The sequence below is a fragment of the Triticum aestivum genome, chromosome 4A, assembly GCF_018294505.1.
Source record: "Triticum aestivum cultivar Chinese Spring chromosome 4A, IWGSC CS RefSeq v2.1, whole genome shotgun sequence".
Classification (NCBI taxonomy): domain Eukaryota; kingdom Viridiplantae; phylum Streptophyta; class Magnoliopsida; order Poales; family Poaceae; genus Triticum; species Triticum aestivum.
This window is the reverse complement of record NC_057803.1, coordinates 551,129,491-551,195,057: the sequence shown is the minus strand read 5'-3', so window position 1 is coordinate 551,195,057 and position 65,567 is coordinate 551,129,491. Positions and strand designations below refer to the sequence as shown.

The following is a 65,567-nucleotide window of genomic DNA, read 5'->3' as shown; positions in this document are numbered from 1 at the left end:
GCTACACATTCACCGAGAAGGAGTCCAAGAAGAAGAGAACATCTACACCATCCAAGAAGGAAGCCTGGAAGCGGAGAAGGAAGCGCCAAGAAGAAGGAGCAACTCCCAGGCGACCCCGTGCGCACGTGCATGTACCGTGCTAATACGTCTCCAACGTATCTATAATTTTTGATTGCTCCATGCTATATTATCTACTGTTTTGGGCAATATTGGGCTTTATTATCCACTTTTATATTATTTTTGGGACTAACCTATTAATCGGAGGCCCAGCCCAGATTTGCTGTTTTATGCCTATTTCAGTGTTTTGAAGAAAAGGAATATCAGACGGAGTCGAAACGGAACGAAATCAACTGGAGAAGTTATTTTTGGAAGGAAACACACCTGATGGACTTGGACCCCACGTCAAGGAAGAAACGAGGTGCTCACGAGGGTGGGGGCGCCCCCCCTAGGGCGCGCCCCCTGTCTCGTGGGACCCTCGTGGCTCCCCTGACGTACCTCCTGCACCCATATATACCTACGTGACCTAAAACTTCCAGAACACACAATAGATCGGGAGTTCCGCCGCCAGAAGCCTCCGTAGCCACCGAAAACCAATCTAGACCCATTCCGGCACCCTACCGGAGGGGGCAATCCCTCTCCGGTGGCCATCTTCATCATCCCGGTGCTCTCCATGACGAGGAGGGAGTAGTTCTCCCTCGGGGCTGAGGGTATGTACCCGTAGCTATGTGGTTGATCTCTCTCTCTCTCTCTCTCTCGTGTTCTTGAGATGATGCGATCTTGATGTATCGCGAGCTTTGCTATTATATTTGGATCTTATGTTTCTCCTCCCCCTCTTCTCTCTTGTAATGAATTGAGTTTCCCCTTTGAAGTAATCTTATCGGATTGAGTCTTTAAAGACTTGAGAACACTTGATGTATGTCTTGTCGTGGATATCTGTGGTGACAATGGGATACCACGTGCCACTTGATGTATGTTTTGGTGATCAACTTGCGGGTTTCGCCCATGAACCTATGCATAGGGGTTGGCACACGTTTTCGTCATGATTCTCTGGTAGAAACTTTGGGGCACTCTTTGAGGTTCTATGTGTTGGTTGAATAGATGAATCTGAGATTATGTGACGCATATCGTATAATCATACCCACGGATACTTGAGGTGACATTGGGGTATCTAGGTGACATTAGGGTTTTGGTTGATTTGTGTCTTAAGGTGTTATTCTAGTACAAACTCTAGGGCTGTTTGTGACACTTATAGGAATAGCCCAATGGATTGATTGGAAAGAATAACTTTGAGGTGGTTTCGTACCCTACCATAATCTCTTCGTTCGTTCTCTGCTATTAGTGACTTTGGAGTGACTCTTGTTGCATATTTATGGATAGTTATGTGATCCAATTATGTTAGTATTGTTGAGGGAATTTACACTAGCGAAAGTATGAACCCTAGGCCTTATTTCCACGCATTGCAATGCCATTTATGCTCACTTTTACCATTCGTTACCTTGCTGTTTTTATATTTTCAGATTACAAAAACTATTATCTACTATCCATATACCACTTGTTTCACCATCTCTTCGCCGAACTAGTGCACCTATACAATTTACCATTGTATTGGGTGTGTTGGGGACACAAGAGACTCTTTGTTATTTGGTTGCAGGGTTGCTTGAGAGAGACCATCTTCATCCTACACCTCCTATGGATTGATAAACCTTAGGTCATCCACTTGAGGGAAAATTGCTACTGTCCTACAAACCTCTGCACTTGGAGGCCCAACAACGTCTACAATAAGAAGGTTGTGTAGTAGACATCAAGCTCTTTTCTGGCGCCGTTGCCGGGGAGGCAAGGAAAGCGGCACTAACACACCCCGTCAACTAAGCTCTTTTCTGGCGCCGTTGCCGGCGAGGTTAGCACTTGAAGGTATATATTTAGATCTTGCAATCGAGTCTTTTAGTTTCTTGTTATATCACTAGTTTAGTCTATAAAAGAAAATTACAAAAAATGGAATTGAGTTTGTCTCATACGCTTCACCTTTTTAATATCTTTCGTGAGTATGATGGAAAGGATAATTGTGCTCAAGTGCTAGAAGAAGAAATCTATAAAATGTTTGGCACTGAATATTTGAATGATGAGCATGATTGCAATGTTGTTAGTATGAATTCCTTGAATATCCATGATGCTAATGATATGCAAAGCCACAAGCTTGAGGAAGCTATGTTTGATGAAGATGATATTTTTTGTCCCCCAAGCTTTGATGAGCAAATTTACTATGAGGAAAGCATGCCTCCTATCTATGATGATTATTGTGATGACACGTATTCTTTAAAGAATAATAATAACAATGAACCTTGTCATCTTGATCTTAATTTTCAATCACATGATAGTTATTTTGTTGAGTTTGCTCCCACTACTATTCATGAGAAGAATTTTGCTTATGTGGAGAGTAGTAAATTTTCTATGCTTGTAGATCATGAAAAGAATGCTTTAGGTGCTGGTTATATTGTTGAATTCATTCATGATGCTACTGAAAATTATTATGAGGTAGGAATATATGCTTGTAGGAATTGCAATAATATCAAGTTTCCTCTCTATGTGCTTAAAATTTTGAAGTTATGCTTGTTTTACCTTCCTATGCAAGTTGATTATTGTTCCCATAAGTTGTTTGCTCACAAAATCCCTATGCATAGGAAGTGGGTTAGACTTAAATGTGCTAGTCATATTCTTCATGATGCTCTCTTTATGTTTCAATTCTTATCTTTTATGTGAGCATCATTGAAATCATCATGCCTAGCTAGGGGCGTTAAACGATAGTGCTTGTTGGGAGGCAACCCAATTTTATTTTAGTTCCTTTCTTTTTGCTCCTGTTTAGTAGTAAATAATTCATCTAGCCTCTGTTTATATGTGGTTTTATGCTTTTAATTAGTGTTTGTGCCAAGTAGAACCTTTGGGAAGACTTGGGGAAAGTCTTGTTGATCATGCTGTCAAAAACAGAAACTTTAGTGCTCACGAGAATTGATGCCATTTTTATTTGGAGAGTGATATTTAGTTAATTATTTTTGCATATGATTAATAGATAAATTCCTAAGGTACATAAATTTATTTGATAATTTTATGAGTTCCAAAAGTATGCGTTTGATCCAGATTACTACAGACCGTTCTGTTTTTGACAGATTCTGTTTTTCATGTGTTGTTTACTTATTTTGATGAATCTATGGCTAGTAAAATAGTTTATAAACCATAGAGAATTTGGAATACATTAGGTTTAACACCAATATAAATAAAGAATGAGTTCATTACAGTACCTTGAAGTGGTGATTTATTTTCTTATACTAACGGAGCTCATGAGTTTTCTACTTTAAGTTTTGTGTTGTGAAGTTTTCAAGTTTTGGGTAAGGATTCGATGGACTATGGAATAAGGATTGGAAAGAGCCTAAACTTGGGGATGCCCAAGGCATACCAAGGTAATATTCAAGGATAGCCAAGAGCCTAAGCTTGGGGATGCCCCGGAAGGCATCCCCTCTTTCGTCTTTGTTCATCAGTAACTTTACTTGGAGCTATATTTTTATTCGCCACATGATATGTGTTTTGCTTGGAGCGTCATTTTATTTTGTTAGTATTTGCTTGATGTTATTTAGAATAATGTTTTGCATCTTTTATTTCAATAAAAGTGGCATTGATAGCCTTTACTATGCCTATGTTACAAGTATACATGTTGCTGTTTGAAAACATAAAGTTTACCGCTGTTGCAATAATTCCCTAGAAATTTCAGAATGTGATAAAATGTTGAAACCTTTTGCATATTAAGATATGATAAATTTAATACAGTGGGAATTTTTTTTCATAATTTTTGGAGTTAGGGAAGTATGGATATTGCAGCATTCTTTGCAGACTATCCTGTTTAGGCAGATTGCTGTTATGTTTGCATATGTTTGCTTCTTTAATGATTCTATTCGAGGATAGGACTATTAAATATGCAGAGGCATTTAGTATGCAATGTTGAATAATAATTTTAGTGATTTTCTACAGTAGAGTATGATAAGGTTTTGGCAATGGTTTATACTAACTTATCTCACGAGTCCTTGTTGAGTTTTGTGTGGATGAAGCTTTTGAGATTTAGGGAGACCATGATATGAGAGGAATTAAGGAGACACAAAAGCTCAAGCTTGGGGATGCCTAAGGCACCCCAAGATAATATTTCAAGAAGTCTCAAGCATCTAAGCTTGGGGATGCCCCGGTTGGCATCGCACCTTTCTTCTTCAACAACTATCGGTTAGTATCGGTTGATCCTAAGTTTTTGCTTCTTCACATGATGTTTGCTATTCTTAGATGTCATTTTATTTTGCTTGCCTTGCTGTTTGAATAAATTACCAAGATATGAAATTATTAAATGTTAGAGAGTCTTCACATAGTTGCATAATTATTCAACTACTCATCGATCTTCACTTATATCTTTTGGAGTAGTTTGTCATTTGCTCTAGTGCTTCACTTATATCCTTTTAGAGCATGGTGGTAGTTTTATTTTGAAGAAATAGATGAACTCTCATGCTTCACTTATATTATTTTGAGAGTCTTAAATAGCATGGTAATTTGCTTAAAATCCTAATATGCTAGGTATTCAAGAATAATAAAATTCTCTTATGAGTGTGTTGAATACTATGAGAAGTTTGATACTTGATAATTGTTTTGAGATATGGAGATGGTGATATTAGAGTCATGCTACTTGAGTAGTTGTGAATTTGAGACATACTTGTGTTGAAGTTTGTGATTCCCGTAGCATGCACGTATGGTGAACCGTTATGTGACGAAGTCGGAGCATGATTTATTTATTGATTGTCTTCCTTATGAGTGGCGGTCGGGGACGAGCGATGGTCTTTTCCTACCAATCTATCCCCCTAGGAGCATGCGCGTAGTACTTTGCTTTGATAACTTGTAGATTTTTGCAATAAGTATGTGAGTTCTTTATGACTAATGTTGAGTCCATGGATTATATGCACTCTCACCCTTCCACCATTGCTAGCCTCTCTAGTACCGCGCAACTTTCGCCGGTACCATAAACCCACCATATACCTTCCTCAAAACAGCCACCATACCTACTTATTATGGCATTTCCATAGCCATTCCGAGATATATTACCTGCAACTTTCCGCCATTCCGTTCATCATGACACATTCATCATTGTCATATTGCTTAGCATGATCATGTAGTCGACATAGTACCCGTGGCAAAGCCACCGTTCATAATTCTTTCATACTTGTCACTCATGCATCATTGCACATCCCAGTACACCGCCGGAGGCATCCATATAGAGTCATATCTTGTTCTAAGTATCGAGTTGTAATTCTTGAGTTGTAAATAAAGAAAAGTGTGATGATCATCATTCAATAGAGCATCGTCCCAAAAAAAAGGAAAAAAAAGAGAAAGGCCAAATAAAAAAAGAGAAAGGCCAAATAAAAAAATATAAAAGGGGCAAAGCTACTATCCTTTTTTCCACACTTGTGCTTCAAAGTAGCACCATGATATAGCGAGTCTCATATATTGTGCTTCAAAGTAGCACCATGTTCTTCATACAGAGAGTCTTATATGTTGTCACTTTCATATACTAGTGGGAATCTTTCATTATAGAACTTGGCTTGTATATTCCAATGATGGGCTTCCTCAAAATGCCCTAGGTCTTCGTGAGCAAGCAAGTTGGATGCACACCCACTAGTTTCTTTTGTTGAGCTTTCATACACTTATAGCTCTAGTGCATCCGTTGCATGGCAATCCCTACTCACTCACATTGATATCTATTGATGGGCATCTCCATAGCCTGTTGATACGCCTAGTCGATGTGAGACTATCTTCTCCCTTTTTGTCTTCTCCACAACCACCATTCTATTCCACCTATAGTGCTATATCCATGGCTCACGCTCATGTATTGCGTGAAGATTGAAAAAGTTTGAGAACATCAAAAGTATGAAACAATTGCTTGGCTTGTCATCAGGGTTGTGCATGATTTAAATATTTTGTGTGGTGAAGATGGAGCATAGCCAGACGATTTTGTAGGGATAGCTCTCTTTGGCCATGTTATTTTGAGAAGACATGATTGCTTAGTTAGTATGCTTGAAGTATTATTATTTCTATGTCAATATGAACTTTTGTCTTGAATCTTATGGATCTGAATATTCTTGCCACAAGTAAGAAGAATTACATTGAAATTATGCCAACTAGCATTCCACATCAAAAATTATCTTTTTATCATTTACCTACTCGAGGACGAGCAGGAATTAAGCTTGGGGATGCTTGATACGTCTCCAACGTATCTATAATTTTTTATTGCTCCATGCTATATTATCTACTGTTTTGGGCAATATTGGGCTTTATTATCCACTTTTATATTATTTTTGGGACTAACCTATTAACCGGAGGCCCAGCCCATATTTGTTGTTTTATTCCTATTTCAGTGTTTTGAAGAAAAGGAATATCAGACAGAGTCGAAACGGAACGAAATCAACTAGAGAAGTTATTTTTGGAAGGAAACACACCTGATGGACTTGGACCCCACATCAAGGAAGAAACGAGGTGCTCACGTGGGTGGGGGCGCCCCCTAGGGCGCGCCCCATGTCTCGTGGGACCCTCGTGGCTCCCCTGACATACCTCTTGCACCCATATATACCTACGTGACCTAAACCTTCCAGAACGCACAATAGATCGGGAGTTCCGCCGCCAGAAGCCTCCGTAGCCACCGAAAACCAATCTAGACCCGTTCCGGCACCCTGCCGGAGGGGGCAATCCCTCTCCGGTGGCCATCTTCATCATCCCGGTGCTCTCCATGACGAGGAGGGAGTAGTTCTCCCTTGGGGCTGAGGGTATGTACCAGTAGCTATGTGTTTGATCTCTCTCTCTCTCTCGTGTTCTTGAGATGATGCGATCTTGATGTATCGCGAGCTTTGCTATTATATTTGGATCTTATGTTTCTCCTCCACCTCTTCTCTCTTGTAATGAATTGAGTTTCCCCTTTGAAGTAATCTTATCGGATTGAGTCTTTAAAGACTTGAGAACACTTGATGTATGTCTTGCCGTGGATATCTGTGGTGACAATGGGATACCACGTGCCACTTGATGTATGTTTTGGTGATCAACTTGCGGGTTCCGCCCATGAACCTATGCATAGGGGTTGGCACACATTTTCATCGTGATTCTTTGGTAGAAACTTTGGGGCACTCTTGAGGTTCTATGTGTTGGTTGAATAGATGAATCTGAGATTGTGTGACGCATATCGTATAATCATACCCACGGATACTTGAGGTGACATTGGAGTATCTTGGTGACATTAGGGTTTTGGTTGATTTGTGTCTTAAGGTGTTATTATAGTACGAACTCTAGGGCTGTTTGTGACACTTATAGGAATAGCCCAATGGATTGATTGGAAAGAATAACTTTGAGGTGGTTTCGTACCCTACCATAATCTCTTCGTTCGTTCTCCGCTATTAGTGACTTTGGAGTGACTCTTTGTTTCATGTTGAGGGATAGTTATGTGATCCAATTATATTAGTATTGTTGAGGGAACTTACACTAGCGAAAGTATGAACCCTAGGCCTTATTTCCACACATTGCAATACCATTTACGCTTACTTTTACCATTCGTTACCTTGATTGTTCATGTACCTTGTGGATCTTGTGTGTTTGTTGGTCTAGTGGATGTGTGATTGGACTTGTTCTTGAGTGTTCCTCTTGTTTTCCCTCCTTGTGTTCATCTTGTTCTTGGGGATTCCCCCTTCAATTCATGAAAGATCTCTCCATAGGGTTCCACCGTACAACAAACCTGTAATAATTCTTTGCAGAATCAATTCATCTTTATCATTAGGAACGACAATAATACCTCCCTTTTTAGGGACACAATGGACATGGCTTACCCACTGACTATCAGCAACGGGATAAATTATACCCGCTTCAAGGAGCTTTAATATTTCCTTTCATACCTCCTTTTCATATTAGGATTTAGCCATCGTTGGTGATCAATAATTGGTTTGGCGTCTTTCTCCAAATTTATTTTGTGTTGATATAGAGTGGGACTAATGCCCTTAAGATCATCAAGAGTACATCCAATAGCAGCACTGTGCTTCTTCAGAGTTTTCAATAATCTCTCTTCTTCATGCTCTAAAAGGTTAGCACTAATAATAACAGGATATATCTTCTTTTCATCAAGATAAGCATATTTAAGAGTATCAGGCAATGGTTTAAGCTCAAACACGAGATCACCCTTGGGTGGAGGAGGATCCCTAGGATTTCAACAGGCAAGTTGTGTTTCAGAATAGGTCCCTGTTTAAAGAATACTTCATCTATTTCCCTTCTTTCATTCATGAACATATCATTTTCATGGTCTAGCAAATATTGTTCTAAAGGATCAGTAGGAGGCACGACAATAGAAGCAAGACCAATAATTTCATCTTTACTAGGCAATTCTTTATCATGGGGTTGTCTACGAAATTTAGCAAAATTAAACTCATGAGACATATCCCCTAAACTAACAGAAACAATATCCTTATTGCAGTCTATTTTAGCATTAACAATATTCAAGAAGGGTCTACCAAATATAATGGGACAAAATTCATCTTGTGGGGAACCGGAAACAAGAAAATCAGCAGGGTATTTAACTTTCCCACACAAGACTTCAACATCTCTAACAATCCCAACTGGTGAAATAGTATCTCTATTAGCAAGCTTAATTGTAACATCAATCTCTTCTATCTCAGCAGATGCAATATCATGCATAATTTCTTGGTATAAGGAATGATGTATTGCACTTGCACTAGCACCCATATCACATAAGCCATGATAAAAATGATCTCCTATTTTAACGGAAATAATAGGCATGCCTACAACAGGTCTATGTTTATTTTTAGCACCAGGTCTAGCAATTCTAGTAGCTTTATCACAGAAGTAAATAACATGCCCATCAATATTATCGGCCAAGAGATCTTTAACCATAGCAATCTTAGATTCAACTTTAATTTGCTCAAGGGGTTTAGGTGTCTTGATACTACTTTTGTTAACCACAGTTGAAGCTTTAGCATGATCCTTTATTCTAACAGGGAAATGTGGTTTCTCAATATAAGCAGTAGGAACAACAGGATCATCATAAGTGAGTCTTTTCTTCAACTTTAATAGGTGCAACTACTTTTACTTCAATGGGAGGATTATATTTAAACAACTTTAATAGGAGTAATCAACACTACTAGCAACCCATAGGTACCAATCTGAGGTTTGGATACAAAGATTGGATACAAGAGATGAACTAGGGTTTGAGATGAGATGGTGCTGGTGAAGATGTTAATGGAGATTGACCCCCTCCCGATGAGATGAACCAGTTATGATTTTTTCCTCAACGAAAGACTCCATATAGCCAAAGATGGGCATCAGAGGGCTGCCAGGGGCCCACGAGGCAGGGGGACGCGCCCAGGGGGTAGGGCGCGCCCCCACCCTCGTGGGCGGTGGGTGCCCCCCCCCTTTGGTACTTCTTTCGCCCAATATTTTTTATATATTCTGAAATGTGCTCCCGTGAAGTTTCAAGGCTTTTGGAGATGTGCAGAATAGGTCTCTAATATTTGCTCCTTTTCCAGCCCAGAATTCCAGCTGCCGGCATTCTCCCTCTTCATGTAAACCTTGTAAAATAAGAGAAAATAGGCATAAGTATTGTGATATAATGTGTAATAACAGCCCATAATGCAATACATATCGATATAACACTACTAGGGAAAGCTTATACACATAAGTTTATCAGTAGCGCGGTTTAAAAATGGGCACTACTGCTAATTAGTAGTAGCGAGGGGTATAAAAACCATGCTACTACTAAATTGATAGTAGTAGCGAGGGGTATAAACCCGCGCTGCTACTAAATGATCTCCAACGATGCCCCCGGAATAGGCCATAGTAGTAGCGTGGGTTTGCTGGGCCGCGCTAGTAATAGAAACGTAGTCGTAGCGCTGGTCACGAAAAGCGCTACAACTAACCCAGCCCACCCAGCCCAGTGAGACAACCAAGCTAGCCTAGCGAACAACCACCATCGCTCTCTCATTTTCTCCTCTTCCTCCCGCGAACACTCGCCGCCGCCACCAACACCGGGCGATTCCGACTACTTCCGGCGGCCGTCGCTGGAACTGCACACCCACGAGCTCTCACGACGGTTCTTCCTTCCCTCCGACCAGATCTGCTCCTCGTGGCGGCAAGCGCTCGCTCGTGACCCCTCCCCGTGGCTAGGGTTTCGGCTGCCTCCAACTCCGGTGCGGTGCGATCTCCTCTCCCCTCGATTCATGCCCTCTCCTCTCCCCTTCTTTCTTCTCTCCTAACCCCCTCACCTATTTCTTCGGTTCGGTGCAGCAACCGCCCTCCTCCATGGACGAGGATGACCACCACGACACGCACGTGGTCGAGTTAGCCGTCGCCTACTCCGGTGCGGTGCTGGACCAAGGACCTCCGCATCAACAGATCCTAGCTTGGGTAAGCACCCCCATCCCCATGGCCGTATCACTTTCTTCCTCTGCCCCTCTTCTCTGTTCTTCCATAAATCCTCTGGTTTCATCAGTTAATTAGCAGCACAACCACAGCCACACAAAGGCGTAGGAGTGTTACTGCTTGTATAAAACTAAATCTCTGTAATGTTTTTTGTTATGTTACCATGGCTGCCAAAGAGTGTTTGTGTCTTCTGTTTCTCAATATGATATGCTCACAAGTTTGTTGATACGTGCAGATTGGTGGTCTCTAACTTTGCAACATATGTTATTGTGCATATCGGTGAAGTTAGATTCTACTTGCACAAGGTCAGTGTGCTAGTATTTTCAGCATTTTTTGCTGAGGTCAACACTAAGCATTTATATTTGCTTCTACAAATAACGGCAAGGTGGTGGAAGTAGATATGTGTTACATCCTGCAGCACGTAGTTCTTCAGACACAGAATGTTCAACTGTCGGGGTCTCTTTGTCATGCCATCAAGAGTAGTAACATCATCAACATTTATGCTTCACGTCTGATTGCTGTTGGGCTGTCTCTTTCCAATCTACTAGACCCTATTTCACACACAAAATATTTTCACTGCCAAGCTGATTATCAACACCACCTTAAAATATTTGTGATGGCCTAATAGACTGCCTTCGGCAACCTAACCAAACAAATCGAAGAATCATCCATTACATTTATGTTACCATTCTTCAGACTAAAAAAACCTTATAGCAACCATATGCCGCTTTGGTGTTACCACCATCCAAATTTTGTTCTTCAGATATGCAAAATTATTCATTTTCCATCGGTTGCTTAGGGGAACATGGTTACCTTGGTGAGTCATCTCTAGTGAATTAGGTGTTGAAAATGTTTTCTTATGTATGTTTCAGTGGGAAGTCCGATCATTTGCTGCTCAAAATCCGACAAATCGGGGGAGGAATGCGCGAGAAGCAAGTCTATCATCAATGGCAAGGTTGGTCGTGTATTCCTATTCTTTGAGTTTTCTCTGTTTCAACCATACAATTCATCTAGCATACGGTATCGTCGTTGCAACCTTTCAATTTGGCAACTTGGAAGTAGTTTACAGTTACTGTATTGTGAGTGTGTGACCTGAAAATAAGGTAGCAAATTACTATAGATACTACTTCAAAACCATGTACTCCTACTCACTATTTCTGTGTGTCATGTGTACTACCAACTTACTGATGTTTCTTTAACTAGACAATTCCCCCGCGCGTTGCCGTGGGAATATTAGTTGCAATAGTTTGGATGGAATTTCATTATGTGAAACATGAAGAAATGACAATGAAAGTACATTATTTATTTTACTTGATTATTTGATAGCTGTATAAGAGTTTGAAAGGACAAATATCATAATATGAGCTTAGATTTCCTCATAGCTAGTGCCTCCTTCCTTTGAGAACAATTTGAACATGTGGGATTACTTTCTTCATCTACTCAAAGATGAATTTGTCACCACTGAATGAATGACACTTTGTGGTGTCATCTTCAAGACCGAGTTGGCTGTTGGCAGTTTCATAGTATTCTTTGTGAAAAACACATCAATGTTTGTTGTCAAAAAATTCAGATTTTTTTGAACTTTTTAAATATTTTTTGATTTTACTGTAGCAAAGGGTGCATGTGAGCTTGAGCTCACAAAAGCACTTTCGCCTCTATTTATCCGGTTTCCCTCATTGCATGTGTTGGTGAAGGGGGCAGAAAATTTAATGGTGCATCAGATTACATCCTGTAGGAAAATAGGTATGCATGCTTTTAATTGTGGTAGAAGCCAAAAATGAGAAGCGGAAAACAACTTTAAATGTATAATAGTCATACATGCTGCCTTCCTGCTGGTTGTCCATGTACTTACCAACAGTCAATATTTAAAGGTAGCAAAGATGAACTTGTAGCGATACAATGGTATGGGTGGTGTGTTATATAGATGTCTTGAGGTAATGGAAAGACATTTTTTAAGACACAACTAATTTAGCATTGAATGTATAGAAAGTCACAAAATTGTATTTATATTGTGATTTAAAATACCAGACAATTAAGCAGTCAACGTAGGTACTATTAGTATGGCACATGCATGTAATATTTGACCTTTTTTAAACATTGGCACAGTGATAGCACTACATACATAGTTGAGCGGGACAAATTAGGACATGTTGCAGGGGAAATTGAAGTCGTGGCATTTGTTTATAATATATCCATGCAGATGCATGTGGTCGCACTCAATATCATACGTAGATGTGTTGTTGCACGAAACATAAGTATTTCATTTGATAGCATTTCTGGATTACAATGGAAGGCGAAGATTATTTTTAGCGGTAGCACAACGGATGTTGTCCTGCATGTGTTGTGAAACGTAACTTTGTTAATCTGCAAGTACCACAAATAAGGTTGGAATTAAAAATTGAAGTACATACTGTCAATACAGATTACCTAATTTTTCTGCATGTTTGGTTTACTCCGGATGTTCAGAGTTGGTTGCAGGATTATTATTGTCTGCATTGCTGCATATGGAGAATATCTGGAATTGTAAATATTTGAAGGAGAGAATTCATACTTGTGAGAATTTTTTTATGTAGGCTCTGAGAAGTAATACATACTCTTGCTTGTGTCTTTTGGGGAGACTACAGTCTTGTTCCTGTAGCTACACCTAGATAAGATAATTCTCTTATGGGCTAAGCCAACTGATCAATAAAAAGGGAGCATGTATGTAGTTCATCTAGTTATAATGAAATCATGTGCATTATAGGCATGTTAGTGTTGTTATACCTGGTAGGTCTGTCGGCATCATCCTGGTAGTTTAATTAGAGGAATGCAATAAGCATGGAGTTTTGTGAAGCATTACACACAGAAAGCATAAGTTTGATCAGAGGGATTCAATAAGCACGGAGGTTTATGAAAAAAGGTTACAGACTCAATCAAGCAAAATTAAATTTAGGTTTAAACGTACCAATAGGTGCCTAAGTTACCTATATATGCAGAGATTGGAAGACCAGCGAAGATGAACACTTGGACGTCGTCCAGCAGGCACCACCTAAGAAAATGCAATTTGTGATGCAAGTAGCAACATGTCATAGGGGATTTGGAGGAAATCGGAGGTAGTTGCTGACGGATGGCTGCAGTAGGAGTGCTATGGCAGACACCCAGCCGTGCTGGAGCACATTGAGAAATAAGGTGAGGCAGAGCACATACTTTAAACAACAATCCGTCAGTTACTTGTGAAGACTATGGGGAGAGGAAGAGGAGCGCCATCTCAGTTATTAACTTATTATTAGGAGAGGGAGCGCCAAACGTCAATTGTTGTGTTTATAGAAGCATGCGCTATTACATGGCCTATATGGCAACGGGGGAAGATAAAGAGTATTGGACGGTCACTGGGCTGCATTGGGCCTGAAGTAGTGGGTTGTGTGGTTAGTGTATATCAAAAAAATACTGACAGAATACGAACATAGAGAAAAGAACCTTGAACCCCAGAGATATCCTCACCATAGTTGAAAGTTTGATGTCTCGTTCCCCACAAATCCATCACCAATGGAAAGGAACAGAACTTCCTTCACGTTGCTGAACTACAATGTGCTCTCTGAATCAGTCGGGGCCGACGGGATGAGATCGATCCAATGCTCCTGGAAGCCATGGATGTCAATCGAGGCCCTACTCGGCATCACCATTAGCCTAGCCATCCGAGGCCGAAAAGAAAGCCGTGTCAACCGGCTGGGAACCTGACCGGCGCGGCGTCCACTCCATGGCAGAGTCGGCGGCTAGAGCATCCTTCCAGGTGAAACCCCAGTGGCCGGTGTGATTCCGCCGACCAACATAGGCCACCACCACATGCTGCAGCCTCCTCTAGACATGTACATATCTTCCATCTGCAGGGAGCAATGGACGAATCAGCGCTCAACCGAGGCCACCAAGGATACCGGCTGGGGACAAAGGAGGAGGGGAGGTAGCCGGCGGCATCGTCAGCGGCGGGCGCGACTGCTACGGTAGGGGCGTAGGAGGAGCGAAGGTAGCCGACGGCGTCGGCAGAGGCATGCGCGAACGCTGCCAGGAGCCCCCTATCTCGGCCCGACCAGCCACCCTAGTCTGGGCAAGGCCGCAAGGGGGACTCCATGTGAGCCGTGGACGCGGCCCGCGCTGGCGGGTGTGCCAGAGGAGCGCCACACGCGGCGGAGATTAATCCGGGTCGCCCTGCGCTATTGTAGAGAGGGGAGAGGAGCGCTTGATGGTTTGACCTGCGAGAGCGATGAATGAGGCAGAGAGAGGCCAGGTTGTGGTGGGTCCCTTGGCCATTATCTGCACGCTGAAGTGGCAGGGTTGATGTAGTGCTGGGTCCCACTTGTAAGTCACTAAAAGAATGCTGAGGTGGCAAGTGTGATGAGGTGGATAGGCTGCATGTTGAGAGAAATACAATAATGGGGATAAACTATTTAGGTATTATAGATTCCCATAGTCTACAAAATTCATGCTTGCTACTGTATGTTTGTGCCCCTAGCTTGCATGCTGATGTTGTATGTGCATGGTGGTGGCCTCCTTCCTGTTGTTATTTGCTCCATATTGAGAATTGTTTTGTAAAAGATAATGAGATGGACGCAGTTAGGAGATGATGCTACCAAGTTCAAACTCTCTTGAATGGATAGATCATAGTGAAGTTAGGAGAAGTGATGTTATGAATATGTTGTATGCAAGTTCAATGTGTATTAGAAAAGTTCAGCATTAAATTATATAGCAAATTCACTACACGGGGATTTGGCAAGTAGTTTTGTAAAAAAGTTTATGGCGATTTGCTCCGACATGATTTTGTGTGTGTATTTTGGCAGCTCAACAAGATGAACCATACAGGCGAGGAACCTCCCAGGCGCAGCAACTCCTCCGTCCAAGTTGAGCACTGGGCGTCGTCCACCCTGTTGGCCACCAGGACGTACGAGGCGACGATTGGCAGTCTCGGTGGACCGGACGCCAACATGCCGATGAGGCTGAGAGCCACAAACAGGTAGCACCTGGTGATCCTGAGAACAGAGTGCTTCAGAATTCCGCAAATACTTCATGTGTAGTACAATTCATATCTGCACACCTTGGTAATTTGAACATGCTTATGCCTTGCCGTTGGAACAATGAATTCAAGGTTTTGCAGGATCCAACGTGTCGCTAAGGCTGGCTGTGAGTAGAGTGTGAACTCATAGAGGATACGAATCATATCTCTTGTACCATCTGATCGTTTCATGGAAGAACTAGCTAGTGCTCTGTTTTCTTGGGCTAGATGCCTAGAACAATCCATGCAAATTTTAGTCTCTGTAGTTTCAACTCTGAACTGTATGCTAGTTTTTAATGATGTATTGTTACTCTGGCTGCCACTATTGATTCATGTGCATGTGCTAGAAAGAAATAAAACACCCTACTAGATTTGGATGTGGACGCTAACTAACAAGTTTTCACTTTCCTGACATGGGCGCAGGGTTGATTGACGCGGACTACCGCGGCCCGGTGGGCAGTGTGCTCTTCAACGACTCGGAGGTGGACTTGGCTGTGAAGACCGGCGACCACGTCGCACAGATGATCATCCAAGTAATCTCGACGCCGGAGGTCGCCGAGGAGGAGGACCCCGACGCCACAGTTCGGGGGGAGGTCCACCTGCGTCTAAACTCCGAGTCTTGGTAGATACATCTAGAGAAGTGGTCTGTTTAGGTTGATGGAAAGCTAGGGAAAGTACCCACCTTTCAATGATAGTTGTGTGCGTATGATATGGGATGTCGTGATTTCTTCCTGTTCAGATGTTCACTATTGTATCCATGAATGCTTCAAGTGTTAAAGATGGTTCTATGACCTGAGCTTATTTTTCATTGGACGTGTCTCTGATGGAAGCAACTGCATCTAACTTTTATTTTTTTAAATTCGCAATTAGTTAGTAGTAGCGTGGGAAACAACAACTCGCTACTAGTATTTAGGATAGTAGTAGCGCGGGTGTGAAATAGTAGTAGCGTGGGTGGCACATGCTACTACTAACAAAGTTAGTAGTAGCGCGGGTTTAACCCATGCTACTACTACCTATTAGCTGTAGCGCGATACTAGTAGCGCGGGTACCCGCACTGCTAGTAGCCATTTTACCCGCGCTGCTAGTAGCCTTTTCCCTAGTAGCGTAAAAGCATGATGAAAAATGTACGTATCACCGTACAACCCTCCAAGCAAACGAAAACGATTTCACCAAGACTATGTCCTCAAAGCAAGCGAACATAGTTTTCACCCAGACCGTCTACCTGATTCCCTACACACACACACACACAGAGAGAGAGAGAGAGAGGTATCAATCTAGATATCACAACCTTGGAGACGGTTGATGCCTGATGAGGAGTAGAGGATGAAAGAGGAAGAGGCGCTTGAGGAGGGGGGAGATCAATCTAGATATCACTGCAGGAAAAATGATTGGTACCTAGTGAGGAGTAGAGTTTGGCGGAGGAGGATGAGGCGCTTGAGGAGGAAGGGAGATCAATCTATATATCATGATAGGGGAGACGATCAGTGACCGGTGAGGAGCAGAGGATGATAGAGTAGGAGGCGCCTATGGATGCCTCCGAGCTATCTGTGGTGGCCATCGACGACATCCCGATCCTGCGTCAAAATAAGTGTGTTGAGGTGGTCACGGCTGTGGACAAAGGCAACCGTATTTCCAGCTGCCAGGCGAACAAGGCAGTGTCATTGTCCCAACTGGAAGCTCGACAACTCCAGACAAAAACACTACCATGAAGGCAAAGCATCCGGTTAAAGGAAATGCTACCATGGCAGCCAAAAACGCTACCATACCAACCTCATCGACCATAGGGACCAATTGGGGGGAAGGTCGCATCATTCAATGTCTAGCTTGGATCGTGCATTTGGATCACAACTATGTGGGCCCAACTGGATCAATGCTACTTAAGAAGAAGCCAAGAGGATGGAGGGCGTCAAGTGGATCACGGCAACAACTAGATGGATTTTGCATTTCTTCTTTTACCTTTAGTGCATAGTTGTATATGAGAGAGACCATCCACTGTATTCGATCAAGTGAATGCAAAATAGAGGGAACTAGATCTTAACATCGTGGTATCAGAGATCAACCACTACCCTTCCATCGCCTCCACCACTACCAACATTGGATACCCGCTGTCGGGAACATGCCCGTGAAGCTTTGGTCGCGTCCATGGACCGCGAGCTTCGTGCCTACCTCGACAAGATGAACTCCAACGCGATCAACCATGCCAACAAGTAGGACAACATCCCCGCTTCCATTCTCAAGGCGCTTGACATGCAGATGGCCCAGATCGACTCCCTCACCGCATGGAAACCAGAGCTCAAAGCACTCTTCGCCAAGATGGATCTCTCGGTCTCTGCATTGCAAGTGGCATCCCCTATGGCCATATCGAATACGGGTGGAGCACCTCACACCCCACCACCAATCGCGACGGAAGGCAACCTCAATGGGCAGTCAAGCCACGGTGTGGTGCTTCTCACCTGGGAGGAGGGGGGGTCAACGATCCTTGAGTCGCTAGCGGCAACCCCTATCACGGGTATGACCATTACTCCTTCTATGTTTCCTACTCCGCAATCATCTCAAGTGCTAGACACCCTCAGTCAACCGCCGCCATCCATGGTGTTCCCAATTATCACTTGGAAAAACCAACAGCTCTCGAAGATGCTCTGTGAGCAGTACTTTTAGATGTTCTTCGCGCATAAATTGTATCTTGGGTTTCCATGGAGATTGCCTCCGATGGTGACGAGTTGAGGGAGGCAAGGTAGTAGAAGCGGAGGGCGAAAGTCCATAACTAGAAATGTTTCATTTGAACTCTTCTAATGGCTATTTACCCATTTTATGGGCTCCTTTGATTCAAATAAATTTATAGGGTTTTTGGAGGACTAGAATTCTAAGGAATTTTTTCTACATTTGTCGTTTGATTCGTAGGATTGGATCTTGTTGTAATTTTTTCTAAGAAATCATTTGTACTACATTTCATAGAAAATCTAGCATGTCCGACCTCTTTTTACAATTCACTCTATGCCATCAAACACACTCTGCTAACCCTATAACCTATATTTTTCCTATTCTTAAGTTTTGAGAACCCTCCAAATCAAAGAGACCCTAATTTATTTTTCTTGCCAATGTTAACAGCAACTCCAACCGGCTGATGCAAAACAGATGCGGATTTTGTCTGTTTTTGTCTGTTTGGGTTGGTCAGGCGGACGCACATGTCCTTTTGCGTCCCTGCACTAGTAGGTACGTCCAACGGGCGGGGCGCATTTTAAACAGTGCATCTAGAAAAACTTAAACTTACAAACACATAAAAAATTAAACTTGAACTTAATTAAAATATATTACATTAATTCCAAAAGTCCCGGCTGTCCTTGCCGCCGTACATTAAACTTAAACATTTAAAAAAACTTAAACTCAAGAAATCCCTGGATCTTCTAGTCTCGGCTGTTGCCGCCATCCTAGTCGTCGATTTCGTCCGCAGTGAGGTCGACAAAGGGCGGACTACCACAGGTGGGCGGGTGGCACCTGCTGTGGCTCCAGCAGTGCCTGATGCGGCGGGGACGGTGACCACGTTGATGTAGGGCCGTCACCGCGGCGTAGTGTTCGACGAGATTGAGAAGCTGGCCGCGTCCCTCCTCGACCCTGACGAACCAGGTGACGACCCGGCCTCCCGTTTGTGCTTCCCCAAGATCCATTTCCACACCATTGTGGCCGGCGAGCGGCGGCGCTGGCTAGGATTTGTCGGGCTTGTGGGGAGTAGACGAAGATGTGTGTGAAAGTGGACTGACTCCTCCAAACACGCCACTGTCTCATTAAAAAGACCACAACAGAAGTGGCTGTGCAGCCGACGCGCGGGGCCGAGAGCGTTCATGTCATTTAACAGGACCCGAGCGGGTGGTTGGGCGGCCGGCACGCGGGCCACAGGTGAACACCGAAAGGACACACATGGCGCGTACGTTTCATGTTGATGTGGACGTAAACCTGGGCTAAATATGCGCCGAAAATGTATTCAAACAGATGCCAAACAGACATCATTTGAAGATGCATCGGACGCGTCGGGCCATTGTTTCTATTCACTTGCACCAAAGGAAGGTTGGACTTGGCTGAAATAACTCGTGCCAGTCAAAGTAGTATTAGCTTGAGAGCGGCATTGTGGTGCCGGGCGTGAACAATAAATCATAAAAAAATCATTTTTTATGCAAGATGTTCAGATGCGTAATACTCGTGCCAAATTCAGTGAAGTTTTGGTATGGGAGAAACATTTACAAATGTCTGACTTTGTCTTCTTTGCCGCGCGGTCCTCGAATGACCAAACTTTATCAAATTTTGCACGAACACCACACGCATGAACATCTTGCTTATAAAAAGTAACTAGTAAGAGTGCACGTGCAACGCACGTATCCTAATAAACTACAATAAAAACATGAAGTTTGTCTTGTGTTTTTACCTGAACATTTAAATGTGTGTCACGCCCAATGATTTTAATGTAGCAATTTATTTTAGATTAAGTCATGGGTCTTGTTTGACCCGTGAAAGACTTCCATTATTGAAATGTTGTGATCCCAAAATTCCAACAAAATAATGAAAAAACTCGCTCATGTACAAACGACCAATACACATGTCTTCACATAAAATCAACGATCACATAAATGTATTTGTAATTGTTACTTATTATAAAAATACTTAAAAATAACAACTAAGCAACATTATCTAGTAATCATTATTTGATGATGATCCTCTCTGAAAGGTCCATCTTTTGATGCGGTCTATAATGCTTCATTCTAAGACTGGGATATTGTTTAGAACTTCATTCTCTTCATACTTCAAAATATGAACCAAAAATCACTTCCTTAGTTTAAAATCATCCTAGATATGCATTATATAACATTGTAATTTAAAAAAACACGTGTAACGTGTGTAGAAATGAGCATGGTGTCAGCATTTACCTTCGGTACTGGAAAATGTAGCGTCCCATCATGCCATGAGTGCATTAAGTTGAAAACCAAATAACCAGACAGGGACTGCATGTATGAAATGTTACATGCGAGTTGAATGAATCAATTAAATTGTGATGTATTGACAAGATTATTACCTGTATGAGTTTGTGGGAACAACAAGAACTTTGCGTCCCCATATAAAAATGTCATCCTTCAAGGCAGGGTTGCAGCTTAGAGTGCAAGGTTTAGATCGTTGACTATAGTTTCAAGAATATGCTTTCCGAAAGTGGGTATCGAAAGCGGGTCCAAATTAGAAACAACTTTTTTATGTTGGTCCAAGACAAACAATAAAAATAACCCAAGAATATCACAATGCAATAAAATCTACAAGAATACATGCATTTAGAAATACATCAATCAGTATCATTTATTAAGACCAAATAAACACTTAATTTGAATTCAAATCTTATCGCATCACACTCTAGCAAGCTAGACGTCATGGCACGCCAGTATCCTCACAGCCATGTTAAAACAACCAGGATCCATGTACTCATTTTTTAAATATGTTCTTTACATGTCTCAAGTTTAAACTGATAGGGTAAGGTTGAGAGCTTTTCACCCATTCGCTCTTGTGAAATGGGAATTTTGTCAATTATAATTATACAAGAGTAATAATTTATTAGAAACAAAAATAAACTGGAAGAATGTGTCTTACTCTAGCAACGGGACATCATCAACCATGTTGATGAACAAGCAAAGTTCATCTATTAAGTCATCATTTGTTGGGGTGACAAACGGCGAAATGATAAATGATCGTGAGATGAGCTCAACTTGTGACGATGAGTTGGATGCTTTGGGTTTGTTAGGAGGTCTTTCGACGATCATACAATGAGTGGGATCTGTGTTGGTTTCATCATCATCCAAATCTCGGTTTCTTATATCGTCATTATTGAATTCTGAGTCGACTAAAATGACAGATAATTTTGTTCTAAAATCTGCCATGTGAACCTAAAGTGAAGCAGTAATAAAACTTAGTTTTCAAATAATGATACAACACAAAATAATTAGTATCAGGATATGATGCAAAATATACATGTTCGGGAGTGTCGGACAAACTATCTCCCGTGAAGTACTCGATGTAATTTAACATCCAGAGACCACAAGATGACCTAGATATTTTTTTGTTATGCTTAATAACAAAAATATTAATAAAAATTATTAGTATAATAAAATGATGATAACTGAACCACACAGCCATACCAGACACGCTCAATGGAAAAAGAATTGAACACTTGCCGCTAATATAAATCAAATGACCAAAAGGGCTATCAATAAAGGAATTGAATTTCTGAACACATTTTTATATAAATCAAATGGACAAAAGGGCTATAAATAAAAAAAATGAATTTTTAATGCATAATTATTTAGAGAGGAACCCATATAAATATTCTTCACCGAATGTGTTGTCGATCATATATATTAAAAACAAAACAAAAGAGACACGCCCGATGATCCATTTGGTCGATGGTCGGTTTAGTCTGGGTGGCGTAATTAGGCCACAGAAAAGCGACCAGAGGTCGGATTTTTGTAAAAAAAACAAAGGAACACTAATAAAGAGCAGCCGGTAAAAAGTAAAATAAAAGAAGGAGCAACAGGATAACCCGTCGCACTTTGCTTTCTCGGTTTCTCTAGTGGTGTGCGGTGAGACCGTGAAACACTATCACTTTGCTTTCTCCACTCATGACTTGATTCTTCCGCCAGCATCCTCCTCTGTAGCACGGCGCCTCCTCTGCAGCACGCCGTTCTCCGGCCACGACGATGCCCGGCGGCCCCCCTCCCCCCAACCCACACCACCAACACAACCACCACGGCCTCGCCCCATCTCGTCCTATCCCCACCATAGCCCCGCCCCGCCGGCCCTTACCCCCACGACAACCTCTCCCCGCCGGCCCTTATCCACACAACGGCCTCTCCCCGCTAGCTCCTGTCACCACCACGGCCTTGCCTCGCCGCCAACCCCACTGATCTTCCCTAGATCAGCTCTGCCCCCGCCATCGTACTGCCCCAGAGCAGATCGAGATGCGAGCTGCTGTATACGATGTAGGAGGAGGCATCTCGAATTGGACCGAGATTCATTCCATTGTGCCCGCCGTAATCATCGCTCCCCGTGCTTGGCTCACACAGTCGCTCCGGGAAGAAGTTCGCAGCTCGTGTGCGTGCTCGGTTGCTGAAGGTATGATGTTCGATTAGATGTTGTTAGTGCACCTATGGTTACCAGTGGGGATTTAGTCAGGTGACATTTTTGAGGCAACCATGCTGTGACAAAGCTAATTGAGTTGTGGATTTTTTTTCGAACCGGGCATGACCCCTTTCCATTGCAAATGAACGGAAATACATTGTTCCGAGAAACAAATAGGAGAAAAGGGAAAGAGGTGCAGCGAGTTCGGGCACTGCCAGGAAACCCACTGCGTTCGCCCGACATCAAAACGAACACCATGGGGCGAAAATCTGACAACACCATAGTTCAACGACAACCTGAAATACTGCAGTCTATTACAACCAAAAGCTCATCACAAGAGCCAAATAGAAAACGGACAGCAGTTGGAAACGACAGCGGCAACTCTGAAAGCAGGCGAGATTGCGAGATCATTCTCCCTCGATCGGTCTCCTCGCCGCCTCGCACATCTTCATCATGCTCATAGTGCTTGACCTGACCATCGCCGCCCCACTGCGCAGCTCCTTGACTCCATCACCTTGCTGAAGACCTGCCCAATATAGAAAAAAGGAGCACACAGAAAACACAATCTCAAACGGTGTCTTAATCTGTTTCTTCTCAAAGGTGGCTCGATTTCTAGCCAACCAGATAGCCCAGCAAACAGCTGCCAGGCCAACAGTATAGTATTTCTTCCCATAGGGAAGGAAAGTGTGGCACCAGGAGAAATATTGCCAGTAACTGTTTGGACAGAGGTCCGTCCCTAAAGCCATCCCAACACAACACCACACCACTTTAGCCACAGGACAAGTGAAAAACAAATGCCGGGATGATTCAGTACTGTCACAAAAGGAGCATTTGGGATCCCCAGGCCATCTCCTCTCCTTCATAACTTGCCTAGTCAAGACAGCATCCTGAGATATTGAGTGGCTTAATTTGAATCCCGGGTGGCTTAATTTGTCACAATCAGCTAGCTATAATTGATGTTGAGTCATTTTTTGTGGTGGTTGCTTGATTCCTGTGGTATTCTCAGGTTGAAATGTCGCATTATTACCGGCACTAAGTAACAAAGAGTTCCAGGGTCACAAGCAGGTTGGTATCTGCACTATTTGTATCAAAAATACATCTGGCTCCATCATTTGACATCTGAACTTTGCTGATGCTTATGCCATTGTATGCACAACAGGCGCCTTCGCCACATTGTCATTCATTTGTGAGATGTTTCTATTTCTCTATGTTGGCATGGATGATATAGAGTAGTGGAAGAATGTTAGTGAAACACATACAGGTATGCTATCTATCTGCTTCTTTCCATGCGAGGAGTAACATATTTGTTGTTCAAATCTAGAAATGGTAACGCATTTTCTATACTATATGCAGCCTAATGAAATGTATGGCCTTGAGCTCCATTATTTAGGCCAGATCTCATGTGAGGTGGTATGTCAATTGCATTGGCATACCAAATCTGTTAATGAAATGTGCTTCAGGAGTGCTAAGCAGTGAAAAAAAAAACATAACAACATACCAAATGTACCCTGTTAAGCATAAATGGTTTGAGTTATATTAGGAGGCGTACCCATTCGTCTGAAGACTGCTCTTAATATATTATTCTCTTTTCCATGTTGTAACATTTAGATCAATCCACTTATTGGATTTTAATTCCATGTGCTCGGATGCATATTTGAATAAATCATCCAGTCCTTCTAGCTGTTGTACCAACAAATGAAAAAAGTATGAGCATGAAAAGTGAGAAATAAGAGGAAAAATAGCTTCTTATGAAAAGATGGGTCAGTAGGACTAACTACTGACCGTATTAGTGAGGTCCTTGCGGTTCATTGATGGGCCTAGCGAGTCGACACTTGAACACATAGTTTCCTGGCATTTATAACACATAGGTACCAGTGAACATCGTCCATGTTTATTGGAATGAATATCTGAAGAAAATGATTATTTTAGTTGTACTCCTATGTGGACGAACCGGTCATTCTCGCTGTAATTCATAGAAATATGTAGAAAAGTAAGACTAACCATATCATTTTCCAAATACTCTTTGGCTCTGTTTAATACCCATGCTAGTGTGGCATCTGTGTCATCTGAGGACGGATAGCAACCGATCTTTATCATCTTAGAAATGCATGCACTCAATAAGAACACACTTCCACCTAACCTTACTTGTAGATGCTCCGTAGGCAATCACAATCTTCATCAGCTATAGAGATTGAGTGACTGTAAGTTAGGAAATCAAAGATTGGATATGCAGTGTTTCATGTAGCTGGCATCACCTGTGTGGGATTGTTTTTGTTCTACCATTGTAATGACTACTGTAGATTTGGCTCGACACCGTTTGTCACGTAGGCTTTGTAATATACCTTGTCTATGTTGCTCATACTGGCCACTTTCCCTCCGCCTCTTGAGTGCTTGTTTTGCTTCTGTATAATAAGTGTTAATTAGGTACAAGACAACATGAGCAAAAGTGTTTTGTCAATCAGATGTACGATGTAAGTGTCAATTAAGTATGATAGATAATATGAGCCACAATTGAGTATCATATGGAGTGCTGCATTTGTAGGCTTGAAGTGGCGGTCGTAACACAGTCGGTTGGGAGGACTCAATGTCAGAGTCGATATTATGGACATTTTCCTTGTTAGAACCGGCACTATCTGGTGTGCTCTTAATGATTTTGGAGCATGAAGTGGAGTCTGATCACTCATTATCATATCAACAGGTATGCATGCATCATAATTGTATGTACAATGTTAGTTGTTGAGACACAAACTAAGGTATTATGTTTGACAAGAGAACACATGACCTTCCGCAGCTGGGGTGTGTCGTTGCGGGGTGACAGCAGACTGTGCACTGGGCCTGTCCACAATCTCAAAACATGTCCAAAAGAAGACTTGATTAACACGACTTTACTTGTGATTCATGAAATGTATGAGAAAATGGAGTAACCAGGCGACATGGCCACAGGTGGCTTTGATAGAGTGTTGGTTACATTTATAATAGCAAACGTAGCTTTCTTAAATCCCTTGCCTCCTGTCATAATTTTTTTGAAATATGAGATGGGCCTAGAGCCCATATGACAATTTCAGATTTGATCTCTAAGGGCCCATGTAGGTGGCATGATAAGGTGGTGGGAAGTTTAGTCCCACCCCGGAAGTGGAAGGAGAGTTGGAGTGGTTTATAAGGGATTCTCTTTCTCATGCCATTGGAGCTTGAGAAGAGATGAGGCCCTCGCGCACTCCTCCTCCTCCGCCCGCCTTGTCACGCCGCGCCACGCCGCGGGTTGCGGGATTGAGCCGAGCCGAGCTCACTCCTATGCGCTTCTTTTTGCCGGTCAGGAACGGAGAGTCTTTGACAGGTGGGGCCACGATCTGAGACGTCGGATCGTGGGCTACCGACTTGGACGTGGGTTCAGCCCACGTCTCTCCATGCGCAGCCGCACATATATATGTGGGGCGCTGCCAACCCTAGCCGCCACAAAACAGAACGCATCTCCGCCTCCACGCCCGCGTCGTTCCTATACTACTGCTGCCGCTGGCGACTCCGTCCCATTCACCGCGTACACGGTTGACGGGAGAGCAGGCCTCCGAAACCCCTCTTCTCCGGATCCTGTACGGGAGAGGGGCGATTAGGTTTTTGGGTAGCGACTACGCGACTGCTCGCTTCTGCTCATCTACGTCCACATCACCTTCGTCATCACCATGTCGACCGACGCTGACCGTGCCGCCGCTGAGAAGGCCGAGGCCGACAAGAAGGCCGCCGAGGATGCCGCGGCTACTGCCGCCGCCACCGCCGCCGCATGGCCGATTGGAGGGTATACATCGTTTATCCCTCTCATGTTTCTTTCTGTTGTAGCAGTACTAGCGGTATGCGTAGATGTTTCTACTATATGCGTAGTACATGCTCTGTTAGATCATAACCAGTGTGTTATCAATAATGTCAATGTCATGCTTATGATTTATTCATGGATTAATTTAATCGGAAAACTGCCTATTTTCTTATCAATCCAAAAACCTAATGTGTGTAGGAGTTTTTTGAATTCTGGTTTTGCTGCTGCACTGAAACCGTCACCGTTTACGGGGACGTACTTTAAGCGTTGGCAGACTAAAACCACCTTATGGCTCACTGCCATGAACGTGTTCTGGGTCGCCGGTGTGACTCCCATAGGAACGATCGCTCCTGATCAGGAGAAGGCGTTCAAGGAGGCCACTATCGTGTTCCTTGGGGCAGTTCTGAGCGTGATTGGAGATAAGCTGGTTGATGCATATTTGCATGTGCGGTCTGCCAAGGACTTGTGGGAGGCGCTCGAATCTAAGTTCGGGGCTGCCGATGCAGGGAGCGAGATGTATATTATAGAGCAGTTCCATGATTACAAGATGGTTGAAAACCGTCCTGTATTGGAGCAGGCTCATGAGATAATATGCATTGTTAAGGAGCTTGAGCTTCTTAAGTGCGAGTTACCGGGCAAGTTTGTCGCGGGCTGCATAATCGCTAAGCTTCCCAATTCCTGGAGGAACTTTGCCACCACTCTGAAACATCAGAGGCGTGAATTCTCTGTGGAGGATGTCATTGGCCATCTGAGTGTTGAGCAGAATTCAAGGGCAAAGGACTCGCACGGAAAAGGGGTCGAAGGAACTTCTGTGGCCAACATGGTGCATCAGAAGAACTCCAATTCCCACAAGCCCAAGGGAAAGAACGGTGTCCAACAGAGTGCCGACTTTAAGAAGAAGGGTAAGAAGACCTTCAAGAAGAACAAGAAGGATGAGGGCTGCTTTACTTGTGGTTCGCTTGAACATTGGGCCAACAAGTGCCCAAACAAGTATAAGAAGCAAGGGCAGGACTCCAAGTCTGTCAATATGATTGTGAGCAACAATGAGAGTGGTGCATCTGGGTACGGTAATTTATTTGCTGTATTTTCAGTTTGGCCGTCCACCGATTGGTGGGTCGACACAGGTGCAGGTGTTCATGTGTGTGCTGACATTTCATTGTTTTCTTCTTACCAGGCCACAGGTCACGGGTCCGTACTGATGGGGAATGGCGCGAGTGCTTCTGTTCTTGGTGTTGGCACGGTCGATCTGAAGTTTACTTCGGGAAGGATCGTGCAGCTGAAGAACGTGCAGCATGTCCCCGCCATCAAGAAGAACCTCGTTAGTGGCTCCCTTCTATGTAGAGAAGGGTTTAAGTTGGTATTCGAGTCTAATAAATTAGTTGTTACGAAATATGGACTATTTGTTGGAAAGGGTTATGAATGCGGAGGCATGTTCCGCCTTTCTCTTGCAGATCTATGTAATAAAGTCGTGAACAATATTCATTTGAGTGTTAATGAATCTGAAGTATGGCATTCACGTCTTTGTCACATTAGTTTCGGTGTTATGACGCGGCTAGCAAAATCGAATTTAATCCCGAGTTTCACTTTAGCCAAAGGTTCTAAGTGCCATTCGTGTGTGCAATCTAAGCAACCTCGCAAGCCTCACAAGGCAGCAGAGGAGAGACACTTGGCGCCACTGGAACTCATACATTCTGATCTTTGTGAGATGAATGGTGTGTTGACTAAAGGTGGAAAGAAATATTTCATGACTTTGATAGATGATTCCACTAGATATTGCTATGTGTATCTGTTAAATACTAAAGATGAGGCTCTACACTACTTCAAAATCTATAAGGCAGAAGTTGAGAATCAACTTGAAAAGAAAATTAAACGAGTCCGGTCAGATCGTGGTGGAGAGTACTTCTCGAAAGAGTTTGATGCCTTTTGTGCGGAACACGGCATTATTCACGAGAGGACGCCTCCCTACTCACCCCAGTCAAACGGGGTTGCCGAGCGGAAAAACCGTACTCTAACTGATTTGGTTAACGCCATGTTAGATACGTCGGGTTTATCCAAGGCATGGTGGGGGGAGGCTATAATGACATCCTGTCATGTCCTGAATAAAGTTCCGACAAAGGATAACGAGATCACTCCTTACGAGAAGTGGACCAAGAGAAGGACAACACTCTCGTACTTACGTACCTGGGGCTGCTTGGCGAAAGTTAATGTGCCGATCCCCAAAAAGCGTAAGCTTGGACCAAAGACTGTGGACTGTGTTAATTTGGGCTACGCTATGAATAGTGTTGGCTATAGATTTCTAGTAGTGAAATCTGAGGTACCTGACATGAAAGTCGGTACAATTATGGAGTCTAAAGATGCTACATTCTTTGAGGACATTTTTCCCATGAGAGATGTACAAAGCACTTCTAGACAGGAATCTGAGGAGACTCCTGAACCTGCCATTCCGATGGAATATTATAATCAAACACATGATGAAAATCCTGAGGAGGATAATGAGGAATCCCTTGGTAGGGGCAAGAGACAAAGGACTGTAAAGACCTTTGGTGATGATTTCTTCATATACCTCGTGGAGGATAATCCCACTTCTATTTCAGAAGCGTATGCATCTTCAGAAGCTGACTACTGTAAGGATGCGGTCCGTAGCGAGATGGATTCCATCATGACTAACGTGACTTGGGAGCTTACTGAACGTCCTTATGGTTGCAAACCATTGGGATGCAAGTGGGTGTTCAAGAAGAAGCTTAGGCCCGATGGTACGATAGAAAAGTACAAGGCTAGGCTTGTGGCCAAGGGCTACGCCCAGAAAGAAGAAGAAGATTTCTTCGACACTTATTCACCTGTGGCCAGACTGACCACCATTCGAGTATTAATCTCGTTGGCGGCCTCGCATGGTCTTCTCATTCATCTGATGGATGTTAAGACGGCTTTCCTGAACGGAGAGCTAAAGGAGGAAATCTATATGCAACAACCTGATGGCTTTGTGATGGATGGTCAGGAAGGAAAGGTGTGTAAGTTGGTGAAATCTTTGTATGGCCTGAGACAAGCGCCTAAGCAATGGCATGACAAGTTTAATGAAACATTGACATCTGTTGGCTTTGTTGTTAATGAGGCCGACAAATGTGTATACTATCGCTATGGTGGGGGCTAAGGAGTTATACTGTGTTTGTATGTTGATGACATACTGATATTTGGGACTAATCTCAAGTTGATCGAGGAAGTTAAGTATTTCCTATCTCAGAACTTTGAGATGAAGGACCTTGGAGTGGCTGATGTTATCTTGAACATCAAGCTATTGAGAGATGATGAAGGTGGGATTACACTTCTGCAATCCCATTATGTTGAGAAGGTGTTGAGTCGTTTTGGATATTTGGACCGCAAACCATCTCAAACACCATATGATCCTAGTGTGCTGATTCGAAAGTCTAAAGGCACAACTATAGATCAATTGAGATACTCTCAGATTGTTGGTTCACTACAGTATCTAGCAAGCGCAACGAGGCCTGACATGGCATTTGCTATTAGCAAACTGAGCCGATTTGTTTCCAAACCGGGTGATGTACATTGGCATGCTCTTGAGAGAGTTATGCGCTATCTGAAAGGTACTATGAACTATGGACTTCACTATACCGGATACCCGTCGGTACTTGAATGGTATAGTGATGCGAATTGGATCTCTGATGCTGATGAGATGAAGGCCACAACTGGGTATATATTTACTCTTGGAGGTGGTGCTGTTTCCTGGAAGTCTTGCAAGCAAACGATCTTAACAAGATCGACAATGGAAGCAGAATTAACAGCATTAGACACATCGGGTGGCGAAGCAGAATGGCTTCAAGATCTGTTGATGAACTTGCCAGTGGTTGAGAAGCCGGTTCCGGCCATCCTTATGAACTGTGACAATCAAACAGTTATTGTCAAGGTGAAGAGTTCAAAGGACAACATGAAGTCCAACAAACACATAAGAATGAGATCGAAAGCTGTCAGAAAATTGAGAAACTCCGGAGTGATAGCGTTGGATTATATTCAAACGGCTAAGAATCTGGCAGATCCCTTTACTAAAGGGCTATCACGTGTTGTGATAGATAACGCATCAAGGGAGATGGGTATGAGACCCACATGAGTTGCCTTGGTAGTAACCCAACCTATGTGATCGGAGATCCCGTGAAGTAGGACCTGGGAAAACAAGCCAATGGCGAACTGAGGAGAGTAACTTCACTAACCCACTCCGTTGGAGATGCAATACTCTCGAAACTGTATGGAAGGATGACTACTGTCTTAATGTGTTCCAAGGCTTATATGCATAAGCAAGATGCTATCCTACAGAGCGATCTTTGGAGGAACACACCTATATGAGCCCGACTGCTGGTCACAGTCTATAAGATTGGGGTGATCTCTAGCAAGCTCATGAGCAGGCCAGGAGTGTGACTAATATGCTCCACCCGAGGGGTCGGCCTTCAGCAGCCTCGTATCAGTGAGACTTGTGGTGAAACTTCTTGACGCCAAACTGACAATTCAAGGCATAGTCCATTGTTAGTTGTGAAGGAGTGTAACTACTTGGTCTAGGTGGAGCTCAACCTTAATCGGTCTCCACTGAGATGCTGGTATATCAAAACAGCGTTTGGAACAAAGGACAAACTGGGCCCCTGAGATTTGGTGGGGGATTATTGAAATATGAGATGGGCATAGAGCCCATATGACAATTTCAGATTTGATCTCTAAGGGCCCATGTAGGTGGCATGACAAGGTGCTGGGAAGTTTAGTCCCACCCCGGAAGTGGAAGGAGAGTTGGAGTGCTTTATAAGGGATTCTCTTCCTCATGCCATTGGAGCTTGAGAAGAGATGAGGCCCTCGCGCACTCCTCCTCCTCCGCTCGCCTCGCCACGCCACGCCTCGCCACGACGCGCCGCGCCGCGCGGCGGGTTGCGGGATTGAGCCGAGCTGAGCTCACTCCTATGCGCTTCTTTTTGCCGGTTAGGAATGGAGAGTCTTTGACAGGTGGGGCCACGAATTGAGACGTCGGATCATGGGCTACCGACTTGGACGTGGGTTCAGCCACGTCTCTGCACGCGCAGCCGCACATATATATGTGGGGCACTACCAACCCTAGCCGCCACGAAACAGAACGCATCTCCGCCACCACGCCCGCGTTGTTCCTCTGCTGCTGCTGCCGCCGGCGACTCCGTCCCGTTCACCGCGTACACGGTTGATGGGAGAGCAGGCCTCCGAAACCTCGCTTCTCCGGATCCTGTACGTGAGAGGGGCGATTAGGTTTTTGGGTAGCGACTACGCGACTGCTCGCTTTTGTTCATCTACGTCCACATCACCTTTGTCATCACCATGTCGACCGACGCCGATCGTGCCGCCGCTGAGAAGGCCGAGGCCGACAAGAAGGCCGCCGAGGATGCCGCGGCTACTGCCGCCGCCACCGCCGCTGCATGGCCGATTGGAGGGTATACATCGTTTATCCCTCCCATGTTTCTTTCTGTTGTAGCAGTACTAGTGATATGCGTAGATATTTCTACTATATGCGTAGTACATGCTCTGTTAGATCGTAACCAGTGTGTTATCAATACTGTCAATGTCATGCTTATGATTTATTCATGGATTAATTTAATCAGAAAACTGCCTATTTTCTTATCAAATTTTTTAGTATTGCATCCCTTTTTACCTCTCTCTTTCCCTCTGTCTCTTTAGTTCTTTTGGATCTGTTTTTTGACCTGCGAGGCAACGATATATTTTGGATTTACAAGATTGAAGTACGTAAGAGTACATGATATATGTATTTACCTGAATTGTCGTTGTTTGTCAGGTCCTGAAAGGGAGTACGCGCCCCACTATGCTCAAAGGATGCCATATTGTCAACTCAGTTTGTCATGCAGATCATGATGTACTGTAAGTATCAAATTTCACGGTACAAATTATAATTGTCAGATTAAAAGAGCAATTTCCTTTTGTCTTCTGCCTAATCATCTATACTTGCGAATTCAAATGATCTAACCTATGCGTTGGCACGTCAGAAAGTAGTCATATGTCCTCGAGATGCTGCGGGCCACACGGGGTGATGACACCGCAGGTAGGGCAGCACGCCGTGGTCGAGGACGACCATCGGGTGGAGGACGTCGCGGCCACCAGGGACGACAATGGTGTGGCGATGACGGCGGGGCGAGGAAAGGTTGGGTAGCAAGGCGGGTCGAGGAATGACATGCACCGGGGCGGAGGACAATGCGGCCACCAGGGGCTAGGGCGGCGTGGCGACGGCGGAGGGGCGAGGAGAGGTAGGGGAGCAAGGCGGGTCGAGGATGTCTACTGGGTCGAGGACATCGCATACACCAGCGTTGATCGCGGCGGTTCCTGGCGTGGTGGCAGCGTAGATCGTGGAGGTGATGTTTAATTCCCAGGGGGTGTCATCGTGGGGCTGTGTAGCATCCTGAATGGGGGAGTCTGCCGACAGAACATTTGTTGTGAACCGTTGATTTGATTGTAGTATGGTTGATGTAACGTGGACAGTTGGATGGTATCAAGTGGGTCTGATCGGACGTGGGGGTTATCCCATGTGCACTTTCTGGTGTGGATGTAGAGGAAGTCATGTTTGGTCTTTTAATAGTAGTATAGATTCGGAATTATTTGATTTTGTTTCTATTTTTAATCGATGTACTGTTCATTCAGCTTGTCTGCGCCCGGGCATCAAAGGGGATTTTCGTATTAGCTAGGCCTGTAATAACCACACCTACCGGAAGTACACTCGAATCCTGGGGAAATGCTGTACAGCCCACGCACTGCACCGCAGTCTACAGGCCATTTACGCCGACTGGACATTACGGTGAACAGTCAGAGTGCCGCGTTCGGGGCTGCAAGCAAGTGACCGGTTGCTTGCTTGGACGCGCGAGAACCGATGAACTTTACCACGCCATGCCGTGGTGGCAGGAGCAGAGCTAGCTAGGTACCCCATCCCGTCTTCTCGCCGAGCTTTCTTCTCTCCCAATCGTCGGTCAGAGGCAGGAGGAAGACAACAGCCAAGTGTTCTTCGGGAGAGGCTTCATTTCACCCCTTCTCATCGTCTCCGCTAAGATCCTCTGCTCTCGCAGAATCCCGGGGCTCCCGATTCTTTCTTTTTCCGCCGGTTGATCTAGCCAAGGTTTCCGTTCGCCGGGATCTCAGCCGGCCCAAGGTAAAGCCTCTCCCGGTCGAACTCGCAACTCAGCAGCATTGGCATCGTCGTTTCACAGTTTTGGCACTGAACTTCACTGCTAATGATGCTCGCTTCCTTTGCTACGCATGTCGGGTGAGAAGATGGGCTGCGAAAGATGCAAGCGGAGGGATGAGCTCGACTACTGCAATCTGGATGACCGGGAGAAGCATTTCCTGATGTTTATGGTGGATGGCTGTGATCGTGAGATGGTAAGCCCCCTACTCATGTTCAGCCACAGTGGTTCTTGTTTTTTTTTCTGTCACCTTCTTGTGTTGAATTTTTTTTGAGGAAGCACAGGTGAACTGCGTGTGCATTATGAGAAGAAGCAGCGACCTAGTCTGTACAAAAGCAACCGACAGCTGCCAAAATACAAAAGAAAGAAAAACAAGAACCCAGGCTGCAAGGTCCTCACTCTCGCAGCATCAGATGGTTAACCCCTGCTAGTGCCCATGTAGCTAGGTCGTCAGTGAGAAGCTCCAGCACTACCCGGACGGGGCGCTCGAGATCCCTGAAGATGCGGCCGTTACGCTCTAGCCAAATCCACCAATTGGTTAGGAGAGCGATTGATCGCGCCCGCTTGCGGTCATGAGGCACCGCACTGAGGCCGTCCAGCCACTCCACCATGCAGTTTGTGGACCTCTAGGAGCAAGGAAGGAAGGTGGGAACGCGGAAGCGGCTGGCCGCTGCCGTCCAGATGTTCCTCGACCAAATGCACTCCCTGAACAGGTGTTGAGCGGTCTCCAGGTTGCGCCAGCACAATGGACAGAAATAGGAGTTGGGCCATGACCTGGCCATGAGCCGGTCCGCCGTGAGTAGTCGACCAGCAGATAGGAGCCATGTGAAAAACTTAATCTTGGCCGGCGCTGGGCATGCCAGACCAAGTGCATGATAGGCGAGGAGGTGGACCCCATGAATTGCAATCGGTATGCCGACGAGGCCGAGTAGCTGCCAGAGGCCTCAAGCTTCCAGGTGAACTTGTCCCTGCCTGTATCAAGGATGGTCGCAGCGCTGATCCTGCCCCAGAGAGAAACAAAAGCAGCGAGCAGGTTACTTGGGACTCGTCCACCCAGGTCGGCACCCAACGGTTGCTGTTTAGTGCTTGCCGCACGGTGCGATGCTTGCGTTTCGAGAGGCGAAACAGTTCTGGCGCAATGTGGCATGGAGCTTGGCCTTGCAGCCAACTGTCCATCCAAAAGGAGGCCGTTCGGCCATCGCCTAGCACAACGGTTGTGGCAGCCGCGAACGGACGGCGGTCGTCCTCATTGCACGGCACGGGGAGACCAATCCAAGGTTTGTAGGGGGCCGTCTTTTCCCACCAAAGCCATCTCAGCCTGAGCGCGATTCCGAAGCGGTTAAGGTCGATGATGCCCAAACCTCCGAGCTCTTTAGGTCTGCATATCCTGCCCCATGCAACCTTGCAGTGCCCTCCAAGGCAACTCTCCTGTCCACGCCAGAGCCACGCTCTCCTGATTTTGTCTATCTGACGCCTCACCCAGGCTGGTAGTTGATGAACTGAAAGCCAATATACAGCCAACGCAGAGAGCACAGAGTTCAGGAGCACAAGACGGCCGGCAGCAGTGAAAACCTTGAATTTCCATGCGGTGAGACGGGCCAAGATCTTGTCCAGCAACGGCTGCAGCTCAGCTTTTTGAACCTTGCGAAGGGACAGGGGGAGGCCCAAGAAACAGCACGGCAGGGCGGCGAGCGCGGCCCCGAGCGGCTGTATGACATTCTCCACATCGAAAAGCTCAGGGTGAATCGGAATGGCCTTGCTCTTGGAGAAATTTACTTGTAGCCCCGCGGCCTGCCCAAAGGCTTGCAGAATCTGCCGAACGGCAAGAAGCTCTTGGCGGATAGGGTTTAAGAAGAGAGCAACGTCGTCCGCGTAGAGAGAGGTTCGTAGGCTTGGAATCCTCCCCTTTAACTTGGAAAGCAGCCCATCACAGACTGCTAAGTCTAGCAGCCTCTGGAGCGGCTCCATGGCGAGGATGAACAGAAAAGGGGAAATCAAGTCGCCCTGCCTGAGCCCCCTGTGGTGCCTGATCGACCGGCCTAACGCCCCGTTGACGAGCACCCTGGACGAGCTGGTGGCGAGGAGCATGGCGATCCAGTTGCACCAGCGTGACCCGAAACCTCTCGCACGCATCATGTCCAACAGATAGGGCCAGGAGACGGTGTCGAATGCTTTTGCTATATCAAGCTTTAGCAAAATAGCGGCCCGCTTTGTCCTGTGGAAGTGCCTGGCCATCCCTTGCACAAAAATGAAATTGTCTTGGATGCATCTGCCCTTGATGAAGGCGCTCTGTGTCGGCGAGATGAGCGTGTCGATCCGCTTGGCAAGCCTCAATGCAAGCACCTTGCTGAAGAGCTTCGCCATGCTGTGCAGCAGGCTGATGGGCCTGTAGTCCGCCATGCTCGAAGCCCCATCTTTCTTGGCCAAGAGCATGACGTGCGCCCCATTGAGCAGGTGCAGGCCTGTCCGGTTCATGCAGTGCAGCTGCTGGAATGCGAGCACCAGGTCATCTAAAATGATTTCCGCCGCCGCCTTGTAGAAAGCCCCTGAAAAACCGTCCGGGCCCGGGGCCCGATCCGGCGGCAGGTCCGCAATGGCCGCTGCGATTTCCTCCCGGGTGAACGCAACCTCTAGGTCATCGAGATTGGCCCTAGAAAGGCCCAGCGCATCCCAGTTGAACCCTGTTGACACCGAGCCTGGGTCCCCGAGCAAGCGGTCGAAGAACTCGGTCGCGATCTGCTCTTTGTGGCGCTGCTCAGTGGTCAAAACGCTGCCCGAAGCCAATGAGCCAATGAAGTTTTTCCTTCGGCGGCCATTAGCTTTTATGTGAAAATACTTGGTGTTGGCATCACCCACTCGAACTTCCCTGACTCTGGCGCGCTGCCTGGCCTTGATGCGCTCGATGACTGCGAGACCAAGAATGCGGGACTTGAGCTCTTTGCGTAGGGTTAGCTCGTCCAGCTCGAGCTGCCTATCTTCCTGAGCTTGGTCGAGCAACAGAATCGTGTCCTGCGCCATCAGCAGCTGCAGGCGAGTGTTCCCGATGTGGTGCTTGTGCCAAAGACGGAGCGCTCTAGCCGCCCGCTTGAGCTTTGTGTCCAACCTGATAAGTGCGCATCCCTGCACACCCGGCGCGTTCCAGACTACTGCCACAACCTCCTTGAACCCAGAGACGTGCGGCCAGAAGGCTTCGAAACGGAACCGCGCACTACGCCGCGAGGAGGACTCACATGTCAAGAGGAGAGGGCAGTGATCTGACATGGCCGTGGCGAGGGGTTGGAGCCGCGCTGCGTTGAACTGAAGATCCCACTCTGGCGTGCAGAAGGCGCGATCCAGGGGGACCAGCGTGGGCGAGGCTTGCTCGTTTGACCATGTGAAGCGCCTGCCGCACAAATTGATCTCCTTGAGGTCGTTGTTATTTAGCGCCGATCGGAATCGCTCCATAAGCCGCAGATTGATGTTGGAGTTGCTCTTGTCCCGGGCTTCATAAATTAGGTTAAAATCCCCGATTATAAGCCAGGGTCCGGAAATAAGCCCACGGATCCGAGCCAGGTCAGCAAGGAAAAGAGGTTTGGCGTCTTCCTCTGAGGGCCCATAGACCGTGGTCAGCGTCCAGGCTGCACCACCCACCAGCGGCGTCACTAGCGCGGTAACGGCGAAGGCTGACATATCAATCTGATTGATCTGGAAGGAGGCAGCATCCCAGGCCAACATAACTCCTCCCCGCGTTCCAGCCGCAGGCAGAACCAGTGAGCTCCCCAACCTCGGCCCTGCGATCTCAGCGAGCATGGCAGCCGGAATTGCTTCGCGCTTGGTTTCTTGCACACAAAGGATCGAGCATCTAGACTGCTCCACGAGCGATCGCACCCCATCTACGGGCGCGGTCATTCAGGCCCCTTGCGTTCCAGTTCAACAGAGAAAAGCTACTCATGGCAAACACGAATAGAGACCCATTGCATTGGCATGCTCGAACAGGGAGCAGCGAAGCGAACACACATGAGCTGATACGGCCGGAGTGATGACACGGGCGCCCGGCGAGGTCGCAACAAACTAAAGCCTAGCCTACGACGCGGTCCGAGGACGGCGTGGTGGCTACAACACGACACGAACTGGAGACGGACTAACATAACAACAGAACGGGGCCCCTTGGACATCTGGATTGCATCAAGCGGCGTTGCCGGCGAGCTCGAGCAGGTCCTCATCCGGAAGGTTGAGGGTGGCCGAAGAGTGCACTCCCGCCGCCCGCCCCAACGCGGACACCATCCTTTCCAGTGGCGCCTTGATGCGATCAGTGTAGCGCTGACGCACATCGGCCCTGAACTGGCCTGGGTGGTCAATGAACGCCAACTGCTTGGCGAGCCTAGCTTGCGCCTTCTGCTGCTGGGTCATGCCGGCCGCCCTGGCCGCGACCCGTGGGCTGGCCCGGCGGGGGACGGCCGGGGTCTTGATCATCAGCGTCGGCGGCTCTGGGGCCGGAGCCGTGGCATTGGAGGCCGGCCATGGCAGGGCGTCATCAGTGGAGGCATTGGAGGCCAAGCAAGGTGGCGCACCAATGACGGAGGGTGGTAGCAGACGGAAAACTTTGGAGAGGAACGTGGTTGCCTCGTCGACCTCCAGATCCTGAAGCTGTGCTGCGAGTTGATCTGCTGACATGATGCGCTCCACCTGATGGTTCACCGTCCCCACCGGCCGGGTCAGCTCCTGGGCTGCCGCCAGAGGGGCAGGCTCGATCGGGGCGGGAACCAAATAACCCAGCTAGGGCCACGGCTTGGCCAGCAGGTCCTGGGCCAACGAGGACGCCGGTGCGTGGTTCACCAGCGGCCCCATCCCCAGGTCAGACTCCTCGAGCTCCTCCCATGCAGGTAGTCCGTGGGGTTGGGGAGGGCGTGGCTGCACCCAGGTCGCGCAGTCGTCGGCAGCCTGCACCCCGGGCTCCAGCTGACCGGGCTGCCAGGCCGACAGGGCGCCGAGCTCGAACAACTGGGGGTCAGAGCGCGTGAGCTCCTCCCAAAAGGCCCCCACCTCCTCGTGGAACGGCCCCATGTCAGGCTCAAGGAAGACGCCCACGGGGACCCCTTCTAGCACGGGGGCAGGCGCCACGCCGGGGGCGACAGGGACGCCCTGGAGCACCTGCACCCTGCCCTCCTGGAGCAACTAGGTCGATTGCTTGATGCAGCACGTACTCACATTTTTATTCAGACATGCAGACTATCGATTTAATGTTTTCGTGCCAGAATAAGCATATCCCCAAGTTGGATCTGATCCGTACTACTGTAGATCCAAGTTCCTAATAACACTGCACGTTGAAGTAAAAAAAAAAAGAGAAGAAGCTATGATACTCTGCAAATAGGATGTATAGTTACTTTTCAATTTTAGTAGCACAGAATACAAAGGAAAACGAGATCAACAGGGACTAACCCCTGTGGTAATTTACAAGAAGAAACCCATGATTTCAGCACGGAATAGTACCTTTACCGGGATTTTACTTGGGGATGAATAAAGATTTATAGTGTTAATTGTGTCAATGTGCCCTTTAATCATGGTCTGGTGGCTAGAGCTGGCCTGGAGACTGTCTTCTTTATAGGATCACTCAGTTAATGTTGAACTTGAATTTCACTTTATTTGTAACTTGCTATATATTCTGTGGAAAATATTTTATGGCACGTTGATTTGGTCCCTGAATCAAAGGCGTTAACATGATAACACCGAGACTAAATGTCACACTGGTAGAGGTACAGAAATAAGCTAGTGCCTTTCTCCCTGTCTGTTTTCACATCAGATGTCAAATAGTATATTTTGCATAATCTTCATACTTTGTATCCTCCTATGGTTTCAACCATGTTTTCTTCATTGGTTCTTGTTTCTGCAGACCATCCCAGAAGATTTTCTGAAACGATTCAGGGGTGAGATCCCAAAAGAGATCAAGCTAGAAGCACGAAATGGTCATATTTACACTGTTGGAGTTGCCAAGTATCCAGATAAACTAGTCCTTAGAGCAGGATGGGAGACTTTTGTCGAAACCTACGGTCTACAGATCGACGACTCTGTGGTATTTAGATACAATGGAAACTCTCAGTTCAATGTCATAGTGTTCGATCGATTTGGCCGTGAGAAAGCATCATCGGTTATTGCAGACAGTACTCCTCTGTCTCCTTATGTGCAGGAAAGGCACATAGGCGCTCCTGAAACTTTGGTCCGTTCTCATGGTCATTCTCTGCCCCCTGGAATGCAATCTCCCACTGAAAATGTGAATATTTCTCAAGGGCATCCTCAGCTCATGCGTGTGCAGCCGCATACTGATAACGTGAGCCGTTCTCAAGGGCATGCTCAACATGTGCAAATGCAACTGCCTACCGACAATATGAGACGTTCCGAAGGGCATCCTCAGCCCATACAAATGCAATCGCCTAGTGCAAATGTGGACCATTTTGTTGATGACAGTCGGCACATGCAAATGCAACCACCTACTGAGACTCTGAATCGTTCTAATTGCCAGCCCCAGTCTCTGCAAATGCAGCTGACATGTGCTGAGAGGCAGTCAAATCTTCAGAGGAATAAATCAAATCAGGGCAACAAGAGCGTGGCGAGTTCTTCAGGCACTCCCACTCAGACTCTAGTTCTTTCATACAGTTTGTGATTATAGATATAACTCCTTGTAAATCGCAACTGGTGTTGTCACCTTCAATTGATATATTCAGTAATTGTTCTCCTTTTGTGTACAGGGGATTCTTTGTGCTTGGAAGATGATACTAATTTATGTGAAACATCTAGATACACGCTTGGGTGGAACACCCGTCTAAATCCAGCGCAGAAGAAGAAAGTTGACCAGAAGGTCGAACATATCCCATCTGACAATCCAACCTTTGTGGCCATGATGAGCAAGTGCAATGTTACAGGAACTTTCACCCTAGTGAGTGTCGAATTTGCTGTTGAATACGCATTCTGCTAAAGTCTGCAGCAAGCCGTTTAAACTAAGATTTCTGTTGAAAACACTATTTTGAATGCTTTAAGTTGTTAAACCCACCATGACTAAATTTACAGACCATATATTGTTTACTATGATAATGATCTGGGATTGAAATGTTATTCTGTTCTGCAGTTTGCTTGAATGCCATTATCTAACCATTTTACCCAAATCTGTAATTAGAGTGTGCCCAAACAATATGTCAAGCGACATGTGGGAGATACGGAGCGCAACATATGTCTTCAGTGCCTTGGCAAGAGGTGGGAAGTGCAATTTGGTGGTAGGCCTGAAGAGAAAAGGATTATATCTGGCTGGCGGAGGTTTGTAAAGGACAATGATGTTGAGATGGGTGATATCTGCATTTTTGAATTGTTGAAGAAATGTAAGACGTGCACGATGGAAGTCCATATCATCCATACAAAGGATATTGATACGCCTTCCAAAATTTGTCAGCAAAGGCACAGAGAGGTTGTTAAAATTATGGAACATTCTCATTCTCTCCCCCAGCTTAAGGAAATGCAACTGCGTAACGAAACAGTGGAAGATGCTATCGTTCATCCCGAACCCAAGCAAATACAGCCACCTTCGTTGGAAAGACGGATACGACTTCAAAGGGACAAGTCTAGTCAGGGCAGCAAGAGTACGACAAGTTGTTCCTACTGCTAAGTCATCTGGTGGCAATTCATGCTACCAGATGGTACTGAGATACACTTTGTTTTGTTTTACAGATATATTAAGTATGTAATTGTTATCATTTTTTTGTGGTTTGTGCAGGAGATTCCTTGTCATCGGAAGATACTGATCATGAAGAAGGTGCTTTGCCTGATTGCATCCTTGCACGTTTTACGCGCCTTACTACAGATCAGAAGAAGGCAGTGAAGGAGAAGGTTCAATTTATTGATTCTGAAACTCCCATCTTTGTTGCCATGATGCAACAAACCAATGTTACTGGAAGATACACTCTAGTGAGTTCCAAACCTTATTCTCTAATAATGCTTGTTCCACTAGTGATATTGACCATGTATTCATCTATCATGTGTTCTTTCTTGGATCATAAAGCTATTTAGAGTGCTTTATAATTATAACCTGGTCATGTGAGTTTACATATAATTAGCTTCCTAGGATTAGTGAAGGATTTAGGAAGTCTAGAGTGATTTAAATTCCTAATTTGCTTGAATAACATCATCTAACATTCCTTTTTTATTTTGAATCTGTAACTAGAGCCTTTCAAAGAAATATATTAACAAATATTTGGGAGACGAGGTGCGGAGCATCTGCCTTGAGCGACTTGGCGAGAGGTGTCAAGTATGGTTTGGACGCAGGCCTCAGGATAAAAGGATTATAGGCGGATGGACAAAGTTCGTGAAAGCCAATGAGGTGGAGGTGGGAGATATCTGCCTCTTCGAGCTGCTGAAGCATCGGAAATTGTGTGCCATGAAAGTTCATATCATCCGCGCAAAGGACTTCAGTTGATCAAAATGCCATTGTCTGATTTATCTTGAGGTGGTGTGTAATCCCTTTTGTGCTGTTAGGATGTAGTGCTACCTCAGTAACAAAATACTTGTCGTGATTTTAGTTTAAATTTGAAGTAACATCACAACAAGTATTCTGGAACGGAGGGAGTAGTAGGTTACTCTGTTTATGCCTATCTGTCCTTGTTATTTTGCTATCGTGGACACATGTTGGGGAACAAGTGAGTACTATATTTTATTATATAATTTCCTTCGAAACAAATGTTTTATCCTTCTGTGCATACTCTGCTAGTGCTACGGTGCATTTGTTATGTTATTTTCTTTCCAAGAACTAGTAAGTTTTTTGTTTTGTTTTGAGAACTAGGTTTTTTTTTAGAACTAGGTAGTGCATTTGTTATCTGGGGTGATCGCATACCATCGCAGGCCCTTGGCCCAAGCCCGCAAGAGGTGCCACTACAACTATTTAGGAGCAGGCAGCAGCTTCTGCCTAGTTGTCTAACCATGTTTGGTTTGCTGTTTCCTTTTAAAGATTAGATTAGATAATATTTCCATTTTGTTAGGTTTCGTTTTGGAGTTGTTTATTTTTCTTTTTGGTGTCGACTTGTAACATAGGGTTAGTGGCTATCTAATGGAGTTATTGTCACGAGGCATGCAGCCTTGGGTTTTCTTTTCGCTTTATTTCCGGGTTGATGTTGCCCGGTTGCTAGATTTTGCCTTCCTAATAATATATGGCTGTGTGCATCGAGCCCGGAGTTATCCTCCTTTTCAAAGAAAAAAAGGTTTCATCTAATAAGAGCCTTGTACATTTTCTCTAATAAGAGCCTTGTACATTTTCTCTAAAAAGAGTACATAGCTGTATGATGCCACCCCTAGACCCTATTTCATTATCAACCAAGCAACAATGTATCTCTTCCTCGTCTATTCTCCTACCCTGAGAATCGACACTCTTGAGTGTCGTGGCTACAAACTCCAATCGATGATCGATAGATCCGCGAGACGGGGCGACGGGACCACATATCATGGACCATTGATCGTCACCGCGAGCTCCCAAGACACTAACGGGTTTGGATATGTGATCTGAGTAGGCCTCTGATCTTTTCGCACTAACCACCACGCGGGAATAAGTATGAGCACTCGGCTTCGTATGATTCTCCGAAAGCTCTTCGGACGTCAGCGATTGAGCGGCGCGCGCTCGGTTGCACGAGAAGCACTTGCGCTTGTATTAGGGGGTGGGTCTGCTCCAGGCCGCGTACGCAACACGCATGAGTGCAAAGGGCGATGGGCCCAAGACCCCTGAGCGCTAAGGATGTAGGTCAGCGTGCTGGCCTCTTTGTTGAGACTAGGTAGGACTACGGTGTGTCTATCAGCCGAGGCCGGGCATGACCCAGAAAAGTGTGTTAGGCTAAAGCTAATCAAGCGTGTTGGGTAAGTTGGTGCACCCCTGCAGGGAAGTTTATCTATTCAGCCGTTTTCACGTTAACAAACACTCGGAGTTGTATCTCGATCTATTGCAACTAGAACTGGATAATGGAGACACTAAATGGATATGATGGCTCCGAGATCATTTTCTCGCAGGGAGTCGAGGAAGGATCTCTAGGCGTTGATACTACAACATACTTATTACTTATGTTATGTTGCTCTACTCTCTTCTATTGCTGCAAGATGCTGGAAGATGTTAGTCTTCGATAGGCTAGGCCTTCCCTCTATTCTGGCATTTCTGCGGTCTAGTTGAAAGATATAGCCCCATTTCTTTGACACGATGCATAATTAGCATAGATCTGATTTAAGTCTTGCGAGTATTTTGGATGAGTATTCACGGTTGCTTTGCTACCTCTTTTCCCCTCTACCCGATTACTGCGATCAGATGACGAAGTCCAGGAGCCAGTTGATCCCGTCGACGATTACTACTACCACGACGGAGCCTACTACTACGTGAAGACCGCCGATGACCAGGAGTAGTTAGGAGGCTCCCAGGCAGGAGGCATGCACCTTTTCGATCCATGTTGTCGTTGTTTTGCTAGCCTTCTTAAGGGATACTTGTTTACTTATGTCTGTACTCATGTATTGTTGCTTTCATTTATTCTTGTGTATTCGAGCCTGATGACCCACAATTATAGGGGATCTATTGTAGTCCTTTCGATAAGTAAGAGTGTCGAACCCAACGAGGAGCAGAAGGAAATGATAAGCGGTTTTCAGCAAGGTATTCTCTGCAAGCACTGAAATTATAGGTAACAGATAGTTTTGTGATAAGATAATTGGTAACGAGCAACAAGTAACAAAAGTAAATAAAGTGCAGCAAGGTGGCCCAATCCCTTTTGTAGCAAAGGGCAAGCCTGGACAAATTCTTATATAAAGAAAAGCGCTCCCGAGGACACATGGGAATTATCGTCAAGTTAGTTTTCATCTCATTCATATGATTCGCGTTCAGTACTTTGATAATTTGGTATGTGGGTGGACCGGTGCTTGGGTACTATCCTTACTTGGACAAGCATCCCACTTATGATTAACCTCTATTGCAAGCATCCACAACTACAACAAAAGCATTAAGGTAAACCTAACCATAGCATGAAACACATGGATCCAAATCAGCCCCTTACAAAGCAAAGCATAAACTAGGGTTTAAACTTCTGTCACTCTAGCAACCCATCATCTACTTATTACTTCCCAATGCCTTCCTCTAGGCCCAAATAATGGTGAAGTTTCATATAGTCGACATTCAAATAACACCACTAGAGAAGAGACAACATATGATACGTCTCTGTCGTATCTACTTTTCCAAACACTTTTGCCCTTGTTTTGGACTCTAACTTGTATGATTTGAATGGAACTAACCCGGACTGACGTTGTTTTCAGCAGAATTGCCATGGTGTTGTTTTTTGTGCAGAAAACAAATATTCTCGGAATGACCTGAAACTCCACGGAACATCTTAGAAAAAATAATAAAAAATTCTCGCCAAAGATGAAGACCAGGGGGCCCACACCCTTCTCACAAGGGTGGGGGGCGCGCCCCCCCAGGGCGCGCCCCCTACCTCGTGGGCCCCCTGGAAACCCTCCGACGCCAACTCCAACTCTATATATTTGCTTTCGGAGAAAAAAAAAGAGAGAATAAATCATCGTGTTTTACGATACGGAGCCGCCGCCAGGCCCTAAAACCTCTCGGGAGGGCTGATCTGGAGCCCGTTCGGGGCTCCGGAGAGGGGGATTCGTCGCTGTCGTCATCATCAACCATCCTCCATCACCAATTTCATGATGCTCACCGCCGTGCGTGAGTAATTCCATCGTAGGCTTGTTGGATGGTGATGGGTTGGATGAGATTTATCATGTAATCGAGTTAGTTTTGTTAGGGTTTGATCCCTAGTATCCATTATGTTCTGAGATTGATGTTGCTATGACTTTGCTATGCTTAATGCTTGTCACTAGGGCCCGAGTGCCATGATTTCAGATCTGAACCTATTATGTTTTCATGAATATATGTGAGTTCTTGATCCTATCTTGCAAGTCTATAGTCACCTACTATGCGTTATGATCCGGCAACCCCAAAGTGACAATAATCGGGACCACTCCCGGTGATGACCATAGTTTGAGGAGTTCATGTATTCACTATGTGCTAATGATTTGTTCCGGTTCTCTATTAAAAGGAGGCCTTAATATCCCTTAGTTTCCAATAGGACCCCGCTGACACGGGAGGGAAGGACAAAAGATGTCATGCAAGTTCTTTTCCATAAGCACGTATGACTATACACGGAATACATGCCTACATTACATTGATGAATTGGAGCTAGTTCTATGTCACCCTATGTTATGACTGTTACATGATGAACCGCATCCGGCATAATTATCCATCACTGATCCGGTGCCTACGAGTTTTCCTTATACTGGTTCTCGCTTATTTACTTTCCTGTTGGGGAACGTAGTAACTTCAAAAAAAATTCCTATGCACACGCAAGATCATGGTGATGCATAGCAACGAGAGAGGAGAGTGTTGTCTACGTACCCTTGTAGACCGAAAGTGGAAGCGTTAGCACAACGCGGTTGATGTAGTCGTACGTCTTCACGGCCCGACCGATCAAGCACCGAAACTACGGCACCTCCGAGTTCTAGCACACGTTCATCTCCATGACGATCCCCGGACTCTGATCCAGCAGAATGTCGGGAAAGAGTTCCTTCAGCACGACGTCGTGATGACGATCTTGATGTTCTACCGTCGCAGGGCTTCGCCTAAGCACCGCTACAATATTATCGAGGATTATGATGGAAGGGGGCACCGCACACGGCTAAGAGATCAATGATCAATTGTTGTGTCTTTGGGGTGCCCCCCTGCACCGATATATAAAGGAGCAAGGGAGGAGGAGGCCGGCCCTAGGAGGGGGCGCGCCAAGTGTGGAGTCCTACTAGGACTCCCTAGTCCTAGTAGGATTCCACCTCCCATATGGAATAGGAAAAGAGGAAGGGAAAAGGAGAAAGAAGGAAGGGGGCGCCCCCTTTCCCTAGTCCAATTCGGACCAGACCAAGGGGAGGGGTGCGGCCACCCTTGAGGCCCTTTTCCTTCTTTCCCGTATGGCCCAATAAGGCCCAATACGTATTCCCGTAACTCTCCGGTACTCCGAAAAATACCCGAATCACTCGGAACCTTTTCGATGTCCGAATATAGTCGTCCAATATATCGATCTTTACATCTCGACCATTTCGAGACTCCTCGTCATGTCCCCGATCTCATCCGGGACTCCGAACTCCTTTGGTACATCAAAACTCATAAACTCATAATATAACTGTCATCGAAACCTTAAGCGTGCGGACCCTACGGGTTCGAGAACAATGTAGACATGACCGAGACACGTCTCCGGTCAATAACCAATAGAGGAACCTGGATGCTCATATTGGCTCCCACATATTCTACGAAGATCTTTATCGGTCAGACCGCATAACAACATACGTTGTTCCCTTTGTCATCGGTATGTTACTTGCCCGAGATTCGATCGTCGGTATCTCAATACCTAGTTCAATCTCGTTACCGGCAAGTCTCTTTACTCGTTCCGTAATACATCATCCTGCAACTAACTCATTAGTTGCAATGCTTGCAAGGCTTAAGTGATGTGCATTACCGAGAGGGCCCAGAGATACCTCTCCGACAATCGGAGTGACAAATCCTAATCTCGAAATACGCCAACCCAACAAGTACCTTTGGAGACACCTGTAGAGCACCTTTATAATCACCCAGTTACGTTGTGACGTTTGGTGGCACACAAAGTGTTCCTCCGGTAAACGGGAGTTGCATAATCTCATAGTCATAGGAACATGTATAAGTCATGAAGAAAGCAATAGCAACAAACTAAACGATCAAGTGCTATGCTAACGGAATGGGTCAAGTCAATCACATCATTCTTCTAATGATGTGATCCCATTAATCAAATGACAACTCATGTCTATGGTTAGGAAACATAACCATCTTTGATCAACGAGCTAGTCAAGTAGAGGCATACTAGTGACACTCTGTTTGTCTATGTATTCACACATGTATTATGTTTCCGGTTAATACAATTCTAGCATGAATAATAAACATTTATCATGATATAAGGAAATAAATAATAACTTTATTATTGCCTCTAGGGCATATTTCCTTGAGTCTCCCACTTGCACTAGAGTCAATAATCTAGTTCACATCGCCATGTGATTTAACATCAATAGTTCACATCACCATGTGATTAACACCCATAGTTCACATCGACATGTGACCAACACCCAAAGGGTTTACTAGAGTCAATAATCTAGTTCATATCGCTATGTGATTAACACCCAAAGAGTACTAAGGTGTGATCATGTTTTGCTTGTGAGAGAAGTTTAGTCAATGGGTCTGCCACATTCAGATCCATACGTATTTTGCAAATTTCTATGTCAAAAATGCTTTGCACGGAGCTACTCTAGCTAATTGCTCCCACTTCTAATATGTATCCAGATTGAGACTTAGAGTCATCTAGATCAGTGTCAAAACTTGCATCGACGTAACCCTTTACGACGAACCTTTTGTCACCTCCATAATTGAGAAACATATCCTTATTCCACTAAGGATAATTTTGACCAATGTCCAGTGATCTACTCCTAGATCACTATTGTACTCTCTTGCCAAACTCAGGGCAGGGTATACAATAGGTCTGGTACACAACATGGCATACTTTATAGAACCTATGGCTGAGGCATAGGGAATGACTTTCATTCTCTCTCTATCTTCTGCCATGGTCGGGTTTTGAGTCTTACTCAATTTCACACCTTGTAACACAGGCAAGAACTCCTTTTTGACTATACCATTTTGAACTACTTCAAAATCTTGTCAAGGTATTTACTCATTGAAAAACTTATCAAGCGTCTTGATCTATTTCTATAGATCTTGATGCTCAATATGTAAGCAGCTTCACCGAGGTCTTTCTTTGAAAAACTCCTTTCAAACATTCCTTTATGCTTTGTAGAATAATTCTACATTATCTCCGATCAACAATATGTCATTCACATATACTTATCAGAAATGTTGTAATGCTCCCACTCACTTTCTTGTAAATACAGGCTTCACCACAAGTCCGTATAAAACTTATGCTTTGATTAACTTATCAAAGCGTATATTCCAACTCCGAGATGCTTGCACCAGTCCATAGATGGATCGCTGGAGCTTGCATATTTTGTTAGTACCTTTAGGATTGACAAAACCTTTTGGTTGCATCATATACAACTCTTCTTTAATAAATCCATTAAGGAATGCAGTTTTGTTTATCCATTTGCCAGATTTCATAAAATGCGGCAATTGCTAACATGATTCGGACAGACTTAAGCATAGATACAAGTGAGAAACTCTCATCGTAGTCAACACCTTGAACTTGTCGAAAACCTTTTTGTGACAATTCTAGCTTTGTAGATAGTAACACTACTATCAGCGTCCGTCTTCCTCTTGAAGATCCATTTAATCTCAATGGCTCGCCGATCATTGGGCAAGTCAATCAAAGTCCATACTTTGTTCTCATACATGGATCTCATCTCAGATTTCATGGCCTCAAGCCATTTCGCGGAATCTGGGCTCATCATCGCTTCCTCATAGTTCGTAGGCTCGTCATGGTCAAGTAACATGACCTCCAGAACAGGATTACTGTACTACTCTGGTGCGGATCTCACTCTGGTTTACCTACGAGGTTCGGTAGTAACTTGATCTGAGGTTACATGATCATCATCATTAGCTTCCTCACTAATCGGTGTAGTAGTCACAGGAATAGATTTCTGTGATGAACTACTTTCCAATAAGGGAGCAGGTACAGTTACCTCATCAAGTTCTACTTTCCTCCCACTCACTCTTTCGAGAGAAACTCCTTTTCTAGAAAGGATCCATTCAAAGCAACGAATATATTGCCTTCGGATCTGTGATAGAAGGTGTACCCAACATTTTCTTTTGGGTATCCTATGAAGACGCACTTCTCCGATTTGGGTTAGAGCTTATCAGGTTGAAACTTTTTCACATAAGCATTGCAACCTCAAACTTTAAGAAATGACAGCTTATGTTTCTTGCCAAACCATAGTTCATACGGTGTCGTCTCAACGGATTTAGATGGTGCCCTATTTAACGTGAATGCAGATGTCTCTAATGCATAACCCCAAAATGATAGTGGTAGATCGGTAAGAGACATCATAGATCGCACCATATCTAATAAAGTACGGTTATGACGTTCGGACACACTATTATGTTGTGGTGTTCCAGGTGGCGTGAGTAGTAAAACTATTTCACATTGTTTTTAACTGAAGGCCAAACTCGTAACTCAAATATTTTACTTCTGCGATCATATCGTAGAAACTTTTGTTTTTGTTACGATGATTCTCCACTTCACTCTGAAATTCTTTGAACTTTTCAAATGTTTCAGACTTGTGTTTCATCAAGTAGATATACTCATATCTGCTCAAATCATCTGTGAAGATCAGAAAATAATGATACCTGCCACGAGCCTCAATATTCATCAGACCACATACATCAGTATGTATGATTTCCAACAAATCTGTTACTCACTTCATTGTTCCGGAGAACGGAGTCTTAGTCATCTTGCCCATGAGGCATGGTTCGCAAGCATCAACTGATTCATAATCAAGTGATTCCAAAAGCCCATCAGCATGGATTTTCTTCATGCGCTTTACACCAATATGACCTAAACGGCAGTGCCACAAATAAATTGCACCATCATTATTAACTTTGCATCTTTTGGTTTCAATATTATGAATATGTGTATCACTACGATCGAGATCCAACGAACCATTTTCATTGGGTGTGTAACCATATAAGGTTTTATTCATGTAAACAGAACAACAATTTATTCTCTTACTTAAATGAAATCGTATTGCAATAAACATGATCAAATCATATTCATGCTCAACACAAACACCAAATAACACTTATTTAGGTTCAACACTAATCCCAAAAGTATAGGGAGTGTGCGATGATGATCATATCAATCTTGGAACCACTTCCAACACACATCGTCACTTCACCCTTAACTAGTCTATTTTCATTCTGCAACTCCCGTTTCGAGTTACTACTCTTAGCAACTGAACCAGTATCAAATACCGAGGGGTTGCTACGAACACTAGTAAAATACACATCAATAATCTATATATCAAATATACCTTTGTTCACTTTGCCATCCGTCTTATCCACTAAATACTTGGGGCAGTTCCGCTTCCAGTGACCAGTCCCTTTGCAGTAGAAGCACTTAGTCTCAGGCTTAGGACCAGACTTGGGCTTCTTCACTTGAGCAGCAACTTGCTTGCCGTTTTTATTGAAGTTCCGCTTCTTCCCTTTTGCCCTTTTCTTGAAACTAGTGGTCTTTTCTACCATCAACACTTGATATTTTTCTTGATTTCTACCTTCGTCGATTTCAGCATTACGAAGAGCTTGGGAATCGTTTCCGTTATCCCCTGCATATCATAGTTCATCACGAAGTTCTACTAACTTGGTGATGGTGACTAGAGAATTCTGTCAATCACTATTTTATCTGGAAGATTAACTCCCACTTGATTCAAGCAATTGTAGTACCCAGACAATCTGAGCACATGCTCACTGCTTGAGCTATTCTGCTCCATCTTTTAGCTATAGAACTTGTTGGAGACTTCATATCTCTTAACTCGGGTATTTGCTTGAAATATTAACTTCAACTCCTGGAACATCTCATATGGTCCATGACGTTCAAAACGTCTTTGAAGTCCCGATTCTAAGCCGTTTAAGCATGGTGCACTAAACTATCAAGTAGTCATCATATTGAGCTAGCCAAATGTTCATAACATCTGCATCTGCTCCCGCAATAGGTTTGTCACCTAGCGGTGCATCAAAGACATAATTCTTCTGTGCAACAATGAGGATAAACCTCAGATCACGGATCCAATCCGCATTATTGCTACTAACATCTTTCAACTTAGTTTTCTCTAGGAACATATCAAAAATAAAACAGGGGAGCTAAACGCGAGCTATTGATCTACAACATAGATATGCTAATACTACCAGGACTAAGTTCATGATAAATTAAAGTTCAATTAATCATATTACTTAAGAACTCCCACTTAGATAGACATCCCTCTAATCCTATAAGTGATCACGTGATCCAAATCAACTAAACCATGTCCGATCATCACGTGAGATGGAGTAGTTTCAATGGTGAACATCACTATGTTGATCATATCTACTATATGATTCATGCTCGACCTTTTGGTCTCTGTGTTCCGAGGCCATATATGTTATATGCTAGGCTCGTCAAGTTTAACCTGAGTATTCCGCGTGTGCAACTGTTTTGCACCCGTTGTATTTGAACATAGAGCCTATCACACCCAATCATCACGTGGTGTCTCAACACGAAGAACTTTCGCAACGGTGCATACTCAGGGAGAACACTTATACTTTGATAATTTAGTGAGGGATCATCTTATGATGCTACCGTCAATCAAAGCAAGATAAGATGCATAAAAGATAAACATCACATGCAATCAATATAAGTGATATGATATGGCCATCATCATCTTGTACTTGTGATCTTCATCTCCGAAGTACCGTCATGATCACCATCGTCACCGGCACGACACCTTGATCTCAATCGTAGCATCGTTGTCATCTCGCCAATCTTATGCTTCGACGACTATCGCTACCGCTTAGTGATAAAGTAAAGCATTACAGCGCGATTGCATTGCATACAATAAAGCGACAACCATATGGCTCCTGCCAGTTGCCAATAACTCGGTTACAAAACATGATCATCTCATACAATAAAATTTAGCATCATGTCTTGACCATATCACATCACAACATGCCCTGCAAAAACAAGTTAGACGTCCTCTACTTTGTTGTTGCAAGTTTTACGTGGCTGCTACGGGCTTAGCAAGAACCGTTCTTACCTACGCATCAAAACCACAACGATAGTTTGTCAAGTTGGTGCTGTTTTAACCTTCACAAGGACCGGGCGTAGCCACACTCGGTTCAACTAAAGTTGGAGAAACTAACACCCGCCAGCCACCTGTGTGCAAAGCACGTCGGTAGAACCAGTCTTGCGTAAGCGTACGCGTAATGTCGGTCCGGGCCGCTTCATCCAACAATACCGCCGAACCAAAGTATGACATGCTGGTAAGAAGTATGACTTATATCGCCCACAACTCACTTGTGTTCTACTCGTGCACAACATCAACGCATAAAACCTAGGCTCGGATGCCACTGTTGGGGAACATAGTAATTTCAAAAAATTTCCTACGCACACGCAAGATCAAGGTGATGCATAGCAACGAGAGAGGAGAGTGTTGTCTATGTACCGTTGTAGACCGAAAGTGGAAGCGTTAGTACAACGCGGTTGATGTAGTCGTACGTCTTCACGGACCGACCGATCAAGCACCGAAACTACGGCACCTCCGAGTTCTAGCACACGTTCATCTTGATGACGATCCCCGGACTCCGATCCAGCAGAATGTTGGGGAAGAGTTCCGTCAGCACGATGGCGCGGTGACAATCTTGATGTTCTACCGTCGCAGGGCTTCGCCTAATCACCGCTACAATATTATCGAGGATTATGGTGGAAGGGGGCACCGCACACGGCTAAGAGATCAATGATCAATTGTTGTGTCTTTGGGGTGCCCCCTGCACCCGTATATAAAGGAGCAAGGGAGGAGGAGGCCGACCCTAGGAGGGGGCGCGCCAAGTGTGGAGTCCTACTAGGACTCCCTAGTCCTAGTAGGATTCCACCTCCCATATGGAATAGGAAAAGAGGAAGGGAAAAGGAGAAAGAAGGAAGGGGGCGCCCCCTTTCCCTAGTCCAATTCGGACCAGACCAAGGGGAGGGGTGCGGCCACCCTTGAGGCCCTTTTCCTTCTTTCCCGTATGGCCCAATAAGGCCCAATACGTATTCCCGTAACTCTCCGGTACTTCGAAAAATACCCGAATCACTCGGAACCTTTCCGATGTCCAAATATAGTCGTCCAATATATTGATCTTTACGTCTCGACCATTTCGAGACTCCTCGTCATGTCCCCGATCTCATCCGGGACTCCGAACTCCTTTGGTACATCAAAACTCATAAACTCATAATATAACTGTCATCGAAACCTTAAGCGTGCGGACCCTACGGGTTCGAGAACAATGTAGACATGACCGAGACACGTCTCCGGTCAATAACCAATAGAGGAACCTGGATGCTCATATTGGCTCCCACATATTCTACGAAGATCTTTATCGGTCAGACCGCATAACAACATACGTTGTTCCCTTTGTCATCGATATGTTACTTGCCCGAGATTCGATCGTCGGTATGTCAATACCTAGTTCAATCTCGTTACCGGCAAGTCTCTTTACTCGTTCCGTAATACATCATCCTGGAACTAACTCATTAGTTGCAATGCTTGCAAGGCTTAAGTGATGTGCATTACCGAGAGGGCCCAGAGATACCTCTCCGACAATCGGAGTGACAAATCCTAATCTCGAAATACGCCAACCCAACAAGTACCTTCGGAGACACCTGTAGAGCACCTTTATAATCACCCAGTTACGTTGTGACGTTTGGTGGCACACAAAGTGTTCCTCCGGTAAACGGGAGTTGCATAATCTCATAGTCATAGGAACATGTATAAGTCATGAAGAAAGCAATAGCAACAAACTAAACGATCAAGTGCTATGCTAACGGAATGGGTCAAGGTCAGCGGCATCCACTCAATCTACTTACACAATGGCTGCGGATTCTAGGAGAGATTTCAACAAACCTTTCTTCTCTTCGGTGGTCTTTACTGCCACTTGGAACATTTGGACGCAGAGAAATGGCAAGATCTTCAGAAATGAGAATCCAAGTTTTAGAGCTTGGAGGAGGAATTTTGTACATGATATTTCATTACTAGCTCATAGAATCAAATGTAAATATAGAGACAGTTTAATAGCTTGGATAGCCTCCCTCCCCTAACTCTCTTTGTAAGTATGATAGCTCTCCTTTGTTTTTTTCCTTTGCACCTTTTGTACAGAGAACCTCTTGTTTTGTTTTAAATAAAGAGCTATGAGGCTGTTGCCTTGCAGTATATAGTCAAAAAAAATGGAATGGGTCAAGTCAATCACATCATTCTCCTAAAGATGTGATCCCGTTAATCAAATGACAACTCATGTCTATGGTTAGGAAACATAACCATCTTTGATCAACGAGCTAGTTAAGTAGAGGCATAATAGTGACACTCTATTTGTCTATGTATTCACACATGTATTATGTTTCCGGTTAATACAATTCTAGCATGAATAATAAACATTTATCATGATATAAGGAAATAAATAATAACTTTATTATTGCCTCTAGGGCATATTTCCTTCATTTCCCTCTGCTACTGTTACAATCACTACAAAATACCAAAAAACATTACTTTTGCTGTCTTTACTTTTGTTGCTGCTACCACCACTATCATATTACTTTGCTACTAAACACTTTGCTGCAGATACTAAGTTTCCAGGTGTGGTTGAATTGACAACTCAGCTGCTAATACTTGAGAATATTCTTTGGCTCCCCTTGTGTCGAATCAATAAATTTGGGTTAAATACTCTACCCTCGAAAGCTGTTGCGATCCCCTATACTTGTGGGTTATCAAGACTAATTTCTGGCGCCGTTGCGGGGGAACATAGCTCTATTCTTTGAGTCACTTAGGATTTATATTTGTTGGACACTATGAAGAACTTGAGAGATCCAAAAACCAAGATCTATCCCTCAACTACGAGGGGAGGTAAGGAACTGCTATCTAGCTCTGCACTTGATTCACCTTCTGTTATGAGTAAGTTTGCGACACCTACACCTGCTTCTGCTATTCGTTCTGATATGTCGCATGTTATTGATGATGCCACTTCTGCTATGCATGATACTTATGATGAAACTGCTTCTATGCCTGATACTACTGTGCCCCTTGGTGAATTTCTTGATGAACAAATTGCTAGGGCTAGAGAAAAAGAAATTATTGAATCTGAATACGATGATGATAGTGATGATGAAAATATGCATGTTATTCCTGAGGTTTATCTTTTTGATATGGAATCTCCTGCCGCTATTTTAGCTTGCAAAGATAGATATGAGCTTAAGAGGTTATTAATTAAATGGAACAAAGAATCACTTAGAGATAAGATGAAACCCGGCCCTGCTTTTGCTACTTCACCTATATGTGTCTCTGATAAGGATTATGAATTCTCTGTTGATCCTGATATAATTACTTTGGTTGAATCTGATCCGTTTTATGGCTATGAATCTGAAACTGTTGTGGCACATCTTACTAAGTTAAATGATATAGCTGCCCTATTCACTAATGATGAGAGACGCGTTACTTTTATATACTCAAAATATTTCCGTTCTCATTAAAGGGTGATGCTAACATATGGTTTAATTCTCTTGATCCTGGTTGTGTGTGTAGTCCCCGGGATATGATTTATTACTTCTCTGCTAAATATTTCCCTGCTCATAAGAAACAAGCTGCTTTGAGGGAAATATACAACTTCGTGCAAATTAAAGAAGAGAGTCTCCCACAAGCTTGGGGGAGGCTTCTCAAGTTACTTAATGCTTTGCCTGATCATCCTCTTAAGAAACCCGAAATACTTGATATCTTTTATAATGGACTAACCGATGCTTCCAGAGATTATCTGGATAGTTGTGTTGGTTCTCTTTTGAGGGAAAGAACACCGGATGAAGCTGAAATTCTATTGAATAATATGTTGACAAGTGAAAATAATTGGGCACCTCCTGAGCCAGCTCTTGCTCCAATTACTGAGTCTATTCCTAAACCAACTTCGAAGAAGAGAGGTGTTCTATTTCTCAGTCCCGAAGATATGCAAGAGGCAAAGAAATCTATGAAAGAAAAAGGTATTAAAGCTGAAGATGTTAAGAATTTACCTCCTATTGAAGAAATACATGGTCTTAATTCACCGCCTGTTGAAGAAACATATGATCTTAATTCTTTATTTACTGAAGAACCTCCCGATCCCGATATCCCGACACAGGTAATAAAGGTAAATTCTCTCTATAGATATGATAAAGCTAAAGTTCCTCCTACTAAAATTGCTAGTCAGTGCTTGGATGAGTTTGATAACTTTATGTTTAAGCAAGACGACTTCAATGCTTATTTTGGTAGACAATTAAAAGAAAATGCTTATATGATTAGACGCTTGGGTGATTATATGGCTAATATTAAAGGTGAACTTAAACTTGTTAGCAAACATGCTTCTATGGTTACCACTCAAGTAGAACAAGTACTTAAGGCTCAAAAAGAAGTGCTTGATGAAATGAATAGTAAGAAAAATGATTATGCTGTTAGAGTGGCTACTAGAACTGGTAGAATGACTCAGGAACCTTTGTATCCTGAAGGCCACCCTAAGAGAATCGAGCAAGATTCTCAAAGAAATAATATTGATGTTCCTAGTTCTTCTAAAAAGAAGAAGAAGAAAAATGATAGAACTGTGCAAACTTCTAGTGAACCTATTGCTGAACCACCTGATAATCCAAATGATATTCTATGTCTGATGCTGAAACACAATCTGGTAATGAACATGAACCTAGTAAAAATATTAATGATGATGTTCATGATGATGCTCAACCTAGTAATGATAATGATGTAGAAATTGAACCTGCTGTTGATCTTGATAACCCACAATCAAAGAATCAACGTTATGATAAAAGAGACTTTGTTGCTAGGAAACATGGTAAAGAAAGGGAACCTTGGGTTCAGAAACCCATGCCTTTTCCTCCGAAACCATCCAAGAAAAAGGATGATGAGGATTTTGAGCGCTTTGCTGAAATGATTAGGCCTATCTTTTTGCGTATGCGATTAACTGATGTGCTCAAAACAAATCCTTATGCTAAATATATGAAGGATATCATTACTAATAAAAGAAAGATACCGGAAGCTGAAATTTCCACCATGCTTGCTAATTATACTTTTAAGGGTGGAATACCAAAGAAACTTGGAGACCCCGGAGTACCTACTATACCTTGCTCCATTAAAAGAAATTATATTAAAACTGCTTTATGTGATCTTGGAGCCGGTGTTAGTGTTATGCCTCTCTCTTTATATCGTAGACTTGACTTGAATAAGTTGACACCTACTGAAATATCTTTGCAAATGGCTGATAAATCAACTGCTATACCTGTCGGTATTTGTGAGGATGTGCCTGTTGTGGTTGCAAACGTTACTATTTTAACGGACTTTGTTATTCTTGATATTCCCGAGGATGATAGTATGTCTATTATTCTTGGAAGACCTTTTCTTAATACTGCAGGGGCTGTTATTGATTGCAACAAAGGCAATGTCACTTTTCATGTTAATGGTAATGAGCATACGGTACACTTTCCGAGGAAACAACCTCAAGTTCATAGTATCAACTCCATTGGAAAAATTCCATCGATTATATTTGGAGGTTTTGAATTTCCTCTTCCTACTGTCAAGAAGAAATATGATATTCTTATTATTGGGGATGTGCATATCCCCGTTGAGGTAACTTAGTGTTATTCGAAATTTCTCCGGTTTCATGATTATCGGAATGAGTTTGTTAACAAGACTTGATCAACCTTGTTAGTGGATTCTTTTTGATGAGCATGAGATGGATGAAACTAGAAGCACAACCTTCTGTACCCTCTCTATATTTTCTGTTAATTAGTAGAAATAAAGTAAAAATAGTATTTTTCTGTCTGTTTCCTGACTTATCCGTGCAATATAAAAATATCCCAAAAATAAAAGTCCTCAGAATGCCATGCCAATTTAATATGATTTTTTCGGGAATATTTGAGGATTTACTATGCAAAAATTACCGCGGGAGGAGCTGCCACCTGGCCACAAGGGTGGTGGGCGCCCCCTTTAGGGCGCGCCCCCTGCCTCGTGGGCCCACAGTGGCCCTCCTCCACTTATCCCAGCACCCATCTTCTTCCTCTATCTCACACAAACCCGAAAAACCAACTCAAGCACGAGTTCCAGCCACTTTTGCTGTGATTTTCGATCTCCTTGCTCAAAGCACCTCTCGCAAAACTGCTTGGGGAGATTGTTCCTTGGTATGTGACTCCTCCATTGGTCCAATTAGTTTTTGTTCTAGTGCTTTATTCTTTGCAAATTTGTGCTGCATAGGTGACCATGTTCTTGAGCTTGCATGTCAAATTTATATGGTTCCAAGTAGTTCTAATGCTTGATTTAGGCTCTAGGCACTTGTAGGAGTAGTTGCTATCAATATTATTGAAGTTGGTTCATTTTTGTTTGAAGTTACTAAAAATTTCAGATTGTTTCAGAAAAATAATGAGGAGATTTTTGAGGGGCTCGTCGAGCCAAAGCTCGAAGGAAAAGGCACCGAAGCCTAAGTATAATTTGCCGTGCACCGCGGAGATTCGGGCGTGTGAATGGCCTTCTGAAGATTTCTTGAGAGCAGCCGGTATCTATGAAGATTTTCATGAATTGGCTCACAATGCAGGCCTCACCGCTTTCCTCCACGACCAATGCGATCAGTATCTCTTACTCACAAATACTTTTGTGCAAAACTTTCATTTTCATTCTAGGAACTCATCACCTACGGTGGAGTTTCATTTATATGATGAGCATAAGGAGATTTCACTTTATGATTTCTGTCGAATTTGTTTAATCCCTTTTGAGGGCAAGACAGAAGAACCACATCATGATGATGTGGCTGGGTTTATTGATACTATCACTGTAGGAGAAACTAGAAAGGTTTCCGATGCACGAATCACTAGCATACATTTTCCTGTTTTACGTTACTTTGCATTATTTTCTAGTCGTTGTTTAATTGGACGCGGAAACAGTGGAAACCTTAGTATCCCTGATATAATTATTCTGCACCACGGTTTATACAGTGACAACACTTTTAGTATGGGCGGAATTATTGCTAGGCGGTTGAGTCTGAACCGTACTAAAGGCCCCATCTTTGGAGGCATTTATGCTTCTCGCCTTGCTGGACATTTTAACATACCTATTAGGCATGCTGAGAAGGAAGAAAAGGTGCTGCCCCGTGTTTATCTAGATCATAAAAGTATGGTGGCACATGATTTTATTGTTAAGAATAGGGCAGGAGAGCTTAAGTATCAATTGTTCTTTAACAAACATCATCCCGAGACTATTATCATGCCTGCTCCTTCTTTGTTTAATTTTGTAGGACCCTACCTCGTTACATGGGCTGCCGTCCAAGCTTACAAGAATCCTGCACCACCCCGGAACAGGAACCACAAGATGAGCCTCCACGACAATCTGTTTATTCTTGGGATCCAGAGATGACTGTCAGCCAGTGGCAGTCAGAGTCTTCTTCTTCATCACAGTATGATCCCAACTATTCCTCCTCATCACAGTACGACCCCAACAACTATTATTATGGATATCCGCCAGGCCAGCCGTGGCCATAGACCAACTTAGGCCAAAAGCCTAAGCTTGGGGGAGTACGTATTTCTCACCGACATTACATTTATGTTCACACACACTCAATGCTAGATGTCGGTGCTCATACTTTTTCACTGTAATATCCATGCTAGTTTATTTTCTTTTTCCTGCTTTCTTCTTGTGTGTTTGTTAAACCTTAAGAAAAACCAAAAAAATTAGTAGTAGTTTATTTTTCTGCTGTAGTAGTAATAATTAAAAAGAAAACCCAAAAATATTTCCCGTTCTTCTTTTGCTTGTTGGGAGCTTTCCCGTGTAAATAGTTTTATTTCTTTTCTTTTCTTTGGGGGTCAGTAGGAGAAGACCATAATTAAATTGTTGAAGTGGCTCTTATATGCATTATTGTTGATTTAACCAAGAGCCCATATTGCCTTGTCTTCTCCTGTTTATTGAATGCTCGCAGATTCCAGCTTAGTCCAATGCACGTGCACTCTTATTATTATTCACACCGTTCGGTCGTGCAAGTGAAAGGCAATTATGATGATATATGATGGACTGACTGAGATGAGAAAAGCTGGTATGAACTCGACCTCTTTTGTTTTTGTAAATATGATGAGTCCCTCGTTCTTGATTCAGCTTATTATGAATAAACATGTTTGCAATGACAATTAGAGATCATAGTTGCTTGTGCCATGCTTGATTAGCTATGAGTTATAATGATTTACCTTGTGTGCCAACATGCTATTGAGATGATTATGATGTGGTATGATGGGGTGGTATCCTCCTTTGAATGATTTAAGTGACTTGACTTGGCACATGTTCACGCATGTAGTTGAAACAAAATCAACATAGCCTTCACGATATTTATGTTCATGGTGGATTATATCCTACTCATGCTTGCATCCAATGTTTATTAATTTTAATGCATGTACATGGCTGTTGTCGCTCTCTAGTTGGTCGCTTCCCAGTCTTTTGCTAGCCTTCACTTGTACTAAGCGGGAATACTGCTTGTGCATCCAATCCCTTAAACCCCAAAGTTATTCCAGATGAGTCCACTATACCTTCCTATATGCGGTATCTACCTGCCGTTCCAAGTAAATTTGTATGTGTCAAACTCTAAACCTTCAAATAAACATTCTGTTTTGTATGCTCGAATAGCTCATGTATCAACAAAGGCTGTCCTTATCTTCCGTGTTAGGCGGGTTATTCTCAAGAGGAGTGGACTCCGCTCCTCACTCACGAGAAAATGGCTGGTCACCGGGATGCCCAGTCCCATGCTTTATGCAAACTAAATCAAAATTAATTGCAAACAAAACTCCCCCTGGGACCTGATGTATGTTGGAGGCACTCGTTGTTTCGAGCAAGCCATGGATTGATGCTTGTTGGTGGAGGGGAGTATAAACTTTACCATTCTGTTTGGGAACCGCCTATAATGTGTTTAGCATGGAAGATATCGCCATCTCTTAGTTGTTACGTTGACAATGAAAGTATACCGCTCAAAATACAATTTATCTCTATTCCAAAACCGAGATCTGGCACCTCTACAAATCCCTGCTTCCCTCTGCGAAGGGCCTATCCATTTACTTTTATGTTGAGTCATCACCCTCTTATTAAAAAGCACTAGCTGGAGAGCACATCCGTCATTTGCATTCATCACTATTAATTTATATTGGGTACGACTATGATTGGATCTCTTTTACCATGAATTACAATGTCTAGTCGGTCCTTGATCTTTAAAGGTGCTCTACATTTAAGTTTTGCGGTCTCAGAAAGGGCTAGCGAGATACCATCTTGTTATATCATATTATGATTGTTTTGAGAAAGTGTTGTCATCTGAGATTTATTATTATGGCTTGCTAGTTGATTATGCTATTGATATGAGTAATTTTGAGACCTAAGAATTATTGCAAATGTGGTTAGTTATGATCTATGCTGAAAACTTGAATGCTGGCTTGACATAGTTACAACAACAAGAGCAAAGAGAGTTTGTAAAAGTTTTTGTTTCTTTCTTTCAGTTTGTCAACTGAATTGCTTGAGGACAAGCAAGGGTTTAAGCTTGGGGGAGTTGATACATCTCCGTTGTATCTACTTTTCCAAACACTTTTGCCCTTGTTTTGGACTCTAACTTGTATGATTTGAATGGAACCAACCCGGACTGACGCTGTTTTCAGCAGAATTGCCATGGTGTTGTTTTATGTGCAGAAAACACATATTCTCAGAATGACCTGAAACTCCACGGAACATCTTAGAAAAAATAATAAAAAATCCTCGCCAAAGATGAAGACCAGGGGCCCACACCCTTCTCACGAGGGTGGGGGGCGCGCCCCCCTACCTCGTGGGCCCCCTGGAAACCCTCCGACGCCAACTCCAACTCTATATATTTGCTTTCGGAGAGAAAAAAATAAGAGATAATAAATCATCGCGTTTTACGATACGAAGCCGCCGCCAAGCCCTAAAACCTCTCGGGAGGGCTGATCTGGAGTCCGTTCGGGGCTCCGGAGAGGGGGATTCGTCGCCGTCGTCATCATCAACCATCCTCCATCACCAATTTCATGATGCTCACCACCATGCGTGAGTAATTCCATCGTAGGCTTGCTGGACGGTGATGGGTTGGATGAGATTTATCATGTAATCGAGTTAGTTTGGTTAGGGTTTGATCCATGTATCCATTATATTCTGAGATTGATGTTGCTATGACTTTGCTATGCTTAATGCTTGTCACTAGGGCCTGAGTGCCATGATTTCAGATCTGAACCTATTATGTTTTCATGAATATATGTGAGTTCTTGATCCTATCTTGCAAGTCTATAGTCACCTACTATGCGTTATGATCTGGCAACCCCGAAGTGACAATAATTGGGACCACTCTCGGTGATGACCATAGTTTGAGGAGTTCATGTATTCACTATGTGCTAATGCTTTGTTCTGGTTCTCTATTAAAAGGAGGCCTTAATATCCCTTAGTTTCCAATAGGACCCCGCTGCCATGGGAGGGTAGGACAAAAGATGTCATGCAAGTTCTTTTCCATAAGCACGTATGACTATATACGGAATACATGCCTACATTACATTGATGAATTGGAGCTAGTTCTATGTCACCCTATGTTATGACTGTTACATGATGAACCGCATCCGGCATAATTATCCATCACTGATCCGGTGCCTACGAGTTTTCCATATACTGTTTCTCGTTTATTTACTTTCCCGCTACTACTGTTACAATCACTACAAAATACCAAAAACATTACTTTTGCTGTCTTTACTTTTGTTGCTGCTACCACCACTATCATATTACTTTGCTACTAAACACTTTGCTGCAGATACTAAGTTTCCAGGTGTGGTTGAATTGACAACTCAGCTGCTAATACTTGAGAATATTCTTTGGCTCCCCTTGTGTCGAATCAATAAATTTGGGTTGAATACTCTACCCTCGAAAGCTGTTGCGATCCCCTATACTTGTGGGTTATCAACATACATCTCATGAAAATATCGAACGAATACCAAATTCACATGACTACTAATAGCAAGACTTCTCCCATGTCCCCAGGAACAAACGTAACTACTCACAAAGCATATTCATGTTCATAATCAGAGGAGTATTAATATGCATATAGGATCTGAACATATGATCTTCCACCAAATAAACCAACTAGCATCAAGTACAAGGAGTAATCAACACTACTAGCAACCTACAGGTACCAATCCCGGACTTAGAGACAAGAATTGGATACAAGAGATGAACTAGGGTTTGAGAGGAGATGGTGCTGGTTGATAACCCACAAGTATAGGGGATCAATTGCAGCCTCTTTCGATAAGTAAGAGTGTTGAACCCAACAAGGAGCTAAAGGTAGAACAAATATTGCCTCAAGTTCTATCGACCACCGATACAACTCTACGCACGCTTAGCGTTCGCTTTACCTAGAACAAGTATGAAACTAGAAGTACTTTGTAGGTGTTTTTGGGTAAGCTTGCAAGAAAGTAAAGAGCACGAAAATAAAAGCTAGGGGCTGTTAAGGTAAAGAAGCAACTAAAGTAAATATAGCGAGTGTGGAAAAGTGGTGGTAGGAGTGGCGAAATTGTCCCTTAAGCAATTGACTACTTTACTAGACCGATATCAAGTATTATGTGGGAGAGGCCACTGCTAGCATGTCATCCCTGACTTGGAATTCTATGCACTTATGATTGGAACTATTAGCAAGCATCCGCAACTACTAACATTCATTAAGGTAAAACCCAACCATAGCATTAAGATATATTGGTCCCCCTTCAATCCCGTATGCATCAATTTCTATGCTAGGTTGAAGCTTCTGTCACTCTTGCCCTCCAATACATAGTCCTATCAACATACAACTAACCCTAGGGTGTGATCCACGCGCGCAATCATATGATGGGCACCAAAGGACAGCAACATAACCACAAGCAAATTAAATCAATCATAGCAATTCATCAACCACCGATAGGACAACGAAAATCTACTCAGACATCATAGGATGGCAACACATCATTGGATAATAATATGAAGCATAAAGCACCATGTTCAAGTAGAGGGTACAGCGGGTTGCAGGAGAGTGGACCACTATAGATAGAGGGGGGAAGGTGATGGAGATGTTGGTGAAGATGGCGGAGGTGTTGGTGTAGATCGCGGTGATGATGATGGCCCCCGGTGGCACTTCGGTGCCACCGGAAGCGAGGGAGAGAGAGCCCCTGCTACGTCTTGAGCTTGCATTGCTTTTCCCCGAAGAGGAAGGGATGATGCAGTAGAGTAGCGTAAGTATTTCCCTCAGTTTTTGAGAACCAAGGTATCAATCCAGTAGGAGCCCACGCTCAAGTCCCTCGTACCTGCACAAAGCGATAGCTACTCGCAACCAACACGATTAGGGGTTGTCAAGCCCTTCACGGTCACTTACGAGAGTGAGATCTGATAGAGAGAATATTTTTGGTATTTTTGATGTAAAGATGCAAAGTAAAAAGTAAAAGCAAAGTAAATAGCAAAACAATATAAAAGTGATGGAGATTGATATGATGAGAATAGACCCGGGGGCCATAGGTTTCACTAGTGGCTTCTCTGAAGAGCATAAGTATTCTACGGTGGGTGAACAAATTACTATTGAGCAATTGATAGAATTGTGCATAATTATGAGAATATCTAGGCATGATCATGTATATAGGCATCACGTCCGTGACAAGTAGATCGAAACGATTCTGCATCTACTACTATTACTCCACTCATCGACCGCTATCCAGCATGCATCTAGAGTATTAAGTTAAAAACAGAGTAACGCCTTAAGCAAGATGACATGATGTAGAGAGATAAATTCATGCAATATGAAATAAACCCCATCTTGTTATCCTCGATGGCAACGATACAATACGTGCCTTGCTGCCCCTTCTGTCACTGGGTAAGGACACCGCAAGATCGAACCCAAAGCTAAGCACTTCTCCCATGGCAAGAACTACCAATCTAGTTGGCCAAACCAAACGGATAATTCGAAGAGACTTGCAAAGATAACCAATCATGCATAAAAGAATTCAGAGAAGATTCAAATATTATTCATAGATAGACTTGATCATAAAACCACAATTCATCGGTCTCAACAAACACACCGCAAAAA

At 44.0% G+C, this 65,567-nt stretch overlaps 2 protein-coding genes and 2 long non-coding RNA genes across 4 annotated transcripts; 3 read left to right on the top strand and 1 right to left on the bottom strand.

Annotated features, from left to right (window-relative positions):
* Positions 1–10,365: 10,365 nt before the first annotated feature.
* LOC123082281 (deoxyuridine 5'-triphosphate nucleotidohydrolase-like) lies at positions 10,366–16,304 on the top strand. The gene is made up of 8 exons (XM_044504649.1): positions 10,366–10,470; positions 10,704–10,790; positions 10,904–10,967; positions 11,358–11,440; positions 15,297–15,468; positions 15,586–15,636; positions 15,932–16,041; positions 16,248–16,304. The coding sequence occupies exons 1-8, from the start codon at positions 10,366–10,368 to the stop codon at positions 16,302–16,304; spliced, it is 729 nt and encodes a 242-aa protein (XP_044360584.1).
* Positions 12,561–14,656, bottom strand: LOC123082282 (uncharacterized). The gene is made up of 5 exons (XR_006438996.1): positions 13,449–14,656; positions 13,249–13,271; positions 13,080–13,129; positions 12,913–12,983; positions 12,561–12,817 (listed from the first exon to the last, which is right to left on the bottom strand). It is a non-coding gene; the product is annotated as an uncharacterized lncRNA (long non-coding RNA).
* Positions 16,305–23,665: 7,361 nt separating the features above from the next.
* Positions 23,666–25,279, top strand: LOC123082280 (uncharacterized). The gene is made up of 3 exons (XR_006438995.1): positions 23,666–23,719; positions 23,814–23,915; positions 25,197–25,279. It is a non-coding gene; the product is annotated as an uncharacterized lncRNA (long non-coding RNA).
* Positions 25,280–39,424: 14,145 nt separating this feature from the next.
* On the top strand, positions 39,425–42,098 carry LOC123083906 (B3 domain-containing protein LOC_Os12g40080-like). Its single transcript, XM_044505779.1, has 5 exons — positions 39,425–40,290; positions 40,384–40,571; positions 40,809–40,974; positions 41,400–41,590; positions 41,847–42,098. The coding sequence occupies exons 1-5, from the start codon at positions 39,441–39,443 to the stop codon at positions 42,096–42,098; spliced, it is 1,647 nt and encodes a 548-aa protein (XP_044361714.1). The 5' UTR covers positions 39,425–39,440.
* Positions 42,099–65,567: the final 23,469 nt, after the last annotated feature.

Bases quoted from the DNA above. Each gene is read 5' to 3' on its own strand.
- LOC123082281 (XM_044504649.1), top strand. From the start codon at position 10,366: ATGGACGAGGATGACCACCACGACACGCACGTGGTCGAGTTAGCCGTC. The intron at 10,471-10,703 runs GTAAGCACCCCC...TATGCTCACAAG, and splicing joins ATCAACAGATCCTAGCTTGG to TTTGTTGATACGTGCAGATT. The intron at 15,469-15,585 runs GGTAGCACCTGG...GCCTTGCCGTTG, and splicing joins GAGGCTGAGAGCCACAAACA to GAACAATGAATTCAAGGTTT.
- LOC123083906 (XM_044505779.1), top strand. From the start codon at position 39,441: ATGTCAAATAGTATATTTTGCATAATCTTCATACTTTGTATCCTCCTA. The intron at 40,572-40,808 runs GTGAGTGTCGAA...ATCTGTAATTAG, and splicing joins TTACAGGAACTTTCACCCTA to AGTGTGCCCAAACAATATGT. The intron at 40,975-41,399 runs GTGATATCTGCA...TGGTTTGTGCAG, and splicing joins GGACAATGATGTTGAGATGG to GAGATTCCTTGTCATCGGAA.